We start from the raw sequence: 72089 nt of genomic DNA, 5'->3' as shown, positions 1-72089 counted from the left end.
AAATGGAAAAATATTCCATGCTATGGATTAGAATAATGAATATAGTTAAAATATCCATACTACACATAAAGATTCAAAGCAATCCCAATCAGAATTCCAGTACCATTTTTCATAAAGCAAACAATCCTAAAATTTGTGTGGAACCACAAATGATCCTGAATAGCCGAAGCAATCTTGAGAAAGAAGAACAAAGCTTGAAGTATCATGATCACTGATTTCAAACTATACTACAAAACTATAGTAATCAAAAGAGTATGTTATTGGTAAACTAGATATATTCAATAGAACAGAATAGAAAGCCCAGAAATAAACCTATACATATATGGTCATTCATGAAAAAGAAGCCAAAGGCAAATGAAGAGTCTCTTCAATAAATGATGTTGAGAAAACTGGATGGCCATATGCAAAATAATGAAAGTGAACTGCTATCTTACACATTACAATGAAATTAACTCAAGATAGACTAGACTTGAAGGTAAGGTTTGACACCATAAAATTCCTTTAAAAAGGAAGGAGAAAACAAGGAAATAAACCCTTTGACATATGTCTTGGAGATGATTTTTTAAATCTTGACACCAAAAGGAAAAACAACAAGTACAAAAATAACAGAAAACTGCAAAGCTTCTGCACAATAATGAAAATCACCAACAAAATGAAAAACCAATCTACCAAATAGGAGAAAATATTTGTAAATCACACATCTGATGATGGGCTAATATCCAAAATAAGTAAATAACTCATACAACTCAATAGCAACAAACAATCCAATTAAAAAATTGGGCAAGGATCTATCAAGACATTTTTACAAAGAAGAAACGCAGATGGCCAACGAGAACATGAAAAAATGCTCAATGTTATAATCATCAGAGAAATGCAAATCAAAACCATAATGAGATATCACATCAGACCTGTTAGAATGGCTATTGTCAAAAGAGAAATAATAAGTGTTGTCAAGGATATGGATAAAAGGGAAGCTTTGTGCACTGTTGGTGGAAATGTAAATTGTTGCAGCCACTATGGAAAACAGTATAGAGCTTCCTCAAAAAGATAAAATAAAAAATAGAACTACCATATGATCGAACAATTCAACTTCTGTATACTTATAAAGAAGATAGAAACACTGATTCAAAAAAGTTGCATGCATCCCCCTGTTCATTACAGCATTATTTACAATAGCCAAGATATGGAAACCCCAAGTGTTCATTCACAGATGAATGGATAAAAGAGACATGGTTTATATATTTATACATATAATGGAATATTACTCAACCATAAAATAAGAATGATATTTTGTCATTGGAGAAAAACATGAGTAGACCTTGAGGTATTATGCTAAGTGAAGTAAGTCGGACAAAAACAAATATCATATGATCTCACATACATGGAGAATCTAAAAATAAAAATAAAAATGAAATAATCAACCTCATGGATACAGAAAACAGTGATGGCCAGTGTCAGAGGGAGTGAGGTGGGATAAAAAGGTCAAGGGGGTCAAAAGATACAAACTTCTAGTTATAAAATAAATAAGTCATGGGGAATAATGTACAATAATGACTATAGATAATTGAATGTTTGAAAGTTGCTAGTCCCATCCCAAAAGTTCTCATCCCAAGAAATACAATTTTTAGTTATGTAAGGTGATGGATATTAACCAGACTTATTGTAGTAATCATTTAGCAAATATCAAATTATGCTATATATCTGAAACTAATGTACGGTTATATTTTGGTAACTCATTAGAAAAGGGATGCTGTGCAATTTAATTCCTCTGATGTGTTTTCAAAGTTTGTACATACACTACTAGTGATATGTGATATCTTAGTACACTTAAATTTGTGATTTTAATATTTTTCGGCTTATTGTAATGTACAAGAGAAAAAGATACTTATCCCATCACACCCATGTTTTCTGATATATTATTATTTAGGTTAAAACTAACTGGGTTTTGAGTGCAATACAAAAAGTTGCTTAGAAAAATCTTTCATTAATACATAACCAAAAATGTTATCACAGATTATTGCCAAAAAATTATAAAATGTGTATGATAAATTCCCAATGAAATATAAACACTGTCTTTTATTATTATTATTATTATTATTATAACTTCAGCTTATTTTTCCTACCATCTTAAAACTATGTAAAGAAATATTTTTAGATGTTGAGGAAGAACAATGGGAGGGTGAAACCAAATATTTACTTGGCATCTATGGATTTGTTTTTCCCATACTTAAAAGATAGGAATAGTAATGCAGTTTCTCCCACATTAAGGGTAAATCATGCTATTATACCCTGACTTGATCTAAGCTTATGTAAATAAGAAATTGGCTGACCTTCATTCATAGTTCATGTGAGGTGACCTCTAAACTCTTTGAATTTTTCTAGTGTTGGGGTGTTGTTTTTACTCAGGTGGCACCCTTGGGCCACCCTGAGAGTTTATGCTAATGAGGTGACTCATGTGGGTCACTAGATAGTTTATGTTAACAAGATGTCTCAAAATGGGAACTGGTTATACCAGAAAGACCAACCATGCGATTAGAGAGTTGGACTCTAGGCCATGTTATACCAGCCCAACCTCCATGGTGGGGAAAGGGTCCAACCGCTATCATGGGGAAAGTGAATTGAACCACATGATCAGTGGTTCACTCAATCATACCTTCATAATAAACATCCAATTTAAAAAACTCTGGACACTGAAGCTCAGGGGATCTTCCTGGCTGGCCAAACCCTTAGATTATTATCACACTTCGATGCTAGGAGAGTAACATACCCCTGAGGATGACAGAAGCTTCACATTTGGAAACCTGACAGATCTTGTTCTATGCCTTTCTCCAGTTGGCTGATTCCTATTTGTATCCTTTTGTTATTCTAAAACCATAATCAAGTACAATGTTTACTTGAATTCTGTGAGTCATTCTAGTGAACTATCAAACCTGAAAGTGGTAGTGAGAACTCCCAGATTTGTAACAAACTGGTCATAAACAAGGGTAACCCAAAAGCCCTGAACCCCGGCTGGTGTAGAAACTGAGGCCGGCCTTGTGGGGAACATGCCCTTAGTCTTAACTTTGACAAACTCATTGTAAGGCTCACATCTCAAATCTCTATTCTGATGCTTCAGTGGTTTGGGACACAAAACTAAGTTTTGATGAGTGCCTTCCCTAGATATGCAGGGGTAAACATTTTTCTTATTGATTTAAAAAAGTCCAAATGTATGCCTCAAACACTAACAAAAGTTACAAAAGAAGATCCTCAACGTTAGTGACAATATCATCTAATATTCACTAGGACGTCTAAAATTAAAGACAATAGCAGGTGTTAGTAAGGAAAGGAGAAATTGGAACTCTCATGCCTTTGTGGATGCAAAATGGTGCAGCCACTTTGGAAACCAGTAAGTCAACTCCTTAAGTCTTAAGCATGGGGTTATAAGATGACTCAGCAATTACTCCTAGGCATATACTGAAAATAATTGAAAACACATCCACACAAAAACTTGTAGATCACTGTGCATTGCAACATTACTGATACTAACCCAAAAGTAAAAAGTCAAAATTTCCATCAACTGATGAATTGACTAAACAAAATGCAGCATATTCCAACAATGATTATTCAACAATAAAAAGAATGAAATACTAGTAAAAGCTACAACATAGATGAACTTCGAAAACATTTATGCCAAGTGATAGAAGTTAGTCACAATAGAACACATTATTTGATTCCCTGATGTGAAATTCCAGAATAGGCAGATCTGCAAAGACAGAAAGTAGATTAGTAGTTGCCTGGGGCTGAGACAGGAGGGTGGGTGGCAGCAAGAAGGAGAGGAAAGGACTGTTAATGGGTATGGGATGTTTAGGGGAAAGGGTGACAAATTGTTCTAAAAAGAGATTCTGATGATGATTGCACATCCTGTGCATATATCAAACAAAAATGAACTGTATATCTTAAAATGAAGGAATTAAGTGGTATATGAAGAATATCTAAATTTTTTTAAAAAATGAAGGGTCACCAGGCAATAAATATTTCAGTCTATTCCCTGACATTAGAATTTCATCTGAGGCATCTCAAAAATATAACATCTGCTTTCTCAAAAAACTCTAGATGGCTTGGAAATTGTTTTGGCACCATGTCACAGGGACCTGAAGTTTTATATTTATTCTCTATCTACCAAAATCTACATGCGAACATTTACAGCAGCTTTGTTCATAACTGCCAAAAATTGGAAGCAGGCAAGATGTCCTTCAATAGGTGAATGCATAAACAAACTATAGTGAATCTATATGATAGAATATTATTCAGTGATAAAAAGAAATGAACTGTCAAACTGTGAAAAGACATAGGTGAACTTTAAGTGCATACTAACTTCTTTCACTAAGTGAAAGAAGCCAATTTGAAAAGGCTGCCCACTGTAGGATTCAAATTACATTATCTTCTGGAAAAGACAAAATAAATAGAAAGTAAAAAGATGAGTCGTTGCCAGGGGTTGGAAGAAGTGAGGCAGGGTTAAGGACATGAAACACAGGGTAGAGTTACGGTAGAAAACAATTCTGTATGATCCGTTAGCAGTGGATACATGATAGGAATTTATCAAGACCCACAGATCTACACAGCATAAAGAGGAACCTTAATGTAAACAAATTACAAGAAAATTAGAATTCATGCGGCCCCAAGAGGGGAGGCAGACTGTGGAAATACATTAAGCAAATTTATTGAAGGGGGTGATGGGAGAAGATGTTTTGCTAGGTGACTTTGGCAATGAGTGGAGTTCATAAATTTCATTGAAAGAAAGTTCACATAAGCAATGTACTCTCATTGATAAATTCCTCTCATAATGGAGTTAGAGGTTAACAATTCTAAAACTAATATATATGGATATTGGAAATGAACAATTAAGTAAATAGATGGCCGATGGTTGAAGCCAAGTTTCTCATCATTGGAAGTGGGAATTTACAAATAACCCAAAGGAGGAGATCTAGATGGTGATGGATTAGAACTGAGGACATTAGTGTGAACTCACGTTTACTTTAATACAGACACACATGATTACATAAAGATATATTTATAGATATTTATTTATCTCCCCCAAATGCCCATCTAATCATGAGGAATACAGACAAATTCCAATAAAGGGACATCCTACAAAATATCTGACCATTACTCTTTAAAACTATTAACAAAATGGAAAACAAATAGAATTAAGAAGCATGGCCAAAAGGAGCCTGAAAGAGACAGGACCAGTAGGTGCAATGCGGTCCTAGAACAAAAAAAAGCATATTATATAAAAACTTAGAAAATCTGAATAAAATAAAACTTTTGTTACCACTATTAATATTGGTTCATTAATTGCAGCAAATGAAATATATTAATGTAAGATGTTAATAGAGTAAAAATAAGATAGGGTTGAAGGATGTATGGGACTGCTCTATGCGTCTCAAGTTTTCTGGAAATCTGTAATTGGAATAAAAGCAAATAAAAAGGCAAAAATTAACTTTTTTTAGAAAAAATGCTTAAGGTATTTCTTGTCAGAGGAATAATGTATGTAAAAATGACAGTTAAAAACATATAAAAGGGTAAAATGTAAAAACAACATGACAGCAAGTCGAATTTTATATTTATACATGGAAATGGTAAAATGGAAATGATAAAATGTGGGTACACAAAAATAGTTATTTTCTCATGTAATTGTTGAAAGAAAATTGAAGTCCAAAACATAAATACTAACTGGCATTGTGGAATTTGTATTATAGAGTAAAATGTATGACAACAATGGCTAAAAGAATGGGAAGAGAAAATAGAAGATATCATTAAATATTTTTTTTTTGAGAGGGCATCTCTCATATTTATTGATCAAATGGTTGTTAACAACAATAAAATTCAGTATAGGGGGGTCAATGCTCAATGTACGATCATTAATCCATCTCAAGCCTAATTCTCGTCAGTCTCCAATCTTCTGAAGCATAACGAACAAGTTCTTACATGGTGAATGAATTCTTACATAGTGAATAAATTCTTACATGGTGAACAGTACAAGGGCATTCATCACAGAAACTTTCGGTTTTGATCACGTATTATGAACTATAAACAATCAGGTCAAATATGAATATTCGTTTGATTTTTGTACTTGATTTATATGTTGATCCCACATTTCTCCCTCTATTATTATTATTATTTTTATTTTTAATAAAATGCTGAAGTGGTAGGAAGATGCAAGATAAAGGTAGAAAACATAGTTTAGTGCTGTAAGAGGGCAAATGTAGATGATCAGATGATCAGGTGTGTGCCTATGGACTAAGTATTAATCCAGGCTAGACAAGGGCAGCAAAACATCCACGGATGCAGAAGATTTCTCTCAAAGCAGGGGGGGGTGAGGTTCTGAGCCTCACCTCTGTTGATCCCCAATTTCTCACCTGATGGCCCCCCTGCGACTGTGCCTGTCTTAGGTTGTTCCTCCCTTGAATCATTAAATATTTTTAATGCAAAGAATAAAGATCTCAAATCAATGGTCTTAAACTTCTACCAGAAGAAGCTAGAAATAGAAGTAAATTGAAGTAAAGCTCAAATACACAGAAAGTAGTAATCATGACAAGAGCAATTCAGTGAAATTGGAAAATAGAAAAAAATCGTTCAAACCAAAAGCTAGTTTTTTAAAAATGTCAATAGAATTCATTAAACTGGAGTTTAACTGATCAAGAAAAGGAGGAGACATGAAGTGCCAATACCAGGAATGAAGAGGGGGCGGCACCAGCATGGCGGTGTTGTGCGCCGTCCCTTTCTTCTCGCCTGTGTGATTTATGACCAACTGGACGTCCATAACCAAACCTAAGTGCCTCTGCATCTCACAGCAGGTCACCCAGGAGTTTCTAACCCACCTGTGCATTCAGTGGGGACTACGGAGCAAGGGACTTGGTGAGCCTGCCCCACCCACAAACTAGTGATCTGTAAGAGGAGATCCGTGCAAAACTGGGTGGATACCACAGTGGCGAGATCATTCGTGGAGATACGGCCTGCCTGGCAGGGAATCCAGCATGCTAGTGGAACAGAGCAGAAATGGGTTTTGAGGCAAAGGAAACAGAGGCACTTCCAAAGTCAGCCCCCATCCCAGAAAGACACTTCGAGGCCTTGGGTGTGTGGGGGCATCAGAGGTGACCTCTGTGGCAGAGTGGTGGAAAGTCAAAGTGGCGAGTGACTATCCCGCTGATGTACTTTTTCAGGTTGCAGTTGGAGGGACCTCTGTGACTAAGGGGAGAGTGAAGGAAATAGGCAAACAAGAATATCAAAGCCCAGTGAAGGAATATGTTTCTTACTGTCTACTCCAGGATTTCAGCAGGGGGTCTGCACCTGGACCCATGCAGGTGCCCACTGATGATCCTGTTGGGACATCGTCACCCCTCAAAGTCCAAGGTGCCAAGCCTACACCTCACCCGACTCTGCTGCCAGCTCCTGTGCACAGCTCCAGTGAAATCAGGAGAGCTAGCTCAGTAGGAGAAACCACAAATTTGAGCTATAGCAACAATCTCTGTAAGAAAAGGAAAGTTTCTAATTACCTGATGAATTCCAAGAAAAAAAGGTAAACAAATTTTTATTAAAGGGAGGTGTCTGCCACTTCAAATGCAAAAGTAGAACATATCATCAAACACTATGAAAAAGTTTTTAAAAAGAAAATGATTATTCTCCAGCAACTGAACTCAAACAGATTAATGGGATCTGAAAAAGAATTCAAAATGGCTGTTATAAAGAAATTCAGTGGGCTACATGAAAACTCAGAAAGGCAAATCAATGAAACCAGTAATAAAATTAATGAATGGAAGGAATTCTTTTTTTTTACACTTAATAAACATATATTTTATTTTGTATATATTTTAAGTCCATGTTTGATGTTAACCTCTTGACATATCAATAATGGAACATATTTGACGAAGCTATTAAAGCCTCATATAGACAAAACAGTGGGATTCATGGAAGGTGTGAATCCATTTAATTGCTTAAAAGTCCAAAATGAGTCTCAACAATCTCTGTATTTGAGTTCTTTACCAAAGAGATTGAAATAATAAAAAAAAAATACAAGAACCAAATAGAAATTGTGGAGCTTAAGAATTCAATGAGATGAAGAACACAATAGAGAACATTAAGAGGGCAGACTAGATAGAAGAAACAATGAGACTCAGACGATACAAATATAGAAATAATTCAGTTAAAGAGGATAGAGCACTTAAATTTTTAATAAGTGAGAAACCCTATAAGAGTTTTCAGGTTCAATCAGAGAGAAACATAAGAACAATTGGCCTAACAGATGAGAAGCAAAAGAAGGGGGAACAGAATGTACTTAAGACTTGAACATATAAATCCACTAAGCTAATAGAACACCACATTATCTCAATGCAAAATAAGATACATTATAATGAAATAAAAAACTCAATGAAAAAAAAAATTTTTAATTAGCCATTGACTGGTGGTTACCATGAGGGAGGGGTTAGTGTGGAAGGGGAGGGAGAGTTAGCAACCTTAGTGTCCATCAGTAGATGAATGGATAAAGAAGAGGTGGTACATGTACGCAATGGAATATTATTCAGCCATAAAAAGAAAAGAAATCCTTCCATTTGCAACAACATGGATAGATCTAAAGGGTATTATGCTCAGTGAAATAAGCCAGGTGGAGAAAGACAAATACCATATGGTTTCACTTATTTGTGGAATATAAATATAAAGCAAAACAGAATGAACAAAACAGCAGTAGACTCATAGACACTGAGAAGTGACTGGTGGGTACCATGGGGGAGAGGCTGGAGTGGGAAGATGGGGAGGGTGAAGGGGATAAAGGGGCACAAAAATTCTCAATTATCATGTAGGTTGGTCACAGGGATAGTAGTACAGCATGGAGAATAGCCAATGGTTCTGTTAATATATATGTTGACAGATAGCAACTGCACTAGTTGGGGTGAGGATTTAATAATGTACATAAGTGTTGAACCACTGTATTGTACACTTGAAACCAATATAACATTGTATATCAACTATACATCAATAAAAAAGTACAAAGATTTGACAAAATAAAAAAGATAACCAGGTGAAAAAAAAGAAAGTAACCTACAAAGGAACCCCCATTAGTCTACAGGCAGATGTCTCCTAAGAGCTCTACAGGCCAGCAGAGGGTGGAATGGCATATTCAAAGTGCTGAAAGACAAAAATTGCCAGGTAATAATATTTTATTAGACAAAGCTATCCATATAGGAAGGAGAAATAAAGGCTTTCCCAGATAAAAGTTGAGGGAGTTCACCACCTATTAGACCTGCCTTGCAACAAATGCTGAAAGGAGTTCTTCAAACAAAAATGGAAAGATACTAATTACTGACCTAAAGACAAATGAGACTATACAACACTATGATAAAGGTGAAAAGTAAACAGAATTAGAAAACTACAACCCTGAATTAGAATGGCATATTAACCAATTAACTATAGTATAGTTAAAGATTAAAGGAAAAGAGCATTGAAAATAACTACAGCTTTTTGAGATAGCGTTTTTGTTTTTTTTCAGGCAAATATCCAGAAGTGGAATTACTGGATCATATGGTATTTCTACTTCTAACTTTTTGAGTACACGAATGGAGCATGAGCGTATTAGGCTAAATGAAATAGGTCAAAGAAAGAAAAATATCACACAATTTAACTTTTATTTGGAACCTACAAAACAAAACAAATGAACAAACAAAACTCAGAAACAACCTTATAAATACAGAGTATAGGCTGGTGGCTTCCCGAGTGGGGATAATAGGGGTACAGGTGAAATTAGTGAAGATCAAGAGGTACAAACTTCCGGTTATAAAATAAGTCCTAGGGATGAAAGATACACATGGGGAATGTAGCCAACATTGTTATAATAATAACTTTGCATGGGGACGGATGGTAACCACACATGTCATGGTGAGCATTTTATCGTGTTTATAAATGACAAATCACTATGTTGTACACCTGAAACACATATTATGTAAAAAATATTTCAGTAAAAAATAACTATTGCTACCATGATTTGTTAATGAATGTTAAAGAAGGTAAATTCTGACATCAGAAATATAAAAGGGGAGAAGTATCAAAGGGTGGAGCCTTTATAGGCAAAGAAAAATTGCATTGTCATAAAATGGACTGTTTTATCTATGAGATGTTTTATGTAATAAGCCTCATGGTAACTAAAAGCAAAAATCTATAGTAGATTCAGGAAATACAAGAAAAGTCAGGGGTGGGGAGGTGAGGGGGTGGCGAGCATATCACCACAGAATATGTATATACACACACGCATTTTCTTTATCTATTTCATCCATTGATGGACATTTAGGTTGTTTCCATATCTTGGCCATCATACTGCCATAAACATGGTAGTGCATATATCTCTTCAAAATCCTGTTTTCATATCCTCTGAGTATATAACCATAGTGAGATTTGTAGATGGTTTGGTAGATCACTTTTTAATTTCTTGTGGAACCTCCATATTGTTTTCTGTAGTGCTTGCACTAATCTACATTCCCACCGAATGTGAGTGTCCCCTTCGGGCCGCATCCTCAGCGCTCATCTCTTGTATCCTTGATGACAGCCATTCTAACAGGTGTAAGGTGCTCGCTCAGTGTGGGTTTGATTTGGATTTCCCTGATTATTAGTGATGCTGAACATTTTTATTTTAAATGACATCATAACTGAGGGAGAATTTTTAGTTTGTTAATATATCATATTTATTTGAAACTTTTCTACATACATCTAAAGCCATCATGGCATTTTTTTCCCTGGTCTACCTCTCTGGAAAAACCTCTAAAGTACCTATATTCTTTACCCCAGTATGTAACTGTTACACATTTCTATAATGTTAATACATATTTTACATTGTCAACATTGCTAAGTAAATAATTAGCTAGAGAAGGGAATATATTTCTGTATATAATACAATTCTGAATGAACTAGAGTACAGGGTATAGGTGGTTAACACTGCCAGTATTTATCAATATTGCCTATATTTTCATAGTTAATTTTCAAATCAACTCTATGAGATAGGTACTATTATACTCAAGTGACAGATGTGGAGCCTGATCATTGAAGTGGCTATATTACTTTTCAAAGATGACTCAGTAAGTCAGTAGGAAGAATGGAAATCAAATTCACTTTAGTTTGACCGAAGTTGGTGACTTTTCCATAGCTAGGCTTTTATTAAATATGTACTTGTTCATATATCTTATTTGTTCCATGGATATATTTTTATAACAATCCCTTGATTTTACATTCATAAAAGTAATATATATGTATATATATATATCATACAACTTTTATATTCTGTTAACTACGGAAAATCAGTATCGTTTCTGGCCATAGCAAATGGAAGAAATTCTAGGTCATAACATACTACAAAACATCAAAATGAGGTTTGCATAGTAAAAAATCTGGATACACGAGACTGAAAAATGTTAACGATCCCACATGTAATAGGACATCAGACATGATGCAGAATGACATGCGCTATGTAATTGGCAAACAGACACAATTTGCATTAGTTTAAGTCAGTGTAAAAACCATTAAGTCTTTATGAAGACAGAAACTATAAACTAAAATTAATTCACTCTGTGAAGGAAATTTGCCACAAATCTTCATGGCAAAATGTGTTCCTTGCCTTGCCATGATTTTTCATGGGATAAATCACTTTAGAATAATTAAAAAATCTGTGCTCTATTGAAATGGATTTTGTAAAGTTAAATGATATGAAGTGGAGTGAATTCCATTAAAATAGCAAAGTATATTTCAAAGCATAGGCAATACACTATTTTTTTAAAAATGGAGTGTTTATTTTTTGAAATGTAAATTTGATCAATATTAAAAAAAGTTGGACCATCAATAACATGGAAAGTCATAAAACTTAGTGAAAAGTTGTTTGCAAAAGACATTTTTTTTGAGGAAAAATCCTCAAATTATTGTGAAGTTTCATGCAAGCTAGTATCTTATATGCTGTGATTTAAAAAGAAAATCTTTATTCCAAGTTAGAGAGAAAGAACTCAAGAAAAATAAAGAACTAGGAAAAGTTAAAAAAAAAGGAGTTTTTTTTCCCTTATGAGGCTAAGATGCTCAACTAAATATGTCTCCTTCAAAAAAAAAAACCTGTTGAAATATTCCTGAAAAGGATTTTAAAGAATTTCTTTTCCTGAGTATCAAGGCCAGAACAAAGCTTTCCATATGTTAAAAGGTTAGATGTAGAGGAACATCAAGAAAGTTTTTTCAGTTGTGTGCATGGGGACATGTAGTGAGACTTTATTTTCTGTTGTTATGATTATTTTATCAAGTATTTAGTATTATTGTATATGCTCACCTCTTGAGTTTAACATAAAATTAACAAAAAAAAGGGAAGACTTGTACATTGAAAGACTACAAAATGCTGCCGAGAGAAGTTGAAGAAAAAACTAAAGACCTGGAAAGATCTACCATGTTCCTGGGTCACCCAACTCAGCAGTATTTATCTGTCAGTTCTTCTCAAACTATTCTACACAGTTAATGCAATCCAACCAAAATTGTAAGCAGACTTCCTAGAAGAAACTGACAAGCTGATTCTAAGTTTTATATAAAAAAAAAAAGTTTTTATATATATATAGAGGAGACCATTGGTGTGTTTATATTACCCAATTTTAAGAATTATTTTAAAGCAACAATACAGTGTGGTACTGGCATCAATTGAAATAGTAAAACAGAAAAGGGAGTCCAAAACCACACAGACACATCTACACATCTATAGGCAACTGGTTTCAAGAAAAGGTACAAAATCAATTTAACAGAAAAAAAGACTTCAGAAAACATTATTGGAATCATGACTTTAGATTACATAAAAATTTCTCAAATATGACAGTAAAATCATGATTTGTTAAAAAATAGTACTTTATAAGCATTAAGGACATCTTCTCTTTGAAAGACACTGATAAGAAAAGAAAAGAAAGTCCAGACTGGGGAACCACATATCATATGAAGGATTTGTATCCGTAAACTTAAACAAACCAAAAAAATCTCTCAAACTGCAATAAAAGCACAAAGAAACTCATAAAAAATAAACAAAATATTTGAATGCCTACTTTGCCAAACTGGATATGCTATTAACAAACACCCTCATGAGAAGTTCCACATCATTTTCATGGGTGAAATGCAAATTAAAGCACAATATCATTACACACTTTTTAAAATGTATTCAATTAAGAAGACAATATACAATGGTGAGGATGTGGAGGAAATGAGATTCTGGAACAGTACTACTGGTAAATGGTATAAACACTCTGGAAAACCTTTTCCTTAAGTTAAACATAACTGGACTATAACATAGTCATTCCACTCCTACCTATATGTTGAAAAATTAAAGAAAACATATGATCCTATGTAGATTTATATGTGAATATTAATAGCACTTATTTGTAATAGCTGAAATCTGTAAATAACCCAAATGTCCATCAGCAAGTGAGTCATAAATGAATTATGGAACATCCAGAAAAGGGACTATTACTCAGTGATAAATGGAATGAACCAATCAGACATGCAGCACTATGGATGATTTTCAAAATAATAGTGCTGACTGAAAAGGAAGACAAAAGAGGAACATACAGTAGGGTCACGTTGTCACAAAATTATGAAAACACAAACTATAATGGCAAGAAGCTCAATGATTATCTTGAGTGAGTGAATTGGGGTGGAGGGATTACAAAGACACACAAGAGCTTTGGCAGTGACAGATATGTTCATTACCTTGGTAACAGCGATGGCTTCAAGAGTATATCTACGTCAAAACTCACCCAATTTTGTGTTTAAATATGTGCAATTTGCCATGTCTATGATACCTCAATAAAGTTGAAAAACTAGTCATGAAAACAATAGGCATATTGTTCTCATTGTTTATATATACTCATTGTACACAAGAAGGCCAGAATATGTAAAACTGACCACTCGCCTGACTTCTCCCTTTACTAAATAAATAAAAAATAACTCTTATATTTTTCCATTTCTGTAGTTCATTAAAGTTCATGTGAAAAGAGAAATGGTAATTTCCACATTTTGGAGTAAATCCTCAGGTAAGAAGTCTTCTAATTATACTGTAATTTCTCCCTAAATCTTTTTGTCATCACAACTATATTAATACCTAAGCTCCAGTTTGTTCTGAGCCTCCTCTCCCTTCATAAATAAGATGATGCAAGAACTTGAAACAAAACCTCTCACTCCTATGAGATAAGAATCTAGTCAAAATGAAAAAAATATTGATCCCTTTAAATGCTGCATGCAGACTCTATCTGTAGACAGAGAACAGCTAGACATTGTAAAATGTAGTCTGGAATGCCTATCCCACAAAGACTCTTACAACTGAAAAACATACATGAGCTGGAGCAAAATCCTTTTACTTTCTAAGTATCATGGTTTAAGCTTTCTTCCTCACTAAAATACAAACTACATTTTATGAACAGAAATCTAAAGGGGAAGCTAGAGTACCCGACAGGTATACTGGAGCGAATCACAGTCATATACTTAAATATTTGCAAAAGTTGCCATATCTGCCATAAAATAAGTTCTCTTGAGGGAATTTTAAAAGGTGAGAATCACTTTTGAAAGATGTACATGCAGGATTGATTTACATCATTAATATATTTTAACTGCATAATTATAGGTATGTATTAGTCAACTAACATGGAATTTTCATTTTAATAAAATATCCCTAAGGCAGTAGAGTTCAGCAAGAAAGTTACAAAAACCCATTTTTCACTGGCTAAATTCCTTTCCCAAAGCAAGCCAGCCATTTCTTGAAGTTAGAAAAGCAAAGACAAGTTTATAAACTGAGCACAGCTTTACAGAAGATGAGCAATAGGATGACATTTAACTGCTGGAGTAATGGGTCCTGACCTTTCCACATCATGGCACACATAGGAAAAGATAATATTTGTGAGGCAAAATGTAGTTAGTCGAGGCTGAGTGGGAGCTAGAAGGAATTCTATAAAGTAATGCCTCCTCAGACTTTACTGTCCTATGTTAAGAGCTATAGGGGTCAAAATCTATCCATTGCACATTTGTGGCACACCTACTGTGTGCTGTGAAACTGGAAAACTGTGCAAGAGAATGCTTCCGTTTACACACCATAGGGAAAATAGGTATGAAAAGGAATACTGAATTCCAGACTTCCCCATATGATACCATTTGATCCATATGGTATCAGTTCTGCCAACAGACCTCATATTGATAAAGAATTATAGTCTTGAAAAAGGCATGGGGAATTAAAAGCAAGTTCTAATTTGAATGTATTTTTTCCTATTACATATGTTTTATTAAAGACTTTTATGTTTTGAGACTAAGGTCAAAATCCCTAAAAATCCAATGTAATTACCATAGCAACAATTTATCTATTTTACATAAATAAGACTACCATCATTGTGTATCTTTATTAAAGTAGTTGTAAGTCAATTAAGCAAGATAGCACATAATACCATGAAATCATATATAATATTCATGTGCCTCTAATGACTTTTCTTTTTAATATTAGAAATTCAATAGGTCTTCTGCCTTGGGAAGCAAAGAGTTAACTGTGACCACATCTACCTCTTTGTTTGAAAAAAAGCAGAGCAAAGAACAAAAAAGTTTATCAAACAATGATTTTCAAGATAGAAGACATCAGTAATCCCAGGGAAATGGTAAACAAAGAAATAGTCCCTTTGATCGCCTCAGCTTACTGCCTGGAAAGCATATTGTGGTCATAGTATGGGGAAGAAGAAACTGTAGTACAGGGCAAGGACAGAGACCAGTGGTCTCCTTCGGTTGAGCACATGGAGCTGGAAGTCTGGGGAGACCAAGGTAGCTAGAATTCATTGGATAGGACACCAAAAAGGGGAGCACTTCAAGGAGGGAGCACCCTAGAAATCTGCACAGGGTCAGCACAGACACATGTGAGGAAACTAACACCCAGGAAAGAACCAACTGAAAGTATCAAAGGAACAAATCTCCCAGTTAGTGTGGAAAACCTTATAACTCAGGAGAGGTGAGTAGAGGACTCAGAACTGGGATAAAACTTCCCCTAAATAAACCACTACCCTTGACCCCATGTAACAAAATATAAAAGCAAGACCCAAAAGGATCAAAATGTTTCCAAGTACTTTAATGGCATCTCACAACAGGGCCTAAACATATTTATAAGAATACAAAAATATCCACCTAGGAAGGTGAAGTCCACAGTCTGGTATCCATTTAAATTCCCAGCATGCAAAGCAGCAGAAAACTATGACCCACAGAAGAAAAATCAAGAAAACGATAAATTGAACTTCATCAAAATTAAGAACTCATGCTCTTCACAAAACTGCCATAAGAATGAAAAATGATGGTCTGTGAAAAACATTTGAACGTTTTCTATCTGATAAAGGGCTTTTATCTAGAATATACAAACACTCAAAAAACACAATACTTACCCAAACTTAAAATGGAAAAATTATTTAAACCCATATTGCAAAGTCAATACCAAATCACAAACCACCCAAATGAAATGTTCAACGTGATTAGTAATTAAGGAAATGTGAATTAAAACTACAGCGAGATAACAGTATTATAACAGTATTCACCTGTTAGAATGACTAATATTTAAAAATATTTGTCATACCAAGTATTGGTGAGAATTTGAAGAAAGTGGAACTCTCAAACACTGCAGAATGAAAAATGGTAAAACCACTTCGAAAAGTATTTTGGCAGTTTCTTAAAAAGTGAAGCATACAAATAACATAAATCCATCAATTCCACTGCAAGGTATTTACTCAGGAATAATGAAAACATCTGTTCACACCCGGACTTGTTCATGACTGTGTGTACACCTCTATGTGTAACTGTCAAAAACTAGAAATAATCCAAATGCCCATTAAAGGTAAATGGACAAATTCTGACATACACATATGTCTTGCTTATGGGTTTCAGCCCCAGACAATTTCACTATGGATTCAATGAGACCAAAGAATGACAATGGAATGTTCCTGGGGTGAAGGGATTTATACTCAACTTTATCCCCATGGTGGCAGGTCAAGCACTAGAATCCCATCCACTCAGAGTGAGACTGCATGGAGCAAGCTGGTCTCTGCCTCTGGGCCTCTCAGTCCCTGCAGCCGTCTCAGTCTCTGTTCTTGGCGCTGCCACCACTCTGGCCTCTGCTCTGCTAACCTGGAGCCTTGCTGCTGTGCCGCCATATCGCCCAGAGCACTGAGCGGAGCTCTTTATCTAGTCAGTAGCAACGTATTGCTCACATGTGTGTAGTGAGCAAGGGACCCGGGTCAGGTGAGAATCCTGGCCACAGGAACTTTCACTTCATCCACAACACATAATGAGACTCCACTTCCCCCCATAAAAAGGAGTTGGTTATTGTGCACAAAACAATGTGGATAAATCTCAAAATTATTATGTGAGAAAGCAGTAAAACCAACCAAAAAAAGACATACTGTATGGTTCCAATTACATAAAACTCAACAAATTCTAACTATAGAGACAGAACACAAATCAGCAGTTGTCTGGAGATGGGCAGGAGCAGAGACACTTTAGAGAGGGGGATTACAAAGTGGCACAGGAAAGCTTTTGGGGTGTGACATTTCATTATCATGATTGTGCAGAGGGTTTCACAGTTGTATAAATGTGACACAAACTGTACACTTTATATAAGTGCTTTTACTGTATGTCAGTTAAATTCAAGAGCTCTTAAAAACATTGCTAAACAATTAAGAAATGTTCATTGCAGAATTTTAATATTATGTTTTAGGAGTTGCACTAAAATGGCACTCTTAGTGTCTTCCATACCTTCAGAAATTCCTTATGAGGCTGATGATGTAGTTTGTTGATAAACTTCAGAGGAGAACAAGAAAATGGCCCGGATCAGCTCCTTCTCGTTTCCTTTTTCTCAGATTTGCTTCCCTGAGAAAGTGCTCATTCTGGTCTTTCCTCTGCTGTGCAGCAAGGGACCTGGGATGTTTTCAAAAAACACTTGTATTTAAAATACATGAATAACCCGTATTATTTGCAATAGAATTTGCCTTCACTTATTTATTTAACAAATATTTTTGAGACCTCATTATAAACCAGAAATTGTTCCAAGCTCCGTGGATAAGAGTCAAAAAATGATCTTTAGTTTTTGCCATCATGAATCTGACATATAGTGCAACTTTGGTTGATTGAATTGGATCCAGTACTTCATTACTCCTTTTTCCCGTTCCCTCATTTTGAAGAAAAAAGAGCAGAAGTAATAATCTTGCATGCTGTCACTTCCTAGTTCCTCCCACTGGAAACCTCCATTTGTGCTCTTGCAGAGGTGTTTGCCAGGGCTAGAAGAGTGGTTCTTAAACTTCAGTATGAAATCAGTTCACCTGAAGGCCTTGTTGACAGCAGTTGATGACACGCAGACCTAGTGTTCTTGATTCGGGTGACCTGGGGTGGAGCATGAGAACGTGCAGTTCTAACAGGTTCTCACATGAAACTAATGCTGCTGATCAGGCGACCACACCTTGAGAACCACTGTGTTAGAGGCAGGTCTGTAGGTGCTAATAGGAATTTAACAAAAGCTGACTTACAGGAAAGAGATTTAGACTGCTCCTACAACTGGCTCCATGATGACTACAAGTGGTGAGAGTGGGCATCTCTGCCTTGCTCCTGATCTTAGAGCTTTCTGTATTTCACTGTTGACTATGACATTGGCTGTGGGTTTGTCATATATGTCTTTTATTATTTTGAGTAACTTTCCTTCCATCTAGTTTTTCTTCCTGAGCTGTAATTGACATATAACATTATACCAGTTTCGGGTGTACAACAGAATTCCATATTCGTATATAGTGATATGATCACCACCTATGTCTAGTTAACATCAATCACTGCATTTTGTTTTGTATGATGAGAACTTTTAAGATTTACTCTTAGCAACTTTCAAATGTGCAATACATTATTAGCTATAGTCACCATGAAGTACATTACATACCTCTATAAACGACCTATTTTATATTAATTGTTGTGCATTTTGACCCCCTTTGCCAACCCATCCCCAACTCCCTGCCTGTCAACTACCAATCTGTTCTTTGTATCTGAGTTAACTGGTTGTTTCAGATTCCACAATGAGATCATATGGCATTTTTATTTCTCTGTATGACCTATTTCACTTAACATAATGCCCTCAAGGTCTATCCATGTTGTTGCAAAAGGCAAGATTTCCTTCTTTTTTTATGGCTGGATATATGTGTATATGTACACACACACATGTATTTTCCATTCATCTGTTGATGGACACTGGAGAAAGTGAAGGTTCCCATGGCCAGGGTTCTCACCTGACCCTGATCCCTTGCTCATTATACACATGTGAGCAATATGTTGTTACTGACTCTACATAAAGAGGTCTCCTCAGTGCTCTGGTCTGCACTGCTGCAGGAGAGCAGAGGCTGGAGTGGTGGCAGCTCCGAGGACAGAGACTAAGACGGCTGCAGGGGTAGAGAAGCCCAGAGGCAGAGACTGGCTTCCTGCATGCAGACTCACTGAGTGAATGGGATTCTAGTGACTGACCTGCCACTGTGTGAATAACATTGGGTATAAACCCTTTCACCCCAAGAACATTCCACTGTCATTTTTTTTTTGTTCTCACTGAATCCATAGTGAACTCATCTGGGGCTGAAACCCATGACAAGACAGATAATCGAGTCACTTCTATGTCTTGGCTCTTGTAGCTATTGCTATAAGAACATTGGGGTGCATGTATCTTTTCAAGTTAATATTTTTGTTTTCTTTGGATAAATACCCAAAGTGGAATTGCTGGCTCATGTAATAGTTCTACTTTTAATCTTTCGAGGAATCTCCATACTGTTTTCCATAGTGGCTGCACCAATTTACACTTCCACCAACAGTGTAAGATGGTTACTTTTCCACCATGTCCTTCACAGCCCTGACAACAATTGTTATATCTTATCTTTTTTTATGATAGCCAGTCTAACAGGTGTGAGGTGATATCTCCTTGTGGTTTTGACTTGCATTTCCCTTATAAGTCATGTTGAACAGTCATGTTTATTAGTCATGTTGAACACCTCTTCACATACCTGGTGGTTACCTGTATGTCTTCTTTGGAAACATTTCTATTCAAATCCTGTGTCCATTTCCTAAATTGATTATATATGTATGTGTGTGTGTGAGTGTGTGTGTGTGTCTTGCTATTGAGTTGTATGAGTTCTTTATATATTTTGGATATTAACCTCTTATCAGCATATTAACCCCTTATCAGATATATTTCTACCAAAGTCTCTTCAATGACATTGTTGTACTGTTTTTTACTATTGCCTCAAGATACTTACAGCCTCTATCCATTACCTAATTCAAAGCCATTTTATTTTAATTTCTGACATTTTGCATGACCTGTTTTATGATTGATTACTTTTATATTATTTCTTCAATCAATTTATATTTATTTCTGACAGCAGCAGCCTGCTTTCTAGTACCAAATTCTTTAGTAGTTTCCCAGGGCTGCCCTAAGAAATACCACAAATGAGGTGGCTTAAAACAACAGAAATCTGGACTCTTGCAGTCCTGAAGGTGAGGAGTTTGAAATCACCATGTCAGCAGAGCCACGCTCCTGCTGAAACCCTGGAGAGAATCAGTCCTTCCTCACATCTGCCCAGCTTCCAGTGGAGGCCAGAGTCCTGGCCGTTCCTTAGCGTGCGGTTGTATCACTACAGTCTCTGTTTCGTTAATACATGTCATTCTCCCTGTGTGTCTCTACATCCTAATTTCCCTGTACTGAGCTGTCAGTCATATTGAATTAGGGCCCATCCTAATGATTTAATGTTAACTTGACTATTTGCAAATACCCTATTTACAAATAAGATCACATTCCCAGGTAGCAGACGTTATGACTTCAACAGATTTTTTGGAAGAAACAATTCAGCCTGTAACAGAGACCAAGTAATCTCAGAATCTCAGGTGAATACAGCACTCCAGCCAGCTCACTAGGTAAGATAAATGAGTGATGTTGAATCCATTTTTTCTTTCCTTTTCTGTTTTTTCCAGCCTCAGTAAGGATTTGTGGGTCCTATAAGTCTTCTTTCCTTACTAGAGATAAAATTCTCTTTTCCCCCTGGACTATTAAACATCCTTTTCATTCAACACAAAGGAATGACCGCATTGGCTTTCTTCCCAGGATTTATATTTATATATTGATTAGTCAGTATTTGTTTTTTCACTGAATGATGCGGCACGAGAGAGAAAAGGGAAGCCCCTTTTGTATGTCTTGGGTACATTCTGAATAACTTGGAGGCAAATCTGAAGAAGTAGGGATCAGTTTTAGATTGGTTGTGATTTCTGAGTTGAGGTTAGGAGAATTGGGGGTAAACTAGGAATCATGTACTATCTTGTGGTGAGGGTAGCTTAGCAATTGTGTATGCCCAGTAATAGACAGGAAATAAGGCAGTCATCTCTGGAAGAAAGGGTTGTTTTAGCATTCTCCAGCTGCAGTACAACCTGCCTTTGGGACAAATGATGTTTCCTATTAACTCTGCAGCTGGTTTTATCTGTGTCTGTCCTCCCAGACTGACCAACTGTAAGGCTGCTTTTCACTTTTCCAGTTCAAGTTGCATTTTCTCTCGTCTGGAGAGTTCTTTACTTTCTCATGACTAAGATTCTACATGGTGTGGATTGTTGCCAAATATCCTTACTTTTGTCCAAAGATCATGGCAATTGTCAATTTCTTCATAAATCATGTTGCTTTAAGGCTATGTTTTAACAGAAGAGTGTTTTGGGTTTCTTGTCTCCTTAATCTCTTCTGCCTTTTGCTGTTGCCAGTTTTGCTTGGTTTGGGGAGAAGAATCAATTAAGAAATGCCAGGCTCCCCCATGCTTTACTCAAGGGAAGAAATTATTTTAAGTCAGAACAAGGGTATGAAATGGAATCTTAATAAGTATTTATTTATTCACCCCATGGTGAGTTTGATAGGAATGCAACAATGATATGAGCAATTCACCACTACAGTGAAAAAATAAACTGGACTGGAGAACCTAGTTATTTTGTTAATGTGTGTATGTAATTTCTGATTAACACTTAAGGTTATATTGATGAGGAAATACTCAGAAAGTTCTCAAATTCCTCCCCCTTTTGGCAGGTGTGGTGGAAAGCCAAGAAAGATAAGGAAACAGGGCTTCTGTTGAGGCTTCAGGAATGTAGAGGAATCACAAGGTGCTTGGGGCTTGGGATTAAAACAATGTAACAATGTATTTCCAACCCCCACTCCTCCCCCCCGCTAACTGGGACTCAGTGGTATGGAACAGCTTGTTGACCATAGTCATGAAGCCCATTCGTTTATAATACAGTATCCAGGTAACCTTTACAGAAATGTATTAAAATATAACTAGCATCCCGAATATAGCTATAGTGACCTCATAGCTCCCACTGCAACAGTTCCTGGGTGCTGACTCCCCTCTAGTTTTGTAGTAAATGCATAAAAGGCATGGCCTTGCTGTACTCGGGGCTCAGACCTTTGGCGATCACTCTCCTCTGAGCCCACCCAAGTAAAATAAACCTCCACCCTCCTAAACCTTTGAGTGCGGCTTGATTCTTTCAGCAGCGATCCAGTCCAGGTTCTCCGATTTTCCATAATAATATTATACACAAATAACACCTGGTTGGGAAATAATCAGTTGTTTCTACACAACCTGTGTTTTCCCACAAATAGGAAAATGAGTCTTATTCTATATATTGCCTTGTCTAAGAAGATGCCCCTCACTGAAAACTGGAATTTTAAACAAAAATGAACATAAAAATATTATCAATTATAGAGGAATCACAAGGAGAGGGATACAGATTATTTTAGAATGTTTGTGGATCATGGAACTTGCCTTTAAAAAGCACATTTCAGGACAAAGTGGTATAATACTAATGCTAATCCTGAAACAACATCAATTTAATTGAAAGAAAAAGGTCTTTACAACTAAGTGAAAATGACATATGTTTAGAAAAACACTGAATAATTTTAAGAGGAAGATAAAATCCACATATCCTTTGGTGGTTGCAAAACATTTCACTCCTTTTATATTTGTGCAACCCATTTTCTGGTACACACATAAAATATTTTTCAAAATTTAATATGAACTTCTTTGACCTGACCTGTTGTTTCTGGAAACTGCTATGGTTATTACATATATTGTCACAAAAGCAAGTACTGTGAGTACATTTTCAAGTAACAAATATGAAAAGGTACATAGCCACAACATGGTTTGAATGTTCATTCACACAAAATTAAAACAACAGTAGCAACAGACAAAACAATCCTCTCAATTAAATGAAGTTAAAGTCAGTCTGGAGAAGATGCTTAGTAAAGAAAATGGAAAAAAATATGTGCTCTTAAAAATAGAAGCCCATATTGTGAAAAACAGTTGAACATAAAAAGAAGGTATGAGCAATAAGAAAGTGGCTGAGGAAAGTACAGAAAGCAATTGTTTTTGTTTTGTACAATGTATTACCAAGACTCTTGTATACAAAGTACCAGATGTAGGATTTGTGTGTGATTAGATCACAGGTAGAACTTTTTCAAATAATGAGTTCTAAAATAATTTTGACAGGTGAATTTGCTTATATCAGCATATAATCTTCACTGGAATCCACTGCTACAATTTAAAAAAAATAAGAAATAAAGTATTTGAAGAATGTAGAGAATTCTGAGAATTTGTAAAGCCCTCGAACTTAGAAAATCTGATGGAATATAGTTCAAGTATCTTTTAAATAATTTTAGTTGTAAAAATTATTTTCCAGTTTTAAACTATTTTAGTTATTTTGTTACCAATATTGAAAACAATCACAGTTGAGTATTATAGAGGCAATGGGTGTCTATTGGAAGAAAACTAGGTCCCATTACATCATTTGAGGTTAACAAAACGTTGTTACTTTTATTTTCTCCATGATAAAAAAATATTAAACCCTTATGCTTAAAACAACAAAATATTTTCATTTTTATAGCTTATGTTTGAATGCATTTGCAGGTCAGTTCAACAAGTGTTCAGTGAGAGGTCTGCCTTTGTTGAACCTGCAAAGTTGAGCACGAAGGCACATATGTGACTAGAAATTGCAAATGTCAGGTCACCTGGTGAAAGATAACATATCTCAAGGCCTAATATTGTAACTGAAGCCTGGTACAATTTTACCTCCAATGGAATGGGAAACCATTGAGGTTTTCTGAACTAAAAGTATATCAGTAGAGGACAGTTAATTTAAAGAAAATGATAATTATTTCAAATGATTTGTTTTTCTCCAAGCCCTTATTCTGTCTCATTGCTACTGGGTTTTTACCTTCAATCTGTCAAGCTAGAACATCTAGTAGAGGTGGATGGATCTTGGAGAACTGTATTTTTACCATGTAAGGAGCATCTACAGGATTAATAAGGATGTTTACACCCATGGTTAGCTGGCTGCTGCAAGTCAGATTGCCTGGAAATGGTGTACAGATGCGTGATGCAGCCTAAAACATTTCTTAGGCAAACTCCACTTTAAAATTATTTTATTCTTACAAATTGCTCTTCAGCAATTAGTTTCACCTTTAAAAATGTCAGATGAACACCTTGATTTAGCCATAGGGTTAGGTAAGACTGAGAAACTGCTCACCACCTGTAAAAGGTAAAGTCTAAGGACAGTTGCAGGAATAGGTAACTTTAAAGTGTTAGTAGTCTATATAATACACTGGTTTGGAGGGCTCTGGGCCCATTGATAATGGTTTACTTTCAGAATTGTGGATAGAAGCATATTCAGTAATAAACTTTAGCTGTTAGTATCATGGCTTTTCTGAGTTCTGTGAATCTGTCCGGTGAATCACTGAACCTGAAGATAGAATTGAGGATCTTCTGAACGCCAATGGAGCTACTGTCTATCAATAACTATCTTGGTGGATGTATCGTGTACACTTGAAAAGTACATTTTCTGAGTTGTTGAATGGAATGTTCTATAAATGTCCAATAGGTCAAGTCAGTTAATACTATTATTAGTTTTTTAATCCTTATAGCTTATCTGATTACTTCTTAATTATTGGGAGAAGACTGTTGATATCACAACTGTACTTGTGCATGTATCTATTTCTTTTTCCTATTTTGTCATTTTTTGCTTCATATGTTTTGAAGTTCAGTTTTATGATATATCTTCCTGAAGAACTGACTCTTTGTCATTATAAAACTCTATTATTCTTTGTCCTGAATTGTATCATCAGCATGTACTTGTAACATGTTTTTTCTGTACTTCTACTTTTAACCAGGTTTGTATATTTCACTGTGGCATCCATGATAGTCAAAGGGCTCTCTCAGATAATTTGGGGGTTTTTGTTCTGAGCTGACATCTAATTACAGATCTTTTGGCAGAGTGGTCAGCTTTTAGAAAAAGGAACCACATGCCAAATTCTTTACTTAATCTGATCAATAGCCCTGAGTGCAGCCATACAAAGTAGCCAACCATCTTTTAATGAAGAACATTCTTGGTCTTTTTTTTTAACCAGCCTGAGAAACAATACAAGATTTGATTCCATTTAAAAACAGGACTAAGAACTCACTCTCTGCCTTCCTACTCCCTTTGATCATTCCATGGCTCAGCATCAAACATTTCTCATTTCTCAGACAAGGAAAGGATGGCACAGGAAGATTAACTGGTGTAACTGAGGTAACATGTCAGACTCCAGTGTGAACACTGGGCTCCTAGCTCTCTGGCCATTGCACTTTCCTCCAAGTCTATTATCTTTCTTGTGTATCCACCTGAAAAGGGTTTAGAGTCCTTTTATTAAAGCATCCTATTTTCCCTCCCCAAACCCTGAAACACAGAAAAAAATGCAACCACATTTACTATTATTATTCTTATCAAGCAAGAAAATTTAATCTCTCACTCCAGACATCATAATCACTCTTGGTAAAAAATAGATCTCCATGCTTGTCTTTGATCACAACTTGATGAGGATTGTATGCAAGAAATTTGGCTTTCAGTTTTTTTTAATGGTTTAGCATAAGAAAGTCCCCATCCCAAAGTTCTTATTTCAGATAGATGGGTGTATGTGTGTGTGTGTGTGAGAGTGTGTGTGTATGTGTGTATGTATGTGTATATGAGTCAATTATTTTCTAATGAATTGGTGATTGGATGAGACTATAATCCTAAAATGATACCCAAGATATTTTTTATCATCAGTGTTGAACAGGAGGCACTCTGTTTTTGTTGAAGAGACATTAATAATACAGTTTCCAAACTCAAAGAGCTTAAAGTTCAATACTGATACTGGAGCTAAGCAACTATATAATAAGCATAATCCAAAGCAGAAGATAAGGTCTTTCATAGATAAGTGCAAACAAGGAAACAATGCCAGGAGCATGAGGAATGGCCCCATGAAGAACCTTCACTGGAAGCTTTCATCCACATGGTAATTTAGAAGATAGAGAAGGAAGATGCTATGATCCCCTTATAAATTCTCTGAGCATCTATTTGCTTCATTCACATTCATCCAGGTAGCAGAGTCATTTTTCTGACTCAAATGATCAAAATCAAATGTAGAAGGAAAAATACTTCTTTAGCATACTACCCTCTATTTCTAACCAGCTTACTTAACTCATTTTTGAAATACCTTGTGGTCACTGCATCCCCTGGTGTAGAAGCAGATACTTCTATAATGATGATCCTAAGTCAATTTTCAAGTCCATTAAAACTGTAGCATTTGTCATGTATCAAAATAATTTTAGAAGTTTCTGTTGGTAAATTACACAGGAAACAAAAGGGGAGTATAAGCTTTCACAAAGAAAATACAAACCCTATTTCCTAGGTGATCTATGCTTCAGAAAAATAGATCCAAATAAACCATTTTGGAAGACATATTATAAAGAATAAAGAATAGCCTGTGTGGGAAGGAATCCAATAGTGGGCAAACTGGCATATGACCTTTTTCTCCCCCTTTTTTCCTTTTAATTTAGTACTTTATTTAGAACTCCTTATTCCAGTTTGTAATAAGAACTTGCTGCTACTGGTTCATTCCTCACTATGTGTGGGTGATTACGGGGGAGGATGGCTGTCCATCAAAAGCAGATGATGCCCACAGAATGTCTGAAAATATAAAACTGCTTATTGCAAAGTGATTGCTTGGGTTAATCTGCCAGACACAGACTGCCTGGATGATAGACACTCAAATTTGAGTGAGACAGTTGTGTTGACATGTAGTATGGAAAACAACTCTAGTTCTTAGTTAGCTGCATTAAATGAATTTTCTTAATTTCTTCCAAGTAACACTTGAAAATCACTGATTATGTAATGTTGCTTGTACTCAACATCATACCATTAACAAAGCACTTATTTACTTTAGAACTATTTTTAAATATCATAAAATTGCATCTGTTAATTGTGATATTTTAAAATGTAAAGATGTTAATACTTCCTTTCATTAGTCACTTATAGATACAGATGTTGTTTACATTTATTTTTTTGAAATCTAGCTATAATAGAGTAGCAATATTATATCTCATAAAATTGTATTAGTAAATTTATGTCTACCCACAAAAATTCTGAAATAATCAATTAAAAGTAAATTTTACACTTGTACAGGAAGATGAATGAAATGTAATAAATCTAAGCTCCATGCAGAATTTATAGGACAAAAATTATCTGTGTGATTCAAATAGTACATGAAATTAATGGACAGATATAAAATAGTTAGTAGCAACCACTCTCCCCATATCCCTGTTAGAAAGTTTTTGGAAAGATTAAAAAATACAGTGAATAGCTGAAAATAATTCTAAGTGTGAATTGCCACAATCTATTCCAAACTTTTTATTCCTTTCTTTTTATAAGTTTTATACCTTTGTTAAGAAAAACAATTCACTGTCTTAGGGAAATTCCCATAGGCTTATGTTTGATTTTTTTGTTTGTCTTTTGTTTTTTACTTTTGGGAACATAAGCAATTAAAGTCTATGCACAGCAGCTTTTTGTGCCAATATCCCCTTGATGGGATGGATTTTGAATACTTGAATTCTCTCTTTATCTACTATTCTACTCAAGTGACTAAGAATATTAGTGAAGGTTGGTGGAAGTTTCTGTATTATTCATGCATTAAACACCTTAAATGTTCAACTGCTGAAGTATCATAGGACTCAAGGAAGAAATCTATTATAAGCAGGAGATACAGGACAACTACAGTAAGAGAAGTAAATGCACTGGAAGAGATCCAAGCTCACAGACACAGGCCTCTCTGTCCTCTCACACCTGAGTCTTATAAGACATACTCTGTGTCCTCCAATATAGAAGCAGCACCTGTATGTGTGTAAAGAACCTTGATATCAAGAAGTCTAAAATATCATGGGCAGCTGAAGGACTCACAGTGAGCTGGTCACGTAGGCATATTCTAGGCACATTCCAGCTATATGACCATCTGTGATGTGTTTTACAACATCAACACCCATGGGTAAAACTGCAATATTTCCAGAATCTCTCACCTGGCCTTAGTGCATTTCCATATGAATAGGTGTTTCCAAGATGTGGAGAGAAGTAGCCCATCTCTATATCAATAGGTGACTACAAAGGGGGTGGAGAGAAAATGTGCACCTGGACTGGAGAGGTATTTTTGGGTTTTTATTGCAGCTGGGTTACGAGAGACATGGGTGAGTAGAAGCAGATGACTGCTGTAAGCAATAAACAGGTCACTCCCACTTTATTTCTCCCTTTGACTGATTTCAGCTTCAAAGGTTATTTGCCCCAGGCTGGGAACATTTTTTCCCTCCAAAGTTACAACATCCAATTCTTTAATTCTCCAACACCAGTTGGATGTCCAACAATTCAATTCAATTCTGACACTAATTATTCAGAGTTAGCATGGACTCTAAAGGTTAAGGGCACAGTCCCAGGATACTGCACTGAGACACCAGCTACAAATGGGATGCCCAAGTTACCTGCACTTCTGCCTGGCTGATCATAAATTTGGAGGCTCCTATGATCCCCTCTACCAGGTTAGATAATGTACTAGAACAATTCATAGAACTCAGGAAAATGCTGTATTTATTATTACAGGTTTGTTATAAAAAACACAACTCAGGAACAGCCAAGTGTAAGAGATTGATAGAGCAAGGTAGGGGGCAGGGGCGTACAGAGCTACCACGCCCTCTTCAGGCATGCCACCCTCTCAGCATGTCGATGTGTTCACCAACCTTATTTTTTTTAAGATCTTATTTTTTTAAGAGTTTTTATACTCCAGTCTCCAGTGCATCTCTTTCTGAACGGAGACAGCTGAAAGCTCAACTTTCTGATCACATGGTGGGTTCCTCTGGTGACCAGCTCCATTCTGAAAGTATCTAGGGGCCCCTCAGCCAAGAGAGTCAACTTACTGGCATATGAATGACATTCTTATTACTGAGGAAATTCCAAGGATTAGCAAATATATAAATACCACTCCATCCTGGACCCTTGATAGAGTAACTGGATCAAAATCCAGTTACGATAACCAAACAACACTGATAGGCTGGCATCTCCTGTCCCTGAAATAACTCATAAACCATGATTATAAAATATTATTTATCTCTAGTTAACTCATTTTATAACACAAACATCACGAACATGCTTCAGGTAACTTCGGAGATAAAAATGTGAACAATTTGGATGGACTGAGATTAACCCATACCATGTAAGACCTCTAACAAGAAGGCTCTCAACAAAGGCTCATTCATTCAAAATACATAGATTGTCCTCAGCTAATGTTAAAAATATTCCTCTTTCTATCATAAGGTAGAAATTTTATTCAACATATCAAAGCTAAAAATACAATTCTCAGTCCATGTCTGGGACAAAGAACAGTATAGTTAGAATGCATGTTTTGCCTCCCACATCACTGGGTCGTGTGGATGAGAACCAGTGTACCCTCCAAGGTGAGAGCTAGCTAGCAGAGAATGCTGTGCTTCATTTCCCACTTAGTTGAACAGAAAAATGCCCACAAATGATTGTGGTGCAAGTACAAATGAACAGAAGTAACCAAGTACAGCTACTTGTGTGTGTATCATCAACAACTACCAAAGGGACAATACTAAGCTATTTATTTTGCTATCATGAGAAACTTTTACAAACCACCTAAACCTTATCAGAACTAGATGCTATTATAACTGTGAAGCATTTATTGGTTGTGGGCTAAGAGTAAGATTTGTTTCATATAAAAGACATTATTTTAAGCATAATAAGGGTCAGTGTAAGTTATTTGTAGAAGACCAGGAGAGATTTTATACTGAAAATATCACCCTCAGTCTGGCTAAAATTTCTACCATAACACTCCTCTTTCTCCTGTCCTGTTAATATTAAATACAGCTCTTAAATTTCAAACATTACCTAAGAGAGGCACTCTATTAAGCCAAATAAGTAATTAACACCTTAAAGTACTTCAATGCTTCTTTACAGAGAGGAGGCGAATGCTGGCTCCATCAATTCAAGTACAGAAGATAGAAGAGGTCAACAACATCAGATTGCAAAGCCAAATGTTCTCCATGCTAGAAGTAACCGAAAGCGGAGGTGGGGGTGGGGGGTGTTAGACATCATCCACTTCCTTTGATCAAAGACAGACTGGATATTTGAAAAACATCATCCTGTCTCAACCTGAAAATAAACAAATGTAATGAAATAGTCCAAGCCAAGTTAAATTATTGGTTCACTACTCACATATTGATCTATCTGTGTAAGAGACACTGTTGGTTGCCCCCCAGCCCACCCCACCCCATATACCCCTGCTCTTTTTCCCCTTCCTTATAGAACTGTGATTTTTGTTCCCCTAGCCATTCTCACCGTGCATCTGGGAAGACTTGAGTGATCTGCAGTTCCAAGGAGAGAGTCCTAAATTTTATAAATCAGTCTCAGTAATAACATTAGCCTTGACAACTGGTCTAGGCTCAGATATGTGATGAAGTTCTTGAGAGCTAGGAATGCTGAGGGGTCCTGGGAAAGGTAGTCTCTTGAAAGTAGGGTGGTCTCTTTCCGTTGGCACTGTGCTGAGGGCTGCAGCCAGGTGTCTGGCATGCAAACAGAGGCTGCAGGACCTACCCGAGGAGAGGTTACTACTTCACTGTGCCATCGTCTTAAACAATCTTAGAGCAGCTCTGAATGTCCTCTTTGTTATGTGGTAGAATAAATTCCTTTACTGCTTAAGTTACTTAGAGTTGATTTTTCTGTTACTTGCAGCCAATGAAGTCTGTTATCAGATCTCAGGTATAGTTTCAGGTCTTTTCTTGAAGAACTTACAGAAGCTTTGACGTATTTATCTACTTTTTTCTTTCTTGAAATTTGTGGCTTCTCTGAAACTTAAGAGTTTCCAAATTGATTTTCCCCTACATTACTAGACACGCTTCTAGATCTCCCTTTGTGTAATCCCTAACATTTAGAGTTTCTTAGGGCTTGGACGTTGGCCCTTTTTTCTTTTTTCCTGTACTTTGTCTAGAGTTGATCTTATTTTCCCTTGGCTTTTAATACCATTTGTACCTTGTTTCCCCCCACGTGTCTATGTCTGTTACAGCTTTGACCTCTGAATCCCAGGTACATAGTTTTGGCTTCCTCACTGGTCTTAAACTGAAAAAGTCCAAGATGGAGTCATTAATGTTTCCAAATGGTCTGCACCTTCTTTACAGACCCCCAAACTGGCTTAAGTGGTTACAATTATTAGTCAGTCAACTCAAAAACATAGGAATCATTCTTCACCCATGTTCCACATCCAGTCTACCAGCAATAATATGTCTTGAATCTGTCTACCTCTATCCATCTATCACCATTACTGCCTCTTTGGTTGCGGTCAGAGATACCTTTAGCCAACTCAATACAACAGCCTCTTAACCGATCTCCCTACTTTTGGACCCTATGATCCATCTCTAGTGCAGCAGCCAGTGTGTGCTTTTTTTTTTTTAAATTGGAGTATCATTGATATACAATGTTATATTGGTTTTGAATATACAACACAGTGTTGAACAGCTACCCATATTATTAAATCCTCACTCTCACCAGTGCAGTTACTATCTGTCAACACAGGAAGATTTTACAGAATCATTAACTATAGTCTCCATGTTATACTACTATCACAAAGACCAACTTATATTATGATTGAGAATTTTTGTGCCCCTTTAATCCCCTCCCAAGCCACCCATCTCCATGAAACGATTTCATTTTAACTTTATGGCACTTACCAACACATCTATACAAATATACACACATGTATACATAATATGTATGTATATGTATAAATATATATGCTCACACATGTTGATATATTTAATATTATAACTCCCTCTAGAGTGTAAACTCCAAGATGACAGGCCAATGCCTGTTTTGTCCACCTAACACCTACCACTGAACTTGGAGGCCAGCCAAGTAGGAGTCCAGTTTTGAAGAAGTTCTAAGCAAGTAAGTGGGTATGATATACAGGAAAACAGGTCCGTCCAGCTACAGCTAGGCTTGCAGTATCTGGATACTAAAATGGTGTTAGTAAAAAGGGCTGGCCTATATTAATGCCAAGGCAGAGACAAATGGCTTTTATACTGTTTCCATACTGCCTTGTTGATACGAAAATCTCTTAGACTCTGGTTGTGATAAGACGTAGAATTCAGTTAGCTTTCCCCAAACAGAACTAATAATATGTATCTCATATGAAAAATTTCTTAATTTTTGCAGCTACCATAACATTACAATTAAGTACATTAGTATTAAATATTGATTTGCTATAAATTTAATAAAATGATGATTTCCTATAGATAATTTGAATAACATGGTTGGGAAGAAACAGTATACTGGAATATTTTGACACAGTCTATCGAGCTAAATGTGAAACCCAGTTCTAACAGTTACTAGATTTGGAGAAAGGTTATCTATCCTTTTGTGCTTGTTTTCTCATTTATAAAAATAGGGCTGCTTTCCCTATGGCAGGGCTTTTTATGGAATTTATAAAGGAATGTACATGACCATAAATGTCTCAGGTCTTGGCGCAGTATTGGGAGCTACAATGCTTCAAATAATCAAAAGAGCTAGTGATGTAATCTTATTGTATTTTGTAATTTAACTTGTTAATGAAGTCAAGGCATGCAAAAAAAATGTTTTCAAAAAAGACAGAGTTAGACATATTGACTAAAGAGTCATTTGTGTGGACATGAAATATGGGCTGAGAGGGTCAACAAGATCTATGGAAAAGCCAAGAGAACAAAATGTAGAATTCCAGTGGTTAGTGACTTATTATCAAATATGACTGATCCATTTATTAAAGAAATCATTTCTCCACTCATTTATAAAAAGCTGTGAATCTATAAATAGTATGTCCAAGTTTATATTGTTTATATTGTTACTTTTTTTATACTGCAATGTCCCTGAAACACTATTTTGCTTCCATTTCTACAGTCTAATGAGCCATCTAGATGCTAAGTCATGCTCAAATCTATTGCAAGTCGCTTTACTACCAAAGCATAACGCTATCGCTCATCTATGCATAAACAAGGATTACAGTGCCCTGTAAAGTTGAGTTTAAAAGGTCAGGATGGAACAGCAAAGATTTTGTTTTATACTGAAGAGCCACATGACATTATCTATTTTGCTTGTTTAAATGCTTATTCTATCTTTGGAATCACACATCGATGATTTAGCCCTTACCATTTTCTGATTATTCCTTTAAAAATGGCATAAAATTCTCCGTTGGGGGAATGCCATCTACAATACTTATGCAAAAGGCAGTATTAGAGCTTAAGCACACACATTCATTTTCCTATCCACACTTCCCTGCACCATTCATGAGCCACACTCATATTTGTCACATGGGAGGGAGAAACAGAGAAACAAGCCATGTCCCTTCTTTTCCCACTCTCAGTTCAACAAGGGAACCCTCAGCTCCAAATCTCAAACTTCATTCCAAATCTTCATCATTTGCCAAGTCCTGTATCAACCATGCTCACAGTAAGCTCTCACCACTCTCATTTCCTATAATATCACCCTCTATAATAATACCCTCTAGAAAAATAATTCTTGAAATCCTATCCTTTTGGTTGGTTTGTTTGCTTCTCTTTAGATCTGTAGCCTTGAAAAACAAATATTTATTTTGATAGCCTTAGAAAATCTATTCAACCTAAAGGAATATGAACCTTGATTTCTTTTTCCTATGTCTGCTGTAATACATTTCATCTTTTCTATAAAAGCTCTCTATATAAAATCTCTATTTTTCAAAATTTAAAAAGCATAAATTGAATATTTGCCTCCCTCAAAAATGATCCATATGATTAATTTCTACATTTATGTAATGGAAAAATGCAAATATACATACAAGAAGAAAAAAATATGAAAAGTAAAATATGCTTAATGGTATCTAGCCTAATACTTTTGGGTGAATCTTATGGCAGGATCAAGTCCATATTCTGAGTATTTAATTGAGATTCAATAACTAATTACACATACAACATCAACTACTATGCTGCTTAGATCAGTTACTATAAACTGTGAATATTTATTGCTTCTGTTAACCTATATAGCACACTTGATGTTTGCCCCTTGTTAAACAGAACTTTAATCCTGAAGTAATTAATGTACACCTCTCTGATTCTGTCACTCTCTCCCCTCATTTCTCTTCAGATTAAGCATATTATTCAAGTTGAGATTTCCTCTGTGGGGCTGCTGAATAGCAGGGTATTAGAGAGACACAGCAAGAGGAAAAAAACCCACAAAAATGATAATAATAATTTGAGGCACAAAGTTATGTATGACTGGTGCCTCTCCCATTTTCAGAAAGTCACATAATCCTTCTTTACACAGATCACGTTCAAAACTCAATTGCATGTAAGTAGGAGTTAGCCACAGCTCACAAACACTTCATCACATTATCTGATTGCATTTAAATTGTTTTTAGGTAATTTAAGGAACAGATAATTTGCAGGGAGTCTGGAAATAACAACACTTTCCCACAACAACAGTCAAGTTTCTCCTGTTCATCTGTTTTTAAAGTTAAATCCTTTTCATCCCCAGGGTGAAATTTTTAACAAAGGCGGGTTTGCTGTTAAGACTGCACAATACTACATAATCCCACCATACACCCAAGCCAGGAATAAGACCTGAATGCCAATCTCAACTCCACCCCTAAGAGCTCGTTTAGGGCAGTACACGTGTAAATTTCAGATACCAAAATTAGTTTCATAGTCTTCCTCCTCTGGTCTTTTAAAATATTCTTTAAAAAGTATGAAATCATTACTATTTTTTATGTTTTCACTCTCAGGGTTAGATGATTTCAGAAGGCAAAATGGGAATTGTATTAGGAATATTCCAATCCCTTCTATCCCAACAGGATAAAAGGTGCCTAGTAAATTATCAGCAGTAACATTCTTATAGAACGATTAAGTGGAATTTGTCTTTGCTGCTTCACAAAACACCCTTTAGTCAACTGTGATACCACTTGGCACAAGACAGTTTCTCAATGCATTCTGTAAGGTATGAAATCAGCACAAACCTAATGGATTCTACAAGTAAAATAGGCATGATGTGGTTGAGTAAATTTAGGACACACCAGGAAAGCTGAGTTGAGTAAAAGTAAAACAGGTTTTCTTAGAAGATTTCTCAAAGCTCTTGGTACATTATTTTGAATTATGAGCCCCCAAAATGAGGGGGTACATACACAGTTTCTCAAAGCAAAGGGAGGAAGAAGTGCACAGGCTGCAGAACGAGACAAACTTGGGCACAGACCCATGTGTACCTTGTTGTCACTCTACATTTATAGGCATGACAATCTTTCTGTGCCTTAGTTTTCTCACCTTCCGCTTTGTGCAGTGGATAAGAGACAGTCTCAAAAGAGAGAGAGAGACAGAGAGATATCCTAATGCTCCCAGGGCTGTCACTTAGTCACTTCAGTTCTTAGATAAGTTACTAGAAGCTCTTCACATCTTGGTGTTTCTTTTTGAAGCATAAAGATAATATCTACTCTCAGATTTATTCTAAAGATTGAAGTGTTTAATAGTTTTAAAGGCCCCAGAGGAACCTTTGCTTAGGTAGTAAATGTGATTTTCTCTCTCTTCATTCCCTTCTATCTCACACCCAAGAATTCAGAATCTCTGTGCTGCCCATGCTTGCCTTGTTCTTTCCTGGTCTGCTTTTTTTTTTTTTTTTTGCCTGAAACAAGATCACAACCTGTATTTTTTACCTCCCCATTCAATTTGCATGCTGTTTACTGAATTGTCTATGTTATCTTGTCACAGTTAGTATTTAGGTAAACTAAACTCCATCAGTATGTTATGAACTCTGAATATCCATCCCCTACAAATTCAGTTCATGAAGGAGACCTAAAGACCAGCAATGATGCAAGAAAATGCACACTAGCCAGCAGAGGAAGTGGTGCCCCCAGCAAACTACCAGCCTTGCTCTGTGAGCCTGACCTTGCCCTTGGTTGCCCTTCTGATGCTGTGCTTCTCTTCGAGAGTGGACAATTTACATATTGCAGTTGAAGTCAGGCAGAAAAAGAATGGAAAGAGAATAAGGCATGTGGGTTCTGTTTGGCTCCACAGCTTCAGGCTTCAGTTCTTACCTCTGTCAAAAAGAAAACTTAAACTGAAGTTTTTCCTAGGCAGGAAATGTAATCAACACCCACAAACAGTGTATGGAGAGAAAAGAGAGGACTCTGCTGATGATTTTACATACACACACACACACACACACACACACACACACACACACACACACACAAGGCATATTTTTAAGAAAGTATATGAATAAACCACATTGCAAGTATTTTAAATCTGTTGAAGTCTAGCATCCACATTACTTAACCTACTTTTGACTCCTGTCATCAGTATCCTTTTTCCTAAATCAGGTAGACTTTAGCTCTTACTGTTCTTGACCCTCTACAACTCTTGACAGCTGGTCACTGATTGCTGCCTTGTGCCACTTTCTCTCGTCTGGCATGAATGGCATGATACTGTCCTAATTTACTTTTATCACTAAGTCATTCCTTTTAGTCCATACTAAATTCTCATGTACTGACTGCCTATTCTTTGAATCTCCACCTTTGGTTATTTCTATGCAAGCTGCACACTCACTAGCCCATTTTGCCTATACCCAGACATTCAACCACTACTCATAGATTCCCTAAGTCATCAAATATTTTTTCACTTCTCATATATATTAGAAATCTTATGATAGACAAAGGAAGCAGTATTGAAAGAGATTTAGTCCCTGAAATCATATCATACACATGAACACTTCTAAATTGTGGTAAATACCATTAAATAAATGAATACGGTGCTGTCAAAAATAATTAGATTGGAAATGAATGAGAAGCTACTTTACAGTGATTAGAGGGGCTAATGGAGAAAAAATGGAGGGAAGTCCTAGGGTATCATACATCAAGAATTATGAGTCATAAAACAAGTCTTAAAAATTTCATATATATGAAATCACATAGAACATGTTCTCTTACTATAGTGTAATTCAATTACAAATCAATATTAATAAGTAATGGAAAGTGTAAGTTAAGTAAGTAGTTCACTACTAAATAATTCATTACTGAAAGAAGAAATAAATGGAAATTACAAAATATTTTGAACAGAGTGATATTGAAAATATGTCAACAAAATTTGTGATATATAGTTTCCTTCCAGGGAAAAAATATATCATTGTCATTATTTAAAGAGGACATGTGGAAAATCCAAAATCTATTTAACCCTAAGTTAGAATTGGGGTGTTTATTTAAAGATCTCTAGATAGAAAATCAATATAAATAATAATTAAATGTCCCTATGTCATGAAAAAAATCTCAGGAAACAAAACCTTAAAAATAATACCACTCATAATAGCATCAAAACATAAAATGCTGAGAAGAGTTCAGACAAAATATATGCAAAACCCCTGCAACCAGGAAAACAAAACTTTACTGGGAGAAATTAAAGAATTATCTTAATAAAGGTGTGTGTGTTGGGGGAACACCATCTTCATGGATTGAAGATTTCCAAGTTGACATATGGATTAAATATTATCCTAGTAATCTCATAACAAGCATTTTGTAGAAATTAGCAAGCTGATTCTAAAATTAAAATAGATATACAAAATGCCAAAAATTATCTACAACAAAGTAGTAATAGTAATTCAGACAGTATGTATTGGTGCAAGGAGAGACAGACCAATGGAACTGAATAGTACAGAACTAGAGCCACATAGAAATGGACCCTTGACTTTGAAAATTAGCACTGTAGAGCAGGGTTTAAAAAAGCTCTTTTCTAGAAATTGTGCATGGTTAAATAAACAAACACAAAAGTATAAAACCCACTTTACAAAATAAATCCCAAGTGGATGCTACATATGTAAAAGGTAAAAGACAAAAATTCTAGGACAAAGATAAATATGACTTTGTGGCAGGGAATGATTAAACACAAAAAAATGCTCTAACAAAAAGGAAAGTAGTGATAAATTAGACTAGATTCATACTAAAAACTTCTTTTATTGAAGGACACAAAAAGAATGAAAAGGTAAGCCTAAAATGGGAGATTATACTTGCAATACATATAACTGACACAGGGTCTCATATTAAGGAAATAACATAGATCTTTTTTTTGGCTGCTTTTTTTCTTTTTGGTATCATTAATGTGCAATTACTTGAACAACATTATGGTTACTGGAATCCCACTATTATCAAGTCCCCTCTACATACCCCATTACAGTCACTGTCCATCAGCGTAGTAAGATGCTATAGAATCATTACTTGTCTTCTCTGTTTATACTGCCTTTCCCAGGACCCCCCCCCAACCCCGCTACATTATACGTGCTAATCGTAATGCCCCTTTCTCCCCCTTATCCCTCCCTTCCCACCCATCCTCCCCAGTTCCTTTCCCTTTGGTAACTGTTAGTCCATTCTTGGGTTCTGTGAGTCTGCTGCTAACAAAGACCTTTTTTTAATTCAAAAAGAAAAGGTCAGGCAATTTGTTAAGCGGGCAAGAAAACTGAACCAGCATTTCATGAAAGAAGAGAGCCAAATGACCAATAAACAATGATATTGGTCAAGGAAATACAAATTAAAACCTCATTAAGGTACCATATCATTACATAATCTACCAGCATGGTTAAATTGTGAATACACATCTGCCAAAATATATAAAAAGGCAAAGATATTGAACAGCTAGAACCTCATACACTGTTGAAGAAGTATAAACCTAAATGGGTATGATCACTTTAAAAATGGTCTGACCATGATGTACTAAATTTGAACATGATTCAGCAGATTCCACTCCTACATTTGTAACAAACAGAAATAGGCAGACATGACCTAGAAGATACGTATGATAATGTTAATAGCAGCAGTATCCATCATAGCTCCAGACTAGAAAAATGCTAATGTTTTCCAGCAGTTGAAAGATTAAATAAATTGTGGTATATCATCAAATACCACTACACAATGGAGTACGATATAGGAATAAAATTAATGAACAACAGCTACCACAACTAGGTGGGTGTATCTCACAAGAAAACTTTTAGGGAAAAAATCACACAAAAATGCATACTCAGTGATTCAATTTGTACAGAGCTTTAAATTTTTGTAGTGTTTGAAGTCAAAATGGTGATTACTTCTGGGGAGGAGAGCAAGATTATAAACAGAGAATAAGTGGCTGCTGATATGCATATGGTAGTTCAATTTCTTGACCAATGTACTGTTCACTTTGAAGTAATTTATGGAGTTGTAATCTTATATGCACTTTTCTACATATCTTTATACATCAATAACAAAAATATCTTACCTAGAAATGTCAATATTATCATGTCTTTTCAGTGTAAAATCTGCCACTGCCTTCAAGATTCAGTCAAGAATTCACAAGGCCCTTCAAATTGCCTTGTCTCATTTTTGCCTTTGCCTTAGAGATATCCTGTCCTCTACCCACAAAACTGCTTGCAGTACTAAGAACACACTCTTTTTGTGACTGCCTTTAGCATGCTGTTGAAAATCTGTAAAATGGGCTTTCCTTGTCTACTTAGCTAATTCCACTTACCTTTGAAGTGCCACTTCCTCCAGGAATGGGTTAAATTTGATAAGTGACCCCCAGTGTAGGTTAAATTTCCCTCATTTGCATTCTGTTAAGACCTTGTTACACTGCATAAGGGCTTTTAAAGCTATTATAATTATCAGTCTATATGTTTATCTTTCCCTGGAAATTATGGGCTCTTACTCAATTCCATGTCTCCAGTGCCAAGCACAATGCTTGGCACATTCAAGCCCTTGATAAATATTGTTGAATTAAATTGTCTGCCTGTTGATTGGTTAAGAAACATAGCCTCAGTTGTAAATGGACCATACAGTCAGCTTGTTTATGCATATCAGTTGTGTTGTACTTGGAAAGAAAGGGCTGCAAAAGGGAACTTAAGAATTATAATGGAATCAAACACCAAAATTTATACTCTACAATCATTGAAAGTTGGAGCATCTTTTTCTAGTTCACTAAAATCACTTTCTAGTCACTCTTCTGTCAGTTGACTCTAAATGGATTTTAATGAAATAAGATTTTTGTTTGGGGGCATTAGAGTATGTCTTACTCCTCAATATGAGCAATCTGAAATTTGCAAATCTGAAATGTGAATTAGTTCTGTATCTTTTCTGAATTCTTTCAGAAATTGAATCACAAAAAAGATGTGGCCCAAATCTGCACATTTCTTACCAAGGTCTTAATTTCTTAATCATTTTGGTCAGAGCATTTTTCACATAGCTATCTATTCCTAATAAACATTACTGAATGAATTTAGAGGCTCTTATGTTTATCTCTGTCAAAGTAAAGTTTCCAAAATGCTATTTCCATATTTACAGAGAGGCAGATTAAAAAGAAAACCAGCAACAAAACCCCTTACTACAAGTGACATGATGAGAGCTATCCCCATAAGCCTATGGCAATGACATTTCCATGGACTTCACTGAGCGTATCAGAGAACAAAAATCCCCAACAGTATCTCTGTGGCCCATTATAAGCATCTTTGATGAAAATTCATTTAGCAGAACTCAAACATCTTTAAATACCGTGCAAAGACAAGCACATGAAGCCTTTCTCAGCAGCATTCTGTAGCATGTAAACAGATAAAGCATTTTAAGAATAACAGGTTGTTTGTTCTTCAGCAATGTTTTTCTTCCCAAATATATTAGCTAGAGTGCTTTGATTTTATGTAGAGAGAGCTTACTCAAAAAAGAATCTAAAGGCTATCATCATCTGCCTGTTTTCCATGACTTAATGACTCTCAGGTATGGAAGAGGAAGTAGCAGAATGTCAAGGTTATACAAATGTGGATCTAAGTACTGCTGGAGACACAGAAACAGGTTCTTTCGCTTTTCACATCTCCTACTGTATTCTTTCCAGATTGGCTTCTGCTGCCCACCATTCCATTCGATGAAAAATGTCTCTTTGAAGCTCCTAAGATTATGTATTGCAGATACAGAGGCTGTACAGATAAAGAGGCTGACTCTGTTTCTCTCTCTGTGTACCTGCTGTATCTGTGTATACATATGATGTTATAATTAAGTCATATTTAAATAATTTTACATTTATGTTTGAATTTTACATAGATGATAAAATAAATTTGTAATATTTGTATGTAACATGATAGACCACTTAATACCTGTATCTTTAATGCTTATTGAGACATATATTTTATGGTATACAGGGCTCTGGGGACTTGTTTCAACTCAAAATACATGTATCTTTGTGTATATGTGTGTACACACCCATGTATATATAAAGTATATCACAGACATTCACACACACCCATCATGAGAAAGAACAGCTGACTTGCCTCCAGTGTACAATTTGGACCAAGCATCGATGGCTGATTAGAGGACTAGTCTGACTTAGTAAAAGCATAGTTTGAATGGGCCTCTTTCAGCCCTGTGAGTCAACAGCATGTCAAGTTACCTAAAAGGCAAAATGAAGTCTTAAACAAAAATGCCAGGAAATGCCTATTCTATTAAGTAAAGGACCAAAGTTCTTCTAAAATAAGAAAACTATACATGCTTAGCAATACCAGGGTTGGCATTCAACAATGATTAATCACCCAAAAGAATCGTTGTATAATTAACACTACATTTACTTGTCCTTAAAATAGAATATTGTCTCCTATCATCTCACAGATAATCTTTGGAGTGGGACCAATTCAGGAAGATTCCCCATCTCAAACAATAGATTCTTTGTTGTCCTGAGAATGGGAAGCTTACATTTTAAAATTGGTAAGTTTTACCTCATTGATATATATCCAACTTAATTAAAAGGAATTGTGTTTTTTGTTCAGAATCTTGACATTTGATTCCTGCAATATCCAGGAATTTCATTAATTCAAGAGTCAATTTCATATATTTTTATAAAATATGTATCTAATTATATATAACTGCATTGAAATGTTTGCCTTCTTTCTAAGATAGTAAGAAGGGACTGAAAAACGAGGAGAAGTGGGAATCCAAACAAATTTACAATTGCTACAGAAATAATAATAATAAAGCACTGAAAGTAGGTATTAATCCCAGTAATTTAATATTTTACAGTTAATTGACTGAAACTATTAGAAAAATTTATCCTATAATTTCAACTTATAGGTTCACAAATTTGTTCTTTAAATACCTGATAAATTTCATGTTTTTTATTTATGTTAATAAAATGAAACATTTATCAATTTGAGTTCATGGCTGAGGTAAGGTGAATACAGTAATAGATTATTAAAGAAGGATATTGGAATTCAAAGAGAGAACTTGAAGGGGTCTCATGAGGGTAGTGTTTTTAACAACATCTATTGTTCTTATTAATAAACAGAATGGGAAGAAACCAGGTGAATAAAAATATTGAATGATACAAACTGTTTCACTTTGGGAAACTTTTGAGTTCATATTACAACCAACAATTTTACATTATTGGGTCTACTGAAAGGACCAAGAATCTGTCAGTTATTCAATTAATGTTATCTTCAAGAAAAATAATTTTGCTCCATCATTTTTCATGTATATGTAATACAAAATTGTATATAAAAAGACTATTAATTGAAAAGTACATACAAATATATATTTATAACTATTTAATAAATAACATATTTAACTTCAAAATCATGTGATATCTATATAATGCTGAGGAAGATACATCTGTGGTATAATAGAGATTTTATTTCAACTCAAAGTATTTAAATAATGGATAAAAAATGTTTTCACACATTTTTAAAGCTAAAGAAATTTTCAAGAACATAGATGATAGATGACCAAGGAAATGGATGACTGGTCATAGTTCTTGCATTGTTTGAAAGTATTTTTGTCTTAGCCAAAAAAGAAAAAAACAATAGAGACACATTTTTTAATTTTTAAAAAGTAATTGGGAATAAAGGAATGTAAAAGAAGTTTATGTAACAGTAGATAATATATATTTGATACATAGTTTTCCATATATAAAACAGGGTTAATGAATCATTGCTTTTTGACATAGTGAGTACCCTTTCCTCCTTGATACTGTTTTTTAAAATCTGTTTTCTGTTTCTTTCATTTTTACTATGGATAAACTTCTTACTAAGTTTTTTATATAAATGGTTATGGTATTGGATAGTACAAACCAGACTCTATTGTGCCCCCAAACACACATTCAGCAATATTCTGTCCAGAAAGGTATTTACACTATGTGTAGAAGTATGCCCAGGCCTGGCTTCTTGCTTCCTCTCCAATGTTAGATTTCTTCTTTTATCTGTTATTTTTTCCTCTTGGCATTATTCTTTAATGCAAAACAATGAATTATGTATATAAATTTACAGCTGCTTAAATGAAAGAAGTTACTTAAAACATGTGATAGTGCTAAAATGGTTTCTAACCTTTACATTTAAAGCAGCAGCTAAGAAATGGCATTTGCAAAGATATCCCAGTATGTTACTGACATTAACTATTTAAAGCATGCTCTGTATATTCTTTAATAAAGAGTGTCTTTTCTCGTCTTTGCAGCAAAGAAAAACTGGTCTTACTTGGAGTATAAATAAAAAAGCAGGTCTCAAGTCTGTGTCCTATGATCTCACCTGTCAAAATAAATACTTTTACAGACTTAAACAGCATTTCACAGTCTTCCTCCCAACCTGCTCAGCGGGATGCCACTGGGAGAGGCAGCCACCGTGACTCCACCCATCACATGCTGCTTGTAATACTATGGCTCAGTTGCTGCAGCCACAGAGGCTAGAGGAGCAAAAAGCACGATTTACTTCTCTACTCTTGAGTCCGCTTTCCTGCCACAGCACCTTCTTCCTACGCACCCTGCCCACTCTTGGCCAGCCCGCAGAGTCACAGGAAGACTTGTCTGAGGTGTGAGAGAAACGACATATGCGCCTGGTGAGCATTATGCACAGTCGTGACTTCTCCAGGTTGCCTGGCATTTGGAAGGCAGGGGGCAGCACACCTGGGCATTGCACAGGTGGTGGAGTCAGACAGAAGTGTCCTCAGGTGGCCGCGATATTTACTGCATTTTCTGTCACCCTGGGCAAGTTACTTAACCTTTGTGTGCCCAAGTTACTCCATTTGTAACAGGATATGAATAGCTGCCCCAAAGATGGTCAGGAGGAAATATTAAATAATATACACGAATTTGTTACCCAGGTTGCGGCACAGTCTCCAAATAACAGCTATTGTACTTTTTAAAAGGATAAAATTAATAAGTAGAGGTGTAAATGAGTAACAGTGATCTTAGGAAGCACTTATCATCCAGTTGTTATTTCCCCGCTTAACTCCTTGTATTGAATTCTGCTCTTTACTGAAAGCTAGGCCATTTTTAAACACGCTGCTTTTACCGAACTTTCTGTTTCCCTGACTGAATGAATCCTAACTGAAGGAACACTCTATCTTAACATTTCATTCTTACACATCACGTTCAAGTGTAACGCTACTTCCAGAACTTCCTTGACTGATGAAGTACTGGCATCCATTCATCATTAGAGTGACCCTTCATGCCTTTTACAAAATCAGGGCCCAAGTCATGTAAATTCCACACCACTGACATGTCTTAAATATCTTCTTTTGATTCCCAAAGTACAGACTGCCTTAGTACAGACTCCCCTTACTAATGTTATTCTCATAGCCTTCCCAGAGCCTCTCTGCCTCCTCTTATGACTTGTCCGAAGCACCCGCTGACCTTCATATAATGCAATCTGATCATGCCACTCCCTCGCTTGGAGGCCTGCCGTGATTTCCACTGTTTATATCATAAAGCCCAAACTCCTAATCACAGCACAAGAAACCATTCATGTGACATCCGTGACTATCCTTTCCTACTCATCTCTTACTGTGTTCTGCTTGCCAGTCTTGCAAAACTATCTAGAGATCCCTCATATCCTATGCTACAAGCCAGAGAAACCCACCTGAAACCTCTAGAGCCAAAAATGGAAGGCGTTGCTTCAGATAAAGGAATGAAGAACACCCCATTTCTGGTGTGGGTCAGAAGTTCAACCCGGGCCAGAGGGAGTGAAACTCTAAATAAGAAAGTCTTCATTGTTACTCAATGCATGGCCTCTGATTTCTGCCTTCTTAATTCTGTTCCGTTCTTTTCAATGTCTTGACAGTTTCTCTGCTCAGTTCAAGGAAGAGCCTGCCCACAATCCAGAGCTCTACCTAAAATCCTCTCTGCTTCAGAACCTATCACCGATTACTCTGCTCTGTTACTGTTACACGTCAAGCTCAACTCATCACTTGGGCAAAATCTTAGCTCAATGGTCAGATTACATATTGGTTTCTGTACGTTTTTTTGTCTTCTACTCACCAACAAAATGTCCTCCTCTATAGAAACACACACACACACACACACACACACACACACACACACACACACACACACACACAAAGAAAAAACACAGAGCATTATTTCCCTGGGCACAGAATGGGGGACCTCTAGCAGTTTAAACCAGGAATGGCAGATGGCTGTGGAAGGCACATCCACTAACATACACAAACATACTCAAAGCCTCTGTGCTTCTACCTGGAATACACTTTTTTCCCCTTTTTCTGATGATAATAACTATTCTTCTTTCAAAACGCTATAAGCTTCTTGAGGACAAGGATTGTATCTTGTTTCTTGTTTATTTCCAGCCTGGAAAATACTAGGCAGTCTATAAATAGTAGTTAATTAATGAATACATATATTCTTATCACCTCTTTGTAAGGTCTTTCCTGCCTCTTGCAAAAAAATGGCCTCTCCCTTCCTTACAACCCATTATAACACCCTCTACATATACCTTTTGAGAAACAAAAATACTGATTTATTTATTTGATGCCATCACTTTACTAGAATGTAAGATCCTTGAGGAATCATGATTTATTAATTCCTAACAACATTGCCGATGCAGAAAATGTCTGTTGAATGAAAAACTGAATAAATGGGCAACTTTCACAAGCCCTTCGCACACCTAATATTCTTTCTGATTGATTCTCCCTTTGTGACAGCACTATTTTATATAAGGTTATGTAGTTCAGCAGGAAGCAGAAATAAGTACAGCTGCACAAACCTTGTCACTGCACAGAACAGGCCTTACACATGCAAGCAGAGCATTTCTTTTATCACTGTTCCTAGTTTTGTAGGCCTTTCAGCACGGAAAGTGGTCCTTTGTACACCCACGCTGAAGCACTCAGAGCACTTCATTAAAGGTCCTGATACAGAACTCTGATTTGCCCCAAGGACACAATTATAAAGCAAGTCACCATGGAATGTACTAAATGGCTCTGTTTTAATACCCCTTTCAGTGGAATACACAATTTTTTTGTTCAGACATCACCTAAAGGGTATATCATATGCCCCAAATTATCAGAGGTACTATCCTTATATTTCCTTCATGAACTCAACCACACTTTGTCTTTTCCAGTAAATTGCTAGTGAGTCAGATTTTGGAAATTAATCCTAAAAGACAGTAACTTTTCAAGCATGGAAATAATAAGTATTAATTTCAGTGTACAACCATCTGTTAAGTTAATGCCCATAAGGGATTTCTTCCCGAATGATTTGTTTCTGCAGCTAATGGAAAGTCAAAGTTTTGAACTTTGAATAGTGGCAAATTCTTTACGTATATACCAATTTGTTTCCAAAGCTAATTAACTTTCTTCAAGCTATAAGTATTTGTATCTTTAAAAAAAAATATCTCTATAGAATGAAGTAGAAAGTGATATGCTCTAAATTCCTGCTATCTGGGAGTAACCCTAATGAACACTATGGCTTTTAAACTAATTTGTTTTCAACTTCACTTAGGATTGTCTAACATCTTTAGATTTTCCTAATGTTAAGTTTGCCTCAAAGTTTTAACCAAATTTGGTTGAATAAACCAAAAGTACTATTTTTTTAAAAGTATCAAAATAGTTATCTCTAATTTGACTGTGTTGAATAGTCATCTTAAATGTCCAATATAGATAGGAGTTCTCTACAATGACCTCAAATAATTACATAAGAGCTGTCTAATTTATATATATTGTGTCTTTTCTGCTCTCATATGACAGTGAAGTAGTTAGTTGCTCCCTAAAGTAGCCATTATATCCAAGTTAATTAAGTGCATTAATAATCTACAGGACTTTACTGTGCAATAGAAGGTTTCAGGTATCAAAAGTGAAATTTGCTTCATCTTTGGAAGTGTACAGGTGTATTATATTCAGTAAACATACCCTATTGCCTATGGTAAAACCCCTTTATTATGCTTATCGATTGGGGCCTTGGGAGAGAGAAATGATTTGGGAATAATTTGCTTTAACGTTTCTTTGTAACAATATCACATTTATCACAATGTTCCTTTGAAAATGGTACACTTAAAAGCAACAGGGTAAAACTCAGGGTGAAAACAAAGAATAGACTGGAACAAGCAGTAAAAGCAGAATTCAGCTGCTGCTTTAATTTTCAAGGGAATCCTGGAAGGAATCAGTGTGTCAGAAGCAAGGCCCACTGCTGTCTCCAGCAAAGCCCCACATATAAAAGGCCACTCCCAAAGCTGGCATTCCCTCACTTTCTATCTATGGCACACCAAATTTGGATCACACAACCTGAATGAGTCAGATCCCCATTACTAACTACCTAACCATAAGCAAAGCCTTTTCTTCAGCTCTAATTTGTTGAGGTTTGTATGAAAGAAAATCTTTAAGAGAGATAATTCAGGTCAGAGAGAAGAGAGTCTAATGAGCAGAAAGAGACAGTTTTTCTTTCTTTTCTTGACAGGATATTAATCTCAATGAGTAGGAAAATTAGTTTCTGACTAAAATGAGAGGAAAGGGAAATACAGTAATAGAATAAAAAAAATGTGGGTGGGAAAATCTGAAGATAAAATTGTGTTATCATTAAATGCCTTTAGAGAAGAGACTGCCCTTTCAGTACATCCTACACCCAACTACCCATTAGTTTACTGAAATCAGTGATAAGTTTTGAAAAAAAAATTGGGGAAAAATATCAAGACACTTGAACCTTATTTTAGTTAGTCATTAATTTTAAGGAATAAGTGTTTTATGGTTTCTTATTTCATGTCATTTGAAGAACACAAAATTATTCATAAGTGGAATGTAAAAATGAGCCCCAAATGACAAATTAAAGTTTATCAGATTACACAGACAATCCTTTATCCTGAATTATTAGTTCAAAACTTTTCTTTTATATCTTTCAGCACTAGCCTGGGGATAATATTTGGAAGGATATAGGCTAGATGAATTTATGCTATAAATTAAAGGTGTTAGAATCATTAGATAATTTAGAGTATTAGGAACAGGAAGGTGGCCAACAGCTGAGATTTAAGGAGGCTTAAGGCTGGATAGACTGGATGGTGTCTCCTTGGGGGTTAAAGTTAAAAATTTGAGCATAGATGAGTTTATTCATAATGTGGCTAAATAAAGAGCAGTAGGTTCATAGTGTCCAGACAAATTTCAAGAAAGAATAAATGCTAAATCTCAACAGGAGGCTTAGATTTATATAGCTGAAGAAAGGTTACATTTTCCTTCTCAAGGCAATTGAATTTATGTCAACCAAAGTCAATATTTACATATAATGTACAATCCAATATAGTTCAACTTTAATTTCTACTCCTACTATACACACAGAAATACACAGTCACAGACACACACATAAGCAAACAAGGAAAATAATAAACAAAATTAGATGGCTACTGGTGTCACAGTATGCAAAGCAATGGTTTCCATATTTTCAATCACCCTTTATGAAACTAAAATAATGACTTTATTGAGGTTTTTTTGTTTTTGTTTTTGCTTGGTGCTTGTGTGTGTTTATGTGAAGAGACCAGAGTTCTATGAGATGTGTTTCTTTGCAATACAATAGTATTTGATTAGAGAAAATTTCTGTTGACTTGCCTAGTGAAAGGGTAAAGGAAGCTGATTATCCTTAGCTTTGAGAAGTAAATTAAAGCAGCTAAACGCTACAGAGACTGAGATAGTGCTTTGTGTGAATTAATGGCTAAGAAAATCAATAGTCCATAACTTTCACATTGGTAACAAGATTTAATTTAAAGCTTACAGCAAAATAAAGTTGTTTTGCATGGAATTCCTCTCAGAAATAGATTGTCTTCCTGAAAAACAATTAGTTTCAGACTTGTCTTTTCTCTACACCAACACACATTATCATTAAAATAACAAAAGTTAAAGATAGAATATTAAAAGCAGCAAGAGAGAAACTGCTTGCTATATACAAGGGAACTCTATAAGACTGTCAGCTGATTTTTCAGCACAAACTTTACAGGCCACAAGGGAACAGAATGATGTATTCAAAGTGTTCAAAGGAAAAAACTCACAATAAATGAGCTGATCACCGCTAAGCCGGCCTTACAAGAAATCTTAGAGGGACTTCTTTCACCTGAAAAGAAAAGGCACTAGCTAGTAACAAGAAAATATATGAAAGTGAAAATCTCACTGGTAAATGCAGATATATAGTAAACATAGGGGTTAACCCCTTATAAAGCTAATAAGGGTTAAAAGACAAAAGTAGTAAAATTAGCTACATGGTAATTAGTTAAGGATATACAAAACTACAACATGTAAAATATGACATCAGAAACAGAACATGTGGTGAGGGAGTAAAAATGCAGAGTTTTTACAATGTGCTTAAACTTAAGATGTTATCGGCTTAAAATGAGTGCGTGCACATGTGTATGTGTGATGATACATATGAACTTCATGGTAGCCACAAAGCAAAAATCTGGAGTAGATATGCCATGACAATGAGAAAATATAAACATAACACTAAAGAAAATCACCAAGCTACAAGGAAAGAAAGAAAAGAAAGAAACAGAGAAATTGCAAAACAGCCAGAAAATGACGAATAAAATGTCAACAAGTACATGCCTATTAAAATTATTTAAATGTAAATGGACTAAACTTTCCAATCAAAAAAAGGAGTGGCTGAATGGATTAAAAAAAAAACAAGACCCAGCTCTGTGATGTCTAGGGTGTAGGTATATTTAGATAAAATAGACTTTAAACAAAGACTGTAATAAAAGTTAAAGAAGGGCATTACCTAATGATAAAGGGGCTAATCTCAAAAGAAGATATATAACATTTGTGAATATTAATGCATGCCTCTCATTATTTAATATTCGTAAACCAATGTAGTGTTGCCTATTCTAATTGTTACAATTTTTAAGGTACACTATCAAGTCACACAAATGAGTTCACTGGAATGTTACCTAGAAATTATGTGGCACACATACAAAAATGCATATTATTTCTCAGTATGTAATATATTCAGTATTGGCAGTGTGCGACTTTAGGATGGAAATGGAGACAAATATCATTATTGGTTTGAAAAAGTGATTTTATCAGAATTCAGAAAGGACAGTGGTATTTAGATGAGTTATTTTAAAACAAGTAGAAGAAATACAATGTTGATGTAAAGATAGAGAACACTTAGTGAAAATTAGAGGGATGTTTTATATGCTAATTTGGATGTCATCAGGAAAATTTCAGAGGTTGTAAGAAGTCTGACTTTGCACAAATTCCTAAATATTCCTTAATTTTGCTTGTTCCACACAGAGTTATTTTTCTTTTTTTTTCTCACCCATTGTCCTGTGTGTATGTATATGAACTGAAATGTGAGATTCTTTCTCCTGAAGAGCTTAGTATTCTGCTCCATTTATCAGCCCTAAGATTTGCATAGGTCAAATCATGTCAAGGCAAAACTGAATTTTATAACTGGCAAAATGTATATCAACAGTTGATGGTCTATTGTAGAAGATAGGAACAAAATAAAAAGAGCATATATATATATATAGAAAGAATACCAAACTCCAGGGCTTTATTGAAATGTAAACCCTATCCTATTTGTATATATTTACTGACACATGGCAAATGCTCAAAGATCCATTTCAGACCCTTTCAGTTTAGGATTATACTCACTGTTCAACAGTGTGATGGAGGCCTTGTTTTGTTTATATATAACATGTATGTAATGTCTGAATAGAATGCAAGCCCCTTGAGGTCAAGGAATTTGTCTCAATTGTCCTCTAGTATAAGCCTGCCACTTACAAGGATACCTGGTGTTTGCACAATTAATATTAGTTGAATGAATGCTTATATAAATACTTGTTAAATTTTACAAAACTGAAGGATTATATATTTTCTGGTTGGGAAAAGATCCTAATTTTCTGCGTTCTAATAACATTGACATTTATTTCTGAGTCCCATAGGCTGAATCACGTCAAAGAAAAATGATCAGACAGCACTAAGATAATGACTGAAAATGAAAATAGAAAACAATCTAGACAGTCAACAATTTATATTAACTTTTCTTCAAAACAGTCCACCTCTAGAGCCTATGGAGAGTCCACCTCCATGGCTCCAGAGCTATGGTGGAAGATCTTGTTGCTATAAAAGAAAAATTGCCCAGGACACATGTTTAAAACAGTAAGGAAGACTTTATGCAAATCAATTCCAATGAAGAACAAGACTGTTGCAGTGGGGCAGAGAGCTGAATTCACCTACATTGAAACAAAAGGCTTTTGTTCCTAAAATATGTGGGAGAGCTATGGGTTAGTAGAAAAGATCTAGAGGATGTTGGGGGAGGAGGTGGGTCAAGGTAATTAGGTCATTTGTATTTGCTAATGGCGCTTATCAAAGTTACTCCCCCACAGAAACTACAAGGCAGGGCCCCATCTTTCTTGATGATTACATCTTAAGGGGAGAGGCATTCCAGAAAGACAGTTTTCTGTTGTAAAACTGTCAAGAGCATGGGAGAAGAATTACATCTCAAAGAGGCAGAAAGACAATTTGCAACTGAGTTTCCTTAGGCAAATGCCTCTAAAAAAAGAGGTAGGGATCAGTGCATTTAGGGAAACATTAGAATCAGAATTGAGAATAGCTGGGAAAATTAGGAACTCCTTAGTAGGAACATGTTCCTTGGTTGTCTCCATGTACAAAATTGTGCTCTAAGTTGCCTCAAATTCTTCATTTTACTTTGTTATAGTTACTTAAGTTATATAAATAAAAATTCATTTGAGCTATCAAACACTTTTTAAAACCCAAATATTTAAAGATTGCTCATTCAAAAAAAGTAAAGAGTACTTCATCAATATGAACAGAAAATCAAAAATCAGTTTGCAGAAGACTTAAATGGAGACAATATGGAGACTCCAGTGCCTGGTTCAAATTCTGACTTCACTCTACTAGCTAAATGACCTTGTGCAAGTTTTTCACACTGTATTCTTCGTTTCCTCCTCTGTAGGAAACAGATTCACAGGGCTATTCGGATGTCTAAGTATATTAACCTTATTAAGTGCTTAGAAATGTACCTGAAAGAGAAATGTTAACCATTTCTATCAGTGTTTAGTAATTGGGAGAATTCTTTAAATATCTTCCAATAACTCAATAAATAAAAATATAAGAAAATAGTAATTTATCTTCCATTTACCCCATGGTCCCAAGCACATAAGTCGGTGAGAATTATGCCTGGACTTGCCCCACCTTGTTTCTAAACATTCCGACCCTCCCTCAAGGCAACAGGCCAAGTGGTACTCGGCCACAATAAAAGGCACAACTCTCTGCACCAGGTTTCTGCTCCCTCCCTCTCTCTAGGGGCAGCCACTCTCTCTTTCAGATAATAAAATCTCGTGGTGAGATACCCTTTCAAAAAACTGTTGAAATGTGTTTCAAGTTAAATTCTGATTCAGAATGATTTGCTATTTGTTTTCAATTTGTTCTTTGGAATTTTTCCCTGTCATAAATTTTCTAAACTTTCCCAATCAGTAAAAATTCTAACTGAATTAAATTGGTCAAATTATTTCTGATACTGGTATTAAATATCTTAGTTTTCTACCAAATAATTAAATAAAAAATAAGCATGTATTAAAATTTCTCACAGAAGCCATTAATATAAATGTGAAAAAAACAAATCTGTAGCCAAATGAACTTTAAAAAATGTATGATTAAGGAAGAAAGCTGCCTTCTTGTCTTACCCTTGCCAGAAGGTGAAGTAGTAAATTTTTCAGGCAAATAAATAATGTACACAGAAATACAATGTATTCTTGTAAGTAATACAAATAATTACAATTTAAAATTACATGTGAGGAGAATGACATCGCCAAGGTGGCGATACAGCTTGTTCCTGACGCTGCTCCCCCTCTCAAGGAGAACAACATCTATTCAAGAACAAGACACCAATGAAAAGGATCCAAGAACAGGGGTGTTAGGCTGAAACGCCCCCCTGCACCTCAAAGAACAAGACTGACTGCATTAGAAGGGTAAGAGAAGCAGCTACATACTGACTGCATTGTCCCTCCCTAAGGGACACAGAGAGGTCTTTTCTGAGCCTCTTGTTCTTCCAGTAGGAAGAGAGCCCAGATGGACATTCAGCTCCTCCAGTGTTGGGGGTTACTTCTTGGGCCCCCTACCAGCTCTAGTCTCACTTCAAGGGCATTGTGGAGGACCTTCAGGGCTTGACCACAATGAATATGATTGTAACAGAGAAGGGGGAGGGAAGGAGCTTGCAATAACCAGTACACGGATCTTGGCAGACTGAGATCATACTTGCAGTGCCCCAGTAATAATCCCAATCAGCAGCTTTGCTCATTTTCAGAACCAAGTTGTGGGTAGCAGGGTGCAGATCTGCCTGACCAGATCCTCAGAGGAAAAATTCTGCTAATCCCAGAGCCAGGTCTGCCATGCCCATGCTGAATCACAGCCCCACCCATTTTAGAGAATGCCTTCTGGCCCCATCGACCAGACAGCCTGCTGACAACACTTGGAAGCTGTGCAACCCAGCTGTGCTCAAGCTCAAGTGCTCAAGGTAGGTAGGAAGGACTTATTACCCCACAGAGCAAAGCCGGTACTGGATATGGAGACTTCCAATGCTACAAACAGGCAGGGAGATTAACTCATGGCAGGGGTTGAAGGCAGCTCCCACCCTTCCCAACTGGAGAGCCTGTTTGGGAAACTGAGAGTAGCCTGGAGAAGCTCCTTCCAATCCTACCCAGGCAAGGGAGCTGGGACATAACTCTATTGCTGAGAGACTGTCATCTGGCCCTATATGACCAAAAGGCCTGGTGAAAACATCTGGAAGATGTGTGGCCCAGTGGTACTCAAATCAAGAGAAAGGCAGAAAAATCCAATAGTTTGCAGGGCAAAGCCAGTGGCCCTCTCCAGGGAACATGGGGTGTAGGTTGGCTTGAGTTCAGACAACAAAACTTTACTGGTCTTAAAGCTGCTTTCTACACTTCACCCAGGCAAGGAACTTAATTCATATCCCTGTTCATTGCTGAATAGGGCCTTTAGCTTGCCCAATAAGGGAACCTAACCAGAGCACACTGCATAACCCATTCATCAGCCCTATTAGATGCAATGGCACCTGAACAGAGCACAGCCCATGGTTTCCCCCATCTGCAGAGCAAAGCTGGTAGCCTTACCTGGCCAGGAAATTCAGTGCACCCTCAGACCTGATTTGGGCCTGTGTTCAAACAGTGAACCATACAGGCCCTGGGCACTGGCCTGCTTCTGTGCCAGGGTAGGGAAGCTAATTAATAGCCCATGTACTACTGAATATACTACCACATCTTGACCATCTAGTAAGCCTAGTAAGGGAGTTCATGCAAATGTGAAGCCCACCTATAGCCTCACTTGGCTAGGGGAACAATCCAGCAGTCCTATCTATTTATTCTCATCCAGTGGCACGTATCTCCCCAGTCCCCATCCTCAGTGTTCAAACAGTTGTCTTGCCCCAAAATAGACCATAATAGAAGGCCCATCTCCTCAAAGACATTACCAGTAGACACATCCAGAAACCTAACTGGGCTGACTGGTGGAGAACTGTCTCTGCCAGAGCAAGCCTGTGCAATCTAGAATATGAGCCGCGTTATTCAAATATGTACGTAACAACATAAGGAATCAAGGATAATAAAAAATCAGGTCAATGTGATACCATCAAAGGAAACCAATGAAACTATAATAACTGACCCTAAAAAACGGAGATCTATGAATTGTCAAATAAGAACTCAGAACAATCCTCTTAAGGAAGTTTAGTCAACTACAAGAAAACACAGACAACTGAAGAAAATTAGGAAACCAGTGCATTAACAAAACAAGTTTGATAAAATAATAACAACCATCAAAAACAAAACAAAATAAAACAGAAACTCTAGAGTGGAAAAAAACATTAACTCAACTGAAGGATTCAATAGAGAGTTTCAAAAGTATACTCAACCATGCAGAAGAAAGAATCAGCAGCCTAGAGGACAGGACATCAAAAATTACCCAGTCAGAGGAACAAAAACAACAACAACAAAAAAGTGAAAGTGAGTGAAGAAAAATGAAGGTAGTCATAGGACACAAGGAGAAGAAACAATATTTGCATTATGGGAATTATAGAAGAATAGAAAGTATACTTAAAGCAATAATGACCGAGAACCTCCCAAACTTGGATATAGAAATGGTTATTCAGATCCATGAGGCCCACAGATCCTGAGGTAGCTGGAATCCAAATAGGGCTACACCAAGTCACATTATAATTGTCAGAAGTTAAAGACAAAGAAACAATTTTAAGAACAGAAGAGAAAAGAGAGTGAATCCCCATAAGACTGCTAATGATTGCTCAACAGAAACTCTTCAGGCCAGGAGGTAATGGGATGATGTATTCAAAATATTAAAAGAAAAAACTCAACCAAGAATTTTATAGCTGGCAAAGCTGTCCTTTGGAAATGGAGAAGGGATGAAGACTTTCCAAAATACACAAAAGTGAAGGTGGTTCATTACCAACAGACTTGCCTTACAAGAAAAGCTAAAGGGAGTTCTTTGAGTAGAAGTAAAAGAATGTTAATTAACATCACAAAAACACAAAAAAGTAGTGTAGCTCTCACTGGTAATGGTAAATATAGACATAGTTTGATTCTGCAATATGGTAATAGTGGAGCATAACTTAATTAACTTTTAAACTGTAGTTTAAAACTGTAGTTTAAAAGTTAAGAAAAATCACAAAAAAAACCATATATGCAATAATCTTTTATTAGTTCCAGAATATGAAAAACATGTAAATTCTAACAGCAATAATCTAAAATGTGAGAGGGAGAAATAAAAGTGTAAAGTATGCAAATTCTATTGAATTTAGTAGTTTTCAGTTTAAGTTACAGTATAATACGTTTTAAATTTTATACAACCCTTAAGGTAAACACAAGGGAAAATTTCGTAGTAATCACACAAAATAACACAATAAAGAAGTCAAAGCATACTGATACCAAAGACATCAAAACACACCCAAGACAGCAGGATAAGAAACAAAGAACAATCTAAAACAACTGGACATGAATTAACAAAATGGTAAAATAGTAAGTCCTTACATGTCAATAATTACTTTAAACATAAATGTGTTAAATTCTCTCATCAAAACACAAGACACAAAGAATGGTTGACTGGATCAAATACACACACACACACACACACACACACACACACAATGATCCAACAATATTTTGGCAACAAGAGACCCACTCTAACTTTACATACACATATTGACTGAGAATGAAGGGATGGGAAATGATATTTCAAGCAAATGGCAACTAAGTAAATGCAGAGGAGTTACATTTATATTAGACAGAATAGAATTTAAACTAAAAGTGATAAAAAATATATAGACATTCATTATATAATAATAAAGAGGTCAAGACATCAAGAAGATATAATAACTGTAAGTATTCATGTGCCTAACATTGGAGTACCTAAACATATTTAAGCAAAAACTAACAGAGCTAAAAGGAAAAAATAAATATTAATTCTGTAATAACTGGAGACTTTAATACCCCATTCTTTATAATGGGTAGATCATCCAGTCAGAATCAATAAGAAAACAGCAGATTGAATACCATTACAGAGCAAACAGACTTAACAGACATAAACAGAACATTCTATCCAACAACACATTCTTCTCAAACACATGGAACTACTCAGATAGACCATATGTCAGACCACAGAACAAGTCACAAAAATTCAGGAAGGCTGAAATCACACCATGTACCTTCTTTGACCACAGTGGCATGAAACTAGAAATCAATAACAAGAGAAAAACTGGAAAATGTATGAATGCAAGGAAATCAAACAATATTCTCCTTAACAACCAATAAATTAAAGGGGAAATTTAAAAAGTTTAAGACAAACAAAAACAGAGACCCAACACAACAGAGCTTAAGGGATGTAGCAAAATCAGTTAGAGCAAAGTTCACAGCAATAACTGCCTACATTAGGAAGCAAGAAAGATCTCAAATAAACAACCTAATTCTATGCCTTAGGAAATGGAAAAAGAAAAAATGCTGAAGTTAACAGAACAAAGAAAATAAAAAAGATCACAGTAGAAATAAATGAAATAGAGAACAGAGAAAACAATAGAAAAGATTAACCAGACTAAGAATTAGTTCTTTAAAAAGATCAAATTGACAAACCTTTAACCAAACTAGCAAAACAAAAAGAACCAACACAAATTAACAAAATTATGAATGAAAAAGGAGACATTATAAATGATAGCACAGAAATTCAAAGGTATATGAGGCTACTATGAATAACTACATATCAACAAATTGGGCAACCTAGAAGAAATAGAAAATTCTTAGACACATAAAATTTACCAAGAGTGAATAAAGAAGAAATAGAAAACCTGAATAGGTCAATCACTAGTAAGGATATAGAATCAGTAACAAAAACTCTCCTGTAGAAGAAAAGTCTGCAACCAGATGGCTTCACTGGTGGATTTTATCAGCATTTACAGCATTAAAATGAATCCTTCTCAAGTTTTTCTAAAAACTGAAGTGGAGTACACTCTCAAACTCATTTTATGAAGTCACCTTTATCCTAATTCCAAAACCGTAGAAAGACAACTGCAAGCCAATATCCTTGATGAACATACATGCAAAAACTCTCAACAAAATACTAGCAAACCAAAGTCAGCAGCACATGATAAGGATCATTCACCATGCTCAAGTGGGATTTATCCATGGGATGAAAGGGTAGTTCAACATACACAAATTAACCAGTTTAACACATCACATTAATAGAATGAAATAAAAGGATCATATGATAATGTCAATAGACACAGAAAAAGCACTTAACAAAATTCAACATCTAGTCATGGTCAAAACTTCAGAAATTAGGCATAGAAGGAACATATCTCAACATACTAAAGACCATGTATGACAAGCCCACAGATAACATCATATTCAATGGTGAAATGTTGAAAGCTTTTTCTGGTTCCTGATAAGGGTGCCTACTCTTACCACTACTATTCACCATAGAAATAGAAGCTCTAGCTAGAGCAATCAGGCTAGTAAAAGAAATAAAAGGTATCAGAATTCAAAAGTAATAAGTAAAATTATCTCTGTTTGCCAATGACATGATTTTTATATAGGAAATCCTTAAGACTCAACTAAAAAACTTAGATCTAATCAATGAATTCAGTAAAGTTGCAGGATACAAAAATAGGATATCAAAATCAGTAGCGTTTCTATACACTAACAACAAATTTTCTGTAAATGAAATAAATCAATCCCATTTACAATAGCATCAAAAACAATAAAATATTTTGAAATAAATTTAACTGAGGAGGTGAAAGATCTCTATGCTGAGAACTACAAGACTGATGAAAGAAATTGAAGAACACACCAGTAAATGGAAAGGTTTCTTTTGTTCATGGATTAGAAGAATTAATATTGTTAAAATGTCCATACTCCTGAAAGTCATATGTCAATTCAATGCAATCACCATCAAGAGTCCAATGGCATTTTGAACAGAAGTAGAAAAAAGTCTCCTAAAACATATCTGGAACCACAAAAGACCCTGAATAACCAAAGAAATTCTGAGAAAGAAGAACAAGGCAGGAAGTATCACAATTCCTGATATCAAGTTAGTGAAATTAAACAACATTCTCCTGAACAACCAATGGATCAGAGAATGAGTTAAAGAGGAAATAAAAAATTTCCATTTAAAGGAGAAATCCTTAAAAAAAATCTACAGTCATCAAAAGTATCATATTGGTGTATAAGCTGGCAAACGGATCAATGGAACAAAATCAAGACCCCCAAAATAAATCCAAGTTTATACAGTCAAATAATATTTGACAACAGAGCCAAGAATGCTCAATGGAGGAAAGACAGTCTCCTCAATAAATGGAGCTGGAATAATTGGATATTCACATGTAAAAGAATGAAACTAAGCCCATACCTTTCACCACTCAAAAATTAACTTGAAATGGATTCAAGACTTTAATATAAGACCTGAAACTTTGAAACTGTTACAAGAAAAGATAGGAATAAAGCTCCTTGACATGGGTCTTGGTAATGGTTTTTTGAATATGACACCTAAGGCAAAAGCAACAAAATTAAAAAATCAATGAGTGAGACTACATTAAACTAAAAGCCTCTGGCACAGCAAAAGAAACTGTCATCACAGTGAAAAGACAACCTACAGAATGGGAAAAAATATGCACAAATCATACATCTAATAAGGGGTTAATATCCAAAACTTGTATAGCCCTCATACAACTCAACAGAAAATTACAAATAACTCAACTGAAAAGTGGGCAAAGTACCAGAATAGACATTTCTCAAAAGAAGGTATATGAAAGACCAACTGGTATGTGAAAAGATGCTTAACATCACTAGTATTATGGAAATGCAAATTAAAACCATAATGAGATATTACCTTACACCTGTTAGAGTGGCTATCATCAAAAGACATGAGATAAATGCTGGTATGGGTATGAACAAAAGGAAGCCCTTGAGCAGTGTTGGTGTGACTGTAAACTGGTACAGCCACTATGGAAAACAGCGTGGATAATCCTCAAAAAATTAAAAATCAAATTACCATATGACCCAGCAATTACATTTCTGGGAATATATCCAAAGGTAACAAAAATACTAACTCAAAAAGACATCTGTATCCGTGTTCATAGCAGCATTATTTACAATAGCTAAGACATAGAAACAGCCTAAGGCCATTAATGGATGAATGGGTAAGGAAGTTGCAGTGTATATATACAATGGAATATTTTCTAGCCATAAAAAGTGAGGAAATTGTACAATTTGCAACATGGACGGACCTTGAAGGCATTATGCCATGTGAAATAAGTCAGACAGAGAAAAACAAATGCTGTGTGATTTCACTTATATGTGGAATCACATATAACAACCAACCAAACCAAAAAAAACTCACGGAAAAAGATACTAGACTTGTGGTTACCAGAGGCAGGGAATGGTAGAGGGAACTGAAGGAAGGTGGTCAACAAGTTACAGACTTCATTAATATGAATAAGTACTGGGACATAATGTACAACATGATGACTATGCTGTGCATATTTTACCACAATTTTTTTAAAGTGTTATTAAGGGAAAAAAAATCCATGTCTGAATCTCTGGAACCTATAACCTGAGTGCTACCTTATATGGCCAAACAAATAAACAAATAACTTTTCAGAAAAAATAAAATAAAATTACATGTAAACCTATTACCAGAAATAAAGAAAAGATAGATTACATATTTAAAAGTATTATTAAAAGTCTTACAGGCTGTGTAAATAAATGGCATTACATGCCAAATATGCAGATAATAATTAAATATGTTGTTCATTAAACATTTTATGGGAATTGAATTCTAACTTGTTTGGGAAATCGCATTTTTTATTGAGAATGTCTACATTTGTGGTTTTACTTAAGAACAAGAGAATAATTTTTGTTTTCTTCCCAAACATTTTCGGGACTCCCTTGCACTGTTCACCATGTAAGAACTTATTCACTATCTAAGAACTTGTTCACCATGTAAGAACTTGTTCGTTATGCTTCAGAAGATTGGAGACTGTTGAGAATTAGGCTTGGGGTTGATTAATGATTGTGCATAGAGTCCCCTATACAGAATTTTATTGTTGTTAACAACCATTTGATCAATAAATATGAGAGATGCCCTCTCAAAAAAAGTACCAAAAAAAATAGTTTTATAAAAGAACTGTTAGTTTTATTTGACTTATTTATAACTATTTTTGCTAAATTAAACACAAGTGTTCATTTTGATTGTGAATATCTATTCTATCTTGTTCTTCCAATAAAAAATGGATTTCTTAAGGCCCTTGGAGGAATGCCATTGTTTCTGTATCTGAAATACTGTAAATTTATAATTAGGTATCAACAACAATTGTGTTTTTTGGTTTAGAGAATCTGGTTGAGGCATGCTGAAAATGGTAATTATGATGATGATAATATAACAACACCTAATATTTGTATAGTGCATTATGACTGTGAAAGTATGTTAATACCATTACCTCATATACATCAACCCATGTCACTGTGAACCTGGTATTAATAGGACCCTAGTTTTTAATTGATAAAGAAGCATATTTTAAATGTGATTTCCTAAGATCACCAGAATAATAACTGATTTCATTAAAATAATTTGATCTTACATCTTAAGTATTTTGTCCTCTCCAAAGAAAAAAAATTGAAGACATCTAAAACAAGATTTTTCATTCTGAAGATATCCTACAAATCCTGAAAAGATGTTCATGCTCCCAAACACCCAAATATGTTATTGAAAATATTAATGATGTCCATTTGATAGTATAGTTGGAGAAAAGAATAAAGGAAATCTTAAAAGACCAGAGGCAAAGTACACAGAAATCACCAAAAACAGCAGCAGCACCTGAGGGCGTTTGTTGATTCTTAGTAACAAAGAGCTTTTGTTATAAAAAGCTAATAGAGAGTCTGAGAAAACCCTTTAAGCGCGTACCTCTAAAGAAGTTTTCCCTTAGTGAGAAAAGTAAACTAGAAAAATAACTAACCTCTGCCAAAAGAGATAACAAAATTTATCAGTCTCTACTTTGGTTATGAACAGAGTGAAATAGAATGTTTTTCCCTGAGAATTTGTATCCAAATGTCAGACCACGTGCAAGAATGGCATTTAAAAGCTTACTATGCATGGGGTTTAAAAATCCTAAATCATGAAGTTAATTTAAATCAACTATTCTATATTGGGTAAGTACCCAGGCACTGGCAAAAGCCAATATTCTCATTCTAGTCCTTATAGAATTATTACATGACATGTCCCAAAAAACCTTCTCAACCATCAAATAAAAAAAAAAGGAAGAAAGAAGACTTCATAAGAGAGAGTAACATAACCAATATACAAACACCTTCAAACTCTCAGACATTATAATTACCAAACACAAGTCACAAAATCCAGCATGCTTAATATTTTAAAGACGTAATACAATCAACAGCATGAAAAACTAATGAGACCACTCATATTGATGAGTTAGAATATTAAACAATTAAACTTAAGAATAAAGATAAAAATGATTAACATTGAAAAAACTTATGGACACTGAGAAGTGACTTGCTGGTTACCATGGGGGACAGAGGGGCAGAAAAATTCTCAAACATAATACAAATTGGTCACAGTGATGCTGGGGTTCTTGTTCACAGAGTCGAAGAATGAACTTTGCAAACGTAGGAAAGCAAAAGAGGCTTATTTAGAGATAAGGTGAGAGGACAGAGCTCCTGGTGCCAGGAGGGGACAAGAGAGTCCATGGTTGGGCATTGTCTAGGGGTTTATATCTTTAGGTTTAACTGAGGTGTGTAGCTATTATTGGTCCCAGCCTGAATACTGCCTTTTTGTTTTAACCAATCCCACTGAAAATTGCCTAAATTCCTAATGTGGTATTTCTATCCTAAAGAATTTGTGTGACTCTGACTTTGCTTAGTGTTTAACACAGAGTTTTGGTAGGAGTTTCTCTGCACATTGTTACATTGTTTTGACCGTAAGTATCCTGTTTTGCTTCTTTCAGAGGCCCTCACCCTACTCTGTCTAAACCCACTGTCTCACTAGGGATGGTAGTACAGCACAGAGAATCTAATCAATGATTCTGTAACATCTGAAGTTGATAGATAGTAATTGCACTAGCTGGGGTGAGGACTTATGAATGTGGGTAACTGTTGAACCACTGTGTTGTATAGTTGAAACCAATATAAGACTGAATATCAACTATACTTCAATAAAAACAATACATCTGATGAACAAATTAGATAAACAATAACCAAAGACAGTATGAGAGAACTAGAAAATAGCTTAGAGAAAATTACCAGAGAGCCAGAAACGAACAGAGAAAAATGGAGACAGAGATAGAATAAAAGAGGAAGTAAAAGACACAGAGGACCTGAGAGGTCTAACATATATCTACCTGGAGTTTCTACGGACAGAAGAGTAGAATGAGGAATAGATCATTCAAAGAGATAACAGCTGAAATTTTCCTGGAATTAACTAGAACCAGAAAGCACAATAAATCCCATTCAGTGCAAGTAAAATTAAATCCAGAGTATCTCCAAAGAGTTGAGGAAAAGAAAAGAGATCATATGATTGAACATAAGTGTAACAAGCTTATAAAAAGAATACATATTGTAAGAATTTTAATAAAAACAGACTCTCCCCAATAAACAGCTAAAGGATATATTTTTTAAAAAAGGAAGGTTATACCAGAAAGATGTGAGATAGAAGAAAAACATGATAGGAATACAATCTGACAAAGCTGAGAATTAACCCAAATAAATATTCACAGACTGCACACAGTAAAAATAAAACTTTTATTTTTAGTATTACTGGATGTCCTGACTGATACTCCAACTGAAAAATTGAAAATGTCAGAAAAAATTATACTTTATAGGCTTTGAAATACATCAGTGAAGTACAAAGGATCTCAGATGTCCAAAATTATGAAAAGGGAATCTAAGCCATTGAGAAGGAGTCTGTTAAACAATGGGGCAAACAAAAACCATGGCCTTTCCTTACATGTCTCCAGAACTAAGAATGATTTTACAACTTTGAAGGATTATAAGAAAAAGAAACAGCAAACAAAAAAACATGTGACATAAACTGCATGGCCTGTAAATGTGTGGCCTGCAAATTCTGAAATACTTACTATATGGCCCTTTCCGGAAAACATTTGCCAACCCCTGCTTTAGAGTCCAGAACCTAAGTGGAGCCCTAAATGTGGCTTTTATCTTAAAGGCAGTTGCCCAATTTAATACCCAAGACTTGGTTTTTTGGTGGCCTCCCCAGGACATGGATGTGAGAAAAATCCAGAGTCTACCCAAATTGAAAATCTGTTAGAACTTCCAGTTGGAAAGATGTCATCATGGTAAAGGAGTCCTAGGAATGCAGATTCTCACCCAGCAAAGTACCAAGAAAATAATCTACCTTGAAAGCAGCCACTGACTAAAGGGGGAAGAAATCCCACTAAGGACGGAACAGGAAGCTGGCTCTCATGTAAACTTGTAGCCTAAGTCCACGTAACGGTGAGCATTTTGTGTGAAGTGGCCCTGGTTGGAAAGGAGTACTTTCAGGTGCCTGGCAGAAGCAAACATAAATGTGTTCTGCAAGGATGCACTTTCAATTCAAGAATCCAAGAATTCTCAGGACACGCTTCCAAGAAACGCAATGACATGTATTTCTTTAAATCATAAAACACTCAATCTTAATGAAAAAGATAGCAGCAGGAGACTCAGAAAGACTTAAAATATTGGAATTATCAAGCAGCACATAAAATAAGCATGCTTACTATGTTTCAATAGGTAAAAATAGGAGAAATACTATAGAGAGCAAGAAACTATAAAAGTTGGCCCATGATAGCAGCAACTGATCCCTGGAAGGCCTCTCAGGTACAGGTATCTGCTAATGAACTCCACCCTACTTGCAGAATCAGAGCTCCCAGTGTCCTGGGGGTTCCCTCCTGCCCTTGGGACACTGACCTGTCCCCCAGCCAGGGCCTTAGCACCTCTCCACTCTATGTGACTCCTGCCTCCATAATAGAGAAGAGGTGCTGGCACCCATTTTTTCCTGGAGTGTGTGAGGCACTTCTTGTTCCCAGATGATATTACCTGCATCTCTCTCACCTCCTTCTAGAAAAATGACTAGATGTTCTATAAGGAGGTGAGCTGGTCTTATGATGGCTGAGCACCTAGGGAGTTCTCGATGCACTGTCCGGTAGCTGTTGAGAGTGGTGATGGTCTATGGAGCTCTACACTCTCCTATGCTCTGCCCCAGATCCCTGCTTCATCTTGAAACAAAGGATATGAGGGTAATTCCAGGGGGCTGTAGACACAAAAGTCATTCATAATTCACTGCAGGATATAGAAAAGCAGGAAGAGATTTATTATAAGGAATTAAGGATAAAAGCAAAATCTAGACTGTTTTTACCATAAAAGACACAGAATCAGGAAAGGGATTTAAAAACATCTGTTTTGAGGCTTCTGAAGCTGATCTAGGCTACACAGTTAAACCTATTCCTGGCAGGAAGCTACCTAAAGATACTATACTCCCAGGACACATGGTTTCAACCTTTTTCATGGGCCCTTCCTCCACATATCCTATGAGATGCCCCCATAAGCAGGTCAAAGACTCAGTGATGCCAGGGTTCTTGTTCATTGAGTCAAAGAATGAACTTTGAAAACATTCAAGGCAGGAGAGCAAGGCAGAGGCTTTTATTTAGAGATAAAGTGAGAGGACAGAGCTCTTGACTCATGCCAGGAGGGGACAAGAGAGCCTGAGGGGGGGGGGGGGTTGTCCAGGAATTTTATAGGCAGTTGAGAAACAAAGGGCTAGAGATATACACCTGCTAAGTGGTCCCAAAATGTTTATCTTTGAAGAGACATTAAGTTTCCTATTAGTGTTCCAGGTTATTTACAAGAAATTTACTGCTCTGATTTCCTCCCAGGATGGGAGCTTATCACTTAAGACTGCCTGCTTTGCTCCCAAGGTGGGCTGAATTGTTGTCTGTTTGTTAAAGAGTATGTTAAGAAACTTACTTTTTAACTAATTGGGCAATTGGGTTTTTAAAATGCAATCTTATTTTAAATATGGAACATACCTGTTTTTACTACATTGTTTTGGGCTTGCTTTTTAATTGCCCAGGTTGCAAATCACTTGATTAGGGCTGGAGGAAGAAAAGCAGCACCTGGGTAAAGTCAGAAAAATAAGCTGGGCTCCCCAGCAGGTCAAAGAAAATCTCACAATGGATTATCTTGCTTTGTTTTTTCCAGAGGCCCTTACTCTACTCTGTCTAAGCCCATGGTCCCTGTCTCATCAGGTTTATTTAAATGCCTATAGAAACAGAAGAAATGATATTTCCCCATCCCTTGATAAAATTCATATTCACCCTCTACCCAGCATTTTACATATTAACTTATTTCTAAATTTGACATTCACTTCTTCTATAAAAGGCAGAATATACAAATAATAGATATATAGCATCATAGATACCAACTATAAATTTATGCAATCAAGTAACCATATGTTTAAGAATTCTGCCCTCTGACACAATCAACCAAGAACTGAACCCTTAAACGTTGTTTTCCTCTTTTAAATTTCTATTTTTTTAAATGGTAATATTATAAGTGGTTCTGAGTGACAAGAAACGGATGTCTCTGTAATTAATGAGAAAGGAACACTTTTCATGTTGTACTGGCAGTGGTGCTTTTGCTTATCTTCAATAATTGAGGAAATGTGGCTAATAAATAATATGCTAAAGTCTAAATATCATCTTTGTCCATACTTATTTTTCTTCAATATGTTTTGACAGTGATACTTATATTACCACAGAAATCACTTGGCACTGTAAGGCCTTAAATATCACATTAGAAAAAGCTTTTGGTTGCTGTTTTTCTTTTTTTCTTAATACAAATACCCAACTCAATCTCTATGGCAGCAAAGACATGATCTGAAGAAAATTCAACTCAGTAAAGAGAGAGGTTATATGTTAAAAAGTAAAATAATGAAGTGCTTTTCTTTCCACTTAGGTATGTCAGGGACATACCATGTGACAGTCATTGTAATAAGTGATGGCAAGGCAGAAAAGGGCTGGGTTATTTTCTTTTCCTCAAGGAAATGGTAGTCCAATAGAATCACTTGGAGATAAACAACCAACCAAAATGGTAAATCAAGTAGACAGCTTTTAACTCTAATAACCACAGAGGAATGGTATTAAACTCAGGCTGACAATCTTGAAAAACAGGTAGAAATGACGGCATCCTGGGTCAAGATGTCATTGGTCTCAGGGGGTGATGAGTAAATCGAGTGTCTCAGAAGGAAAAATCTAGAAAGCCTGTTCAGTGCAACATCACTGTGACATGCACCCAGGATTTGGTCTTAACTCATTCTCCATGACATGAGCTTATATATATAGGTCTGGCCATAATGACCTCGTATATAAGCTTAGTCACAGAGAGAGCCTGATTCAGTTGCTTGCTTCCTTATACAAGTATCAACTCTGTTTTCCTTAATGGTTGAAGAGGTAGAGACTATATTACCTCACTTTCTTTTATCTCTACCAAGCTGCATTATTAGAAATCTGCACTTCAATTCTTCCCTCTTACACTTATTATAAATAAGACATAAAATTGGGAAGGGCATCGGTGTCATTTTGGGTCTTCAAAGAAGGAGATGCCAAGACAGTTAGAAATGCAAGGGATTAATGAAAGGTAATGCCTGTAAAAGGTAGTGGGAAGGTGAAAGAGCAGAGAAAGGCTTCAGACCGTGATGTGGTCTGATAACTGTGAATCAACCTCTGGAGTAGGTTTATAAGGCCAGAAATGGTACCTGACAGAAAACATTTTCAATAAATGCTAGATGAGTGATTGAATAAATGAGTTCCTTTGGGGAGGGAATGTAGGAGACAGAAGTCAATATCTAAACGAACAGTTAACAATAAAAATCCATGCTGTCACAGCAGTTGGGGAGCTGTCTGGACTAAAATTTACCAAAGGAGCTTCTTCTGAAAGTAAGTACTTCCTGGGAGAAATAAAGGAAGGTTAAAGGTATAATTTCATCCACTCATCTATTGATGGACATTTTGGTTGTTTCCATATCTTGGCTATTGTAAATTATGTTGAAATAAACATAGGGGAGCTTACATCTTTTTGAATCAGTGCTGTTATTTTCTTTGGGTAGATTCCCAGAAATGGAATTGCTAGATGGTGTGGTAGTCTATTCTTAGCTTTTTGAGAATCCTTCATACTGCTTTTCATAGTGGCTGCACCAATTTGCAGATGAATGGATTAAGATGTGGTACATATAAATAATGGAATATTACTTAGTCATAAAAAGAATGAAATCTTCCATTTTCAACAATATGTGTAGACCTATAGGAGGGTATTATGTTAAGTTAAACAAGGCAGAAAAAGTTGAATACCATATGATTTCTGAAAAACAAAACAAATGAACAAAAAACAGAACAGAAATAGATTCAAAACCACAGAGAACAGACTGTTGGTTACCATGGGGGAAGGAGTGGATGCATGAAATAAATGAAAGGGATAAAGAAGTACAAACTTCAAATTACAAATTAGTCACAGGGATAGAAGTACAGCATAGGGAATGTAGCAATAATGTAAAGTTTTGTACGGTGACAGATGGTAACCACTTATACTGGTGAACATTTCAACACATATATAATTGTCAAATCACTATGTTGTTCATCTGAAACAAATATAATACTGCATGTCAACTATATTTCGATAAAACTTTTTTTAAAAGGTATGTCTTCACCAGTACTAGGGGTTATACTAGTAAGCACTGCTTTGATCATGTGTTAAGTACACAATGTGAAAAAAAGATGTGATCATATGAGAAAGTCACTGAAGTAGAAGAATGTATCCTGAGAAGCTAAGTGGGGAGAGTCAAACTCCAGTCTGTGTTGTGCAAGAAACACCCCCAAATTTAGTATATAAAATAACATCCTTTTTATTATGTTCATGGATTCTGTGAGTCAGGGATTCAGACATAAGGTAACAATGTCTAGTTTTTACTCCATGATATTGAGACCTTCAGTTGGGCATTATTAGGACAGTACTGAAGTTGGAATTCACATGTATCTGTTTCTGTATTTCATGATGTTCTTTTCAAAATAATTACATACATCTCCAAGATTATAAGGTCTGTTATTTGTTAACTTCTCATTGTGTTTTCTTCTGATGGCCACTATTAAGGGATACTCTGAGTAGCTATTTGCCCTTGACAGGAATAAAATTATTCTTTCTGAACATCCTGTAGTCAGAGTTTGGAAAGGTTTAACAGATGACCAAGCAGAAGGGCCATCAATAATTGCCAAAATGCTTGAACATCTTCAACACAAAATATCATTATAGTTTAAGAGCCTACAACCCTACCATTTTCATTGTTGTCAGTAATCAGTATTGCTTATATGGTCTTTCTCTAGAAATTGTATTATTTTAATCTTCTCAAGTCATCTACTATGGATATAAGTGAGAAGGAAATATATTTTTGCCTAGGATTCTCAGGAATAATTTGATATTTCTTGTAAAAAAAAATTCCAAAGGCAACATTTTTACATTCAAATTCCATTCTTCTGCTACTTCTTTTTTCGGCATGGTTTGGAAATTTAGTTACTTTTTAAACTTGTCCTTGTTAATTTAATTTAAACACTGCATCTTCAGAAGTTGGAATTTTTAGTCTGGTTGTGAGTCCCTATTGCCAGAGCATGATATATATTGAGATGTCCATTTAGAGAACTAGGAAATGTTGCTATTACTGTAGGTGAACTGTGAAAATATGCAAGACTAACTCAACTATGATTCAATTTATGAAAGTTTGAAAAGATGGACAAAAATACAGAAGACCTTTTTTACAGGAGAGGAGGAGAGGACGCCATGTCCTTTCCCTCACAGAGCCTATAGTCGCCTGTATTTCTTTGCTTCATTGGCTTTAGAAGAATCAAGAGATTCTTATTTAGGCCCTAATAGGTGGCCCTTTCTTAATTCATATTTTTTAATTATTTTTTTTCTTTTATTAAGGTATCATTGATATATACTCTTATGAAGGTTTCACAAGAAAAACAATGTGGTTACTATATTCACCCTTATTATCAAGCCCCCCTCATACCTCATTGTAGTCACTGTCCCCAGTGTAGTAAGATGCCACAGAGTCACTATTTGTCTTCTCTGAGCTACACTGTCATCCCCGTGACCCCACATACACCATGTGCACCAATTATGATACCCCACAATCCCCTCTCCCTCCCTCCCTCCCTGCCCTACCCCACCCTTCCTCTTTGGTAACTGCTAGTCCCTTCTTGGAGTGTGTGAGTCTGTGAGTCTGCTGCTATTTTGTTCCTTCAGTTTTGCTTTGTTGTTATATTCCACAAATGAGGGAAATCATTTCGTATTTGTCTTTCTCTGCCTGACTTATTTCACTGAGCATAATACCCTCTAGTTCCATCCACGTTGCTGCAAATGGTGGGATTTGTTTCTTTCTTATGGCTGAATAGTATTCCACTGTGTATATGTACCATATCTTCTTTATCTATTCATCTACTGATGGAAACTTAAGTTGCTTCCATTTCTTGGCTATTGTAAATAGTGCTGTGATAAACATAAGGGTGCATATGTCTTTTTGAATCTGAGAAGTTGATTTCTTTGGGTAAATTCCTAGGAGTGGGATTCCTGGGTCAAATGGTATTTCTAGTTTTAGTTGTTTGAGGAACCTCTATAATGCTTTCCACAATGGTTGAACTAGTTTACATTCCCATCAGCAGTGTAGGAGGGTTCCCCTTTCTCCACGTCCTCACCACCGTTTGTTGTTCCTAGTCTTTTCTATGTTGGCCATCCTAACTGGTATGAGGTGATATCTCATTGTGGTTTTAATTTGCATTTATTTCCCTGATGATTAGTGATGTGGAGCATCTTTTCATGTGCTTGTTGGCCATCTGAATTTCTTCTTTGGAGAAGTGTCTGTTCATATCTTCCGCCCATTTTTTAATTGGATAATTTGCTTTTTGGGTGTTGAGGCATGTGAGTTTTTTATATATTTTGGATGTTAACCCCTTATCCTTAATTCATTTTTTATTAATTCTATTCCCTTAACTCTGGCTTCAGCATAAAGACAGAATAACTGCTCATTCATTACACCTCTTCCTGTCTGTCCTGGTAAAGAGTCTCTTAAGGTCTGAATGTCTGTCTCACTAAAGTTGCCATCAATGACCCACGAACTCAAGAGATTAATTGTTCTACCCTTGCTAATTGTTCTACTCTTATGACATATAAACCACACCATCCCCAATAAATTAGCCATGAGTGATTAGATCAGAAGCAGTGCCAAATCAAGGTGAAGAAGCCTATGGAGACATCAAGAAGGCTGCCTGTCTCTGAGGTGACTTGGCCTAAAATTATGCCCAGTTAGACTGGCCCAGTCTCTTGGGCTTCTGACAGAGAAATAATCCCAAATAATTCCATCATTCTGTCTAAATGCCTATTAAGCAGCTCAATTCTAGGAAGTCTCGGGCCCAGAGTAACTAATAGCTAAAAAGGTGGGGTATGGTTTGTAACATTTCTTGGTCCATCATTGTTCTACACAGCTTTGTAACAAACATTCTCTCCAAGGAATCCTAGGTAAGATTCCTTCTCATGACCCTAAAGAGCCTAGTTAGTGCCAAGAGCTGACATATTTATGAATCCTTTCTTATAAGGGTACTAAAGACAAGCCCCAGGTTCAGTGATCCACTATGACTCACTGGCCTCACAATGTAGTCACATTCATAGCTATGATTTATTACAGTGAAAGGATACTGAACAGAATCAGCAGAGAGGAAATACATATGGAATGATGGTGAGAGAAACTTCCAAGTGGAAGCTCAAGACTCCTCTCACGGTGGTTTCACATAAGGTAC

The 72089-nt window shown here is 35.8% G+C and overlaps 2 long non-coding RNA genes across 2 annotated transcripts; both read left to right on the top strand.

Moving 5' to 3' along the window:
* Nucleotides 1–18474: 18474 nt before the first annotated feature.
* LOC140846167 (uncharacterized) lies at nt 18475–30605 on the top strand. The gene is made up of 3 exons (XR_012125083.1): nt 18475–18612; nt 20858–20970; nt 30388–30605. It is a non-coding gene; the product is annotated as an uncharacterized lncRNA (long non-coding RNA).
* Nucleotides 30606–32259: 1654 nt separating this feature from the next.
* LOC140846168 (uncharacterized) lies at nt 32260–45721 on the top strand. Its single transcript, XR_012125084.1, has 3 exons — nt 32260–32370; nt 42074–42169; nt 43907–45721. It is a non-coding gene; the product is annotated as an uncharacterized lncRNA (long non-coding RNA).
* The last annotated feature ends 26368 nt before the right edge of the window (nt 45722–72089 follow it).

The sequence above is a fragment of the Manis javanica genome, chromosome 14, assembly GCF_040802235.1.
Source record: "Manis javanica isolate MJ-LG chromosome 14, MJ_LKY, whole genome shotgun sequence".
In the NCBI taxonomy this organism is placed as follows: domain Eukaryota; kingdom Metazoa; phylum Chordata; class Mammalia; order Pholidota; family Manidae; genus Manis; species Manis javanica.
This window is presented reverse-complemented; position numbering and strand designations above follow the sequence as displayed.